At 42.3% G+C, this 70,891-nt stretch overlaps 3 protein-coding genes and 3 non-coding genes across 8 annotated transcripts in view; 2 read left to right on the forward strand and 4 right to left on the reverse strand.

Annotated features, from left to right (window-relative positions):
- Window positions 1–26,981: 26,981 nt before the first annotated feature.
- On the reverse strand, window positions 26,982–31,609 carry RPS12 (ribosomal protein S12). Its single transcript, XM_028723449.2, has 6 exons — window positions 31,512–31,609; window positions 31,315–31,360; window positions 29,551–29,667; window positions 28,359–28,461; window positions 27,803–27,904; window positions 26,982–27,071 (listed from the first exon to the last, which is right to left on the reverse strand). Exons 2-6 carry the CDS (start codon window positions 31,326–31,328, stop codon window positions 27,009–27,011), a joined length of 399 nt encoding a protein of 132 aa, XP_028579282.1. The 5' UTR covers window positions 31,329–31,360; window positions 31,512–31,609; the 3' UTR covers window positions 26,982–27,008.
- Window positions 27,183–27,315, reverse strand: LOC114595097 (small nucleolar RNA SNORA33). The gene has a single exon (XR_003706163.1). It is a non-coding gene; the product is annotated as a small nucleolar RNA SNORA33 (small nucleolar RNA).
- On the reverse strand, window positions 28,006–28,094 carry LOC114595099 (small nucleolar RNA SNORD100). The gene has a single exon (XR_003706165.1). It is a non-coding gene; the product is annotated as a small nucleolar RNA SNORD100 (small nucleolar RNA).
- On the reverse strand, window positions 29,005–29,082 carry LOC114595090 (small nucleolar RNA SNORD101). Its single transcript, XR_003706156.1, has one exon. It is a non-coding gene; the product is annotated as a small nucleolar RNA SNORD101 (small nucleolar RNA).
- Window positions 31,610–31,710: 101 nt separating the features above from the next.
- On the forward strand, window positions 31,711–56,013 carry SLC18B1 (solute carrier family 18 member B1). Of its 3 annotated transcripts, XM_028723448.2 has the most exons (14): window positions 34,465–36,003; window positions 37,474–37,613; window positions 38,931–39,026; window positions 40,061–40,134; window positions 40,802–40,949; window positions 42,370–42,526; window positions 43,950–44,086; window positions 45,103–45,204; window positions 45,737–45,828; window positions 46,910–47,005; window positions 47,605–47,679; window positions 49,583–49,676; window positions 49,771–49,820; window positions 55,439–56,013. In XM_028723448.2, exons 1-14 carry the CDS (start codon window positions 35,970–35,972, stop codon window positions 55,503–55,505), a joined length of 1,362 nt encoding a protein of 453 aa, XP_028579281.2. In that variant the 5' UTR covers window positions 34,465–35,969; the 3' UTR covers window positions 55,506–56,013. The 3 variants fall into 3 exon arrangements, with proteins under 3 accessions (XP_028579280.2, XP_028579281.2, XP_077782112.1); XM_028723447.2 differs by lacking the exon at window positions 49,771–49,820 and having other exon boundaries at window positions 31,711–36,003; XM_077925986.1 differs by lacking the exons at window positions 34,465–36,003; window positions 49,771–49,820 and having other exon boundaries at window positions 37,476–37,613; window positions 38,935–39,026.
- Window positions 56,014–58,548: 2,535 nt separating this feature from the next.
- LOC114594153 (pantetheinase-like) overlaps window positions 58,549–70,891 on the forward strand; it is a 13,352-nt gene continuing 1,009 nt past the window's right edge. Inside the window, exons 1-7 of the mRNA XM_028723446.2 lie at window positions 58,549–58,808; window positions 59,068–59,198; window positions 64,505–64,697; window positions 65,667–65,961; window positions 67,123–67,493; window positions 69,293–69,463; window positions 70,463–70,891. The exon at window positions 70,463–70,891 is cut by the window's right edge and continues 1,009 nt beyond it. Of these exons, the coding sequence (XP_028579279.2) occupies window positions 58,593–58,808; window positions 59,068–59,198; window positions 64,505–64,697; window positions 65,667–65,961; window positions 67,123–67,493; window positions 69,293–69,463; window positions 70,463–70,579 (1,494 nt within the window). The 5' untranslated portion in view covers window positions 58,549–58,592 and the 3' untranslated portion in view covers window positions 70,580–70,891. The remainder of the gene's footprint in view (window positions 58,809–59,067; window positions 59,199–64,504; window positions 64,698–65,666; window positions 65,962–67,122; window positions 67,494–69,292; window positions 69,464–70,462) is intronic.

Below are 70,891 nucleotides of genomic sequence, written 5' to 3' on the forward strand. Positions count from 1 at the left end.
TTTAAGCAAATCCAACTTTAATGAATTGATAAGCAGATCGTGTTTTCCTTACACATTTATTTTGCTTGCTGAAACTGAACGGTCTTAGAGGGTGAGGAAACTTGCTAGGGTAGTCCCTTTGGGGACATAATGGGCAGCTATATATCGTTTCCTTGGCTCCAGCTTCCTTTGCATAATAACCAAGATAGACACCCTCTTGCTGAACTTCAGGCACATGACTTAAGACTTTCTAGTTCCAGCAAACATTTTTAAGTTGCATTCAGTTTAATAATACATTTTAATTCTTTTTTTATTGCGCTTGAATTTTTTTTTATCCTTGTATTGCGCAGTTTTCTGTGGATTGTTTTTATGTATACCACTTAATGTATTAAATGGTATATAAATTTTTGAATGGTGAACTTGCTGGAAATTTCATGGAGGCAGCTAGCACACAGAGAGAAGCTGTCCTTGTACAATCAGCCTTCTTTCCGTTTTTGCCAACTCTTCCCTCCACTTCTCCACACACTTTTTTTTTTAGCTGAACCTGCAATCATGTGTTTAATGAATATGCAGTGCTATTTATCTAGAAAAAGAGTTGCCGGGACTCACCATGAACTGTCAACTTACAGATTTGAAAATAAGGGACCAGCAGCCTCGAAAATAAGGGATCAGCAGCCAAAATATGGAATTTTGCTATTGTAAAGAGTTACATACATTGGTAGGATTGACAGATGCTGTCAATACGGCATGAGGCGGTTGCGGCGCCGCCACAGCTGCCCTTCTGCATCCCTCCCCATCCCTCCTCCCTCAGCTGCCACCACTGCTGCTGCCTCCGGGCTCGTGGGCAGTGTGGCTGAGAGTCTCTCTCCCTCTCCCCTCTCTCGGGCAGGGAAGGGCCGATGGAACTCCTCGTGCCAGGACGACGGCGCCAGCGCGCGCGCTCTCTCGCGGCCAAGGACCCCGAGTCTCTGCCTCCCTCCCGAGCCGGGCGAGCATGAAACCTGGGAAATTTAAGGGACATCATCAATAAGGGACAGCAGCGGGACACGGCGCTGGGATAAGGGAGTTTCCTGCCAAATAAGTGACAGTTGACAGCTATGCCATGAACACCTCCATTGTTCTCTTAGAATAGCAATGGTGCCCACCTGAGAGGAGGGAAAGCCCTAAATAGATGGGTACTAGGTTTGGCCTTAAGTACCATTGAACATCTGAGTAATCAAGCCCAGGATCGAGCAGTTGGTCTCATAGTGAATGAACTCTTGATTCACACATCCATTGTGAACTAGGAATGCATCTCCATTTGGTAAGACAAGTATTTATAACATGTTCTAATATGTGACAGGTATAACAATCATCATATGGAAGCACATTCCAAAGAATGTTACCCTGGGACCAATCAGATGTTACTTCCTTAACCTGGTAGCATCTGACCTGGTGAAACACTGCATACAACTTGTAGCTCAGGTCACTCGGGTATGCTGGTTAGTTGTAGCAAGAGACTTCAGATTTGGACATCCATTTCCATTGCTCAGAGTCCTCGCTACAGCCCAAACACGCATCTGGAGAACCTCAAGCTGCACTGTCTCTATCTGGAGATTTAGTAGTTTGGCATCTCTGTTGTATGTGTGGATAAGGTCTATTAAACCATGCCTATCCATTAAATTGGCCCTGTCTCTCCTAACCTCAAAGGTGTGTCTATCCCTTCTGCCAACTGAAAAGATCTTCCCATGCCATTTGCAGCCTTCTTGCTCTCTCTGTATGTATCTGTCTGTGCTTGTTCCCAACACTGAAGCACATGGAAAACAGAACTAGAGAAGGGATCTGTAATAAAAGGTAGGCTTACGCAGATAGGCTGAGTCACTTCTCATGGGCCCTAGCTAAAGCAAATGAACCAATACCATGGATGCAATAGAGAGGGAGTGGAAACCTGCCCCTCATCTCCAAAATTGCCAAGGGATCTGTTCCCAACCTACTGTATAAGGATGTACAAATCTGTCAATTTCAGTTTCACTCAGTTTCTCATTTCCCCTCCAGTCTTAAATTCATTTCTCCACATTTCCATATCAGTATGTGATTCTCTCTTCTTCTTTTTAAGCCTTCAGAAATTAATCAACAATTTGGTGCAAATTTTCCCAATATATACAATTGGTGTATGCAATTTTCCTTAATATACATATTTTTGTAAGCAATTTCTCCTAACATAAACATTGCAAAATTCAGAGAAGTGCAATTTTCAAGGCATGATTGTCCTTTTCTTTGTGTGCTGCTGTGCTGTGTTGCTGTGTTGCTTTTTCAAAAATGCCAATGAGGCAGGCTTGCCTTTGAATGTAAACTGAATTCAAGTTATCCCCCATCCCTGCTATCAAGCTCCTGCATGAATCTAGTCCAGGTTACAGCCACTTCATGAAAGGAATGTGCAAAACGTTGGCCTAGTCGCAATGAGAATTTCACAGGTTGAATGTGGAGTTAAATTCATCACTATGTCTGCTGGTTACTTCTAGCCTCGCGACAGGGCAAAAAGGCATCAAGAATATCATACTTACTTTTTAATCCTTTTGGGTAAGGTATTGTTCATTAACAAGCTTTAGTCTTAAAACATGACCAACTTTGGGAGAGGCAAATGGATGCCTTTATTTAATTAGTCATTTTGCAACTTTTAAAGGACAAGTGCCAGTGATAAATATAACTTGCTGCAGTCGGGAGGTGTGTGCGATCTCAAGTGCGATACCCAAGAAGGTTAGATGTGTTCACTAATAAGTGCTGAGGGAATAAGCTTTTCTAAAAGGAACCTAATTTGTCAAAGTGAGAAACTAGACCAACTTCCTTTCCATGAAAAGGAGAAAAAGACTCGCCAGAGCCCTTTTCTCCCAATATGTAACTAGTCTGTCATCACTTGACTTAAATCTTAGAAGTCAGAATGGTCTGTTACGTGTCAGAGGAGTTTATACAATCAGATTTTAGTCCTTGGTGCACCTATCTGAAATGCTGAAACAAATCATAATGATTTTAAAAACTACCTTCCTGTATTTTGAGGCCTTCTTTCTAACTTAATTAGAAACATAGACCCTCCCCCCCCCCAGTTGTTGTTTTTTACATTTCCCTCCTGTGATTTAATAAAGTCTTCAAATCATTGTTTAAATGATGCTGGTATTTGGTACCTCAATACATTTTATCACACCCTTAGGGCAGACAACTCCTCTCTGACTGAAGAAGGCACTTAGCTTGGACCTTGGAGAAAGACATGTAGGAGGACTTCACCACATGCAATATCTTCTGGGTGGGGTGGAGCGACCTGCTTTACTTCTAGGAGAGAAATGGCTTATCTGGGAACCAACAATGGGTACATGTTTCTATCCTCATTTGCCAAACCAAAGTTATATTCCCTGGCTTCTGCTCAAACCCCACACCACTACCAGCTCCCCATTCCCCATACTTCAAGTCCTCTAGAGAAAGGGGAAACTGTAGCCATTCTTTCATAGTTAGTCAGGGCACTGTATACAGCAGAGGTGGGCAACCAGTGTGGCCAGTGCCAGATTTATGTATAAGCTAAACAAGCTACAGCTTAGGGCCCCACTCTCTTGGGGGCCCCCAAAAAATTTAAAGGGAAAAAACCCCACCTGGGTGTACATTTCCAAAATATAAGATAAAAAACAAATAAAATAAACCTACATACAGCAACAGTGTATTGTGTAGGCTCCTATGATGTAAGTCATGGGCCCCCAAACATTTTAAGTTAGAGCTTAATAATTATTTCACTATTGTATTTCAGTTCAACAAGTACTTTGATAAAAATACATATTTTGTAATGTGCAAATGGCTTTAGATACCTATTAGGTCCATAAATTACCATATAGCATATATTCAACAACAAAAAACAGCAACAATTTTTTTGTTGACAAAGGACATATAAAGGGCCCCATTACCTCCAGTAGCTGAAGGCCTCATCTAACCTAAATCTGGCCCTGAGTGCGGCCCTCTAGATGTCATTATACTCCAACTCCTATCAGCCCCATCTGCAATGGCCAGAGTCAGGATTGTTGAGAATTGTAGTCCAGCAACATCTGGAGTGGGACACGGGTGGCGCTGTGGGTTAAACCACAGAGCCTAGGACTTGCCGATCAGAAGGTCGGTGGTTCAAATCCCCATGACGAGGTGAGCTCCCTGTTGTTCCGTCCCAGCTCCTGCCCACCTAGCAGTTCGAAAACACGTCAAAGTGCAAGTAGATAAATAGGTACCACTCCGACGGGAAGGTAAACAGCGTTTCCGTGTGCTGCTTAGTCATGCTAGCCACATGACCTGGAAGCTGTATGCCGGCTCCCTCGGCCAATAAAGTGAGATGAGCGCTGCAACCCCAGAGTCGTCCATGACTGGACCTAATGGTCAGGGGTCCCTTTCCCTTTCCCTTTACCTATTGTCTTAGGACAATCATTAAATAATAGGAAAGAGGAGAATGAATGCAAAATTTATATAAACTAGTGCCGGGGCGGGGGGGATGTGTGAATGCACCAAGAATCCCTTTGCCATTTATTACATAAAAGACATCCCAGAATATGCAAGTGTTTTTCATTCCCTGTATTTGTATCAGGTGCTTGTCCTGCAGAAATTAAATGCAACAGTTAAATCATAGCCCATTTAGGAGACCTCTACAAAATACCACCTCATGAATCTCGGCTCTCCTTGGTTCACACTGCAAGGCTGCCAAGGTCACAGGAATAAAAGAGCTTTGACATGTCACAAAATCCCATGCCTAGTTGGCAGCTATTTGCCAGAGGAAGGCCCAGATATGAAATAATGAAAACAATGGATGGAAAAGATTTACGAGGTTATTTTGTTCCTCGCCATGCCAGCTTATGATTGTTTCCCACTGTGCTATATTCTGCATTATTAAGTGACTAGTTTTAAATGTTTCTACAGGGGCCATTCCACAGGCCAGGACAAAAGAAGCCTAAGAGCTTTCTGCAGAAAAACTTATATTCTCTCTGTGCAATCAGCATCACACAGTAGCATCATTTGCAGTAACATTTAAATTCATTCATATTGTAGCATTAAACAAGATCGTTCCCATCCTCACTACGCTTTTGTTTAACCTCAAGAAGGCTTTGATGGAAGAGAGGAAACTGCAGACCAAAAAGGAGATATCACTAGGCATCTAGCTAAATATCATGTACATATACACAGAAAAAATAATAATCCAAAATTATTATGCCCTAAGCAGATATCATTGTGTCATGCGGAAGATATAAAGGTTTCATAAACAGTAGTTTTAGATTATGCTCTTAGGGAGAAGGAAAGTTTTCTTTAGTTGTGACTGAATAGGTTTTAATTGCTAGGACAACAGATAAATATGCACTCTTGATTAGGAAATGCATGATTTACAACATGGTAAATTTGCTTAAATAATTACTTAAGTCAGTCTTCTTTTCTGGATGAGTTAAACCATCCCATTCTGGTGGCATCCTCAGATTTGGACATGTGGTGCTACCCTGTGTATCTTGGAGGCAGCTGGTGCTGTATGAATGGTGTGGGGGTTTTTTGTATAAACAGACAGCTGCCCAATGGGGAGGGCTATGCTTGTAAATGAAGTAGGCAGCTGATGGGGGGCTAAGGTAAGGACTGCCTATGAAAAATTAACACAAGCAAATATTATGCAAACCAGGGTTCTCTCTTGTCCTTTTGGGGGAGGAGGTGATGAATCTCCTTTTGGGGGTTGATGAGTGCAAGGCATCCCTAGGGTCCCCCATCCCCACCCCCACCATTATACACTGGCAAGGGTCATTTATTGACATTTTTTTAAAAGTCAGTGATGGGAGGGCTAAACACTCTCACATATAAACACAGCTCCTATGCTCAAAATTGTTTTCCCCCTCCAGAAGTTGCTGCATTGTAGTTTTTCTTTTCTTTTTTTTCAATGCAGAATCATAACAAAAATTACAAACATTTTTTTCCCCTTTTTCTTTTCTGTTTTTTTTTTTTTGTATGTTCCTTTTTTGTGTGTATAGTATTATTTTGGATTCAATGTTTGCATTGCAGTTTTTCTTAATGGCTTTCAGGAGTTTGTTATGCGCCTTGGAGATGTGAAGGTCTTCAGGTCTACTTTCGCCATTCTTGCATGGAAGTAGATTCCAGGGCCTCGGAGAAGCAAGAATCACAAATGTATACGTCAGTTCAATCCTCCATCACATTTCCTACTCCACATTTCCACTCTTAATCTATAATGTCACTACCTTTTCTCCAGAAAAAGGGCACTTTCAGATTGTTGCTATTTTAAGGTGAGATTAAACCACACAGTGGCAAATTCAGTGCTGTGCTATTATAGCAACAATCCCACTTCCCCCAAGGGACAGACTTTCTGTGATAATGAGAATATTGAGGAAAGTGTGGCATAACACCAGCTTTGGTGCAACATCATCTAACCTCCCTGCCAACAAATTGGTACAAATGTTCGATAAACAGGTTGCCTGGAAATGCCCAAAAATTCTACAGCTTTAATGGTTTCAAGACTGGCAAGCATTCAGCAGGCGCGATATTTCCTAGCACGGGGATGTGGTGATGGAACAAGCTACACCTGTTGAATTTATGCCTGTCACACAGCTGTTAAAGGCCTAGACTGGAGTCTTTGGAAGAAGTGTAAATTCATTAGTCCACAATGTTTTAAGCCCAGCAGCTAGTGGGCCAACCGGGCTGCTAAAAAAGAAAGGATGAGAAAGACCACACAATGCAGAACAAGGTGGGATGGATCAGGAAAGAAAGGGAAGTGAGGAAGTGAAGGGAAAAAACAGTGGCTGCCTGGTTCCCTTCCCAACATCTGCAGTGTGCCATGACAGACAGACAGTCAGTCAGTTCCTCCAGCTACACCCTGTGCAGAAAGCCAAGTACAGCAAGCATGCCTTGGAACGTGACAGGAATGTCCTTGATGAAATTCTGCTGAAGCTGAGAGAAATCTAAAATACCCTCAATAGATTGGCTCTATTCTGGGCTTCTGGGCGTGAGTTCATCAAGGTGCTGAGGGAGAGAGAACAATGTGCCCTAGAAGCTTCCATCTGACATGAATCCCCCTCAAAAATTCCCTGCAAACCGTTGAGTGCTATGCTTCTTTTATTAGTACAATGACCTGATTAGAGGACTTTTGCATCTACCAAGCCAACAGAGCAGGGCGGGGGAAGAGTGACAGCAAAAGTGCATTTAGGTTCCAATAATGGATAAATGAGCGCTGACGGTAACAGATCCTGGTGAAGATGACATTCAGGCTTTGGAAGCTAAAAGAGGGCAATACGCACATCTGATGTTGAGTTGCCCAAACAACATCAGCCATGAAAGGTTGCCCTCAAAGTCCCCATAGGTCACGTGAAGGGAGACTTCTTTATATTCTGCTCAGGTAAAAAGCTTTTTTTTCTTTTTCTTTTACTAATTTTGGTCACAAAGCATCTGTTTTACAATTCCTCCTTTTACATTTTGCTCAGTGAATTTGCCAGCAGGTCTCCCTTTTCCTCTGATATTGAGGCCGGGGTCTGTGCAGCAGCAGAGAATAGACTGACCTAGCTGAGCTCCGCCTGGATCAAGGTGCCCACTTGCACATCATCAAAAAAAATGGCAGGTGGGTGGAAGGGTATCGTGCATGCGCGCACATGCACAAACAAAAGAAGAGAAACACATTCCTTCAAAATGTGCATATATGAATTTATAGCTATAGATGTGACTTGAGAAATCATTCCTGTAATTTAAAGAGAAGTAAAATACCTCACACCACAGTGGGGAAGACTAACCTGTGTACATGCTCAGGCTGATGCCCAGAAGCTAAGTGAAGATGGGAAATTTGCCACTGTGGTGCATGCTCTTGCAACCTTGCAGCTAGATTGTTGTAATGCATGTTGCGTGGAGCTTCCCTTAAAAATGGTCCAGAAGTTATCGAACGCTGCTGCCAGAGTGCTGCCCGGTCCTTTAACATGCAGTCATATTACACCCATTGTGTGGGATCTCCACCAGCTGCCTGCCTATATGTTACCAGGCTGAATTTAAGACATTAGTGTTGATCTTTATGGCCATAAATGACCCAGGGCTCAGTTGCTTTTCAAAGTACTTCCTCCCATATCTTAAACCTATAGTCAGCGAAGAAGGTCATTCTCTTTTGTTGCACCCCTGACTGTGGAATTCTCCTCCCTCAGCCTTCTGCCCCGAGGCACGGATGGCAACATCTTTTCTGGCATTGCACTGCCAGACCTATTTCTTCCAGGATTTTGGAGGAAATTGGTTGTGACTGTCCAAGGTTTCAAGTTTATTTTATGCTGCTCTTTTGAGTGATGACTGGTACTAATGACGACCATTTCTTTATGCTATATGGTGTTTTATATATAATGCTTTTAAACTGCCCTGTGGCCATTTTGTCTAATGAAGAGTTGCCTAGGAATCTTCTCAAATGCTCTCCCTTCTTATGGTTCTGTATATTTAAACTGGGCAGTCCAAAAGAGGGCACCTTTATAAACAGAGAACTGCCTTACAAATAGACAACAGTTGTCTTGGTAAAATAGGAGACCCCTCTGTACCAATTCATAAACATTTGGGTATGTTGGTTAATGGGTTACTTGCTATTTAATAAACTTTGCTGAAGTTTCTTTAACGTCCCAGCATTGAAATTGAAAAATGGCTCGGCAAACCCTTTGGCTTATATGAACGGGGTCTGTGCTAGATTCCATTCCATGTTTACAGCTGGCAAAAAAACTGAGTTACCCACACATTATTATTTTAGTTTAAATGAACAGGAAGGCTTGACCAAAATTGATGACCCAAAGTAGGTGTCACCGCTGTAACTGTACGGTATACAGTACTGTATTCTAAACTCCAATTTATTAGCTTGTCAGAGACTTCAGTTATATTCATCAAGTGGAGCTTTACATAAAGCATTCCTCCCCTTAATTGGAACCATGCAGACACAGTTTGGTCCACATCCATATTCCTGCTCAAGTAAAAAGGGCACTTTGTTACCAATTCAGCATACTTTATGGTTAAATTATATTTTGCTAGCAATTACAATTAAGTATTAAGTTCACAGTTAACAGAAAAACTTGTAATTGGACGGAAATAGTTTCTACTTCTAAGAACATCCTGCAGTGAGAACTAACAATTTCATCTTAATAATGAAATAAACTGTCCAGAAGCTGAACACTCCCCAAATTTTTAGTTGCAGCAGCGGAAGGGCAAAGATCAGGAAGCTTGTTTAACCTTCTCACCTGCTACTTTGAGCACCGTTGAGAGCTGCACACTGAATTACAGTATCAGCAAAAAACAAGGCAGAAGAACTAGGGAGTTTAGTAAAGACCTAATTCAAAATGGGCTCATCACACAACTTCTTCGGCAGGGAGCGAAGGTCAATCTAAAACAAGGTAAAGGTAAAGGTAAAGGTAAAGGGACCCCTGACCATTAGGTCCAGTCGTGACCGACTCTGGGGTTGCGTGCTCATCTCGCTCTATAGGCCAAGGGAGCCGGCGTACAGCTTCTGGGTCATGTGGCCAGCATGACTAAGCCGCTTCTGGCGAACCAGAGCAGCACATGGAAACACCGTTTACCTTCCCGCCGGAGCGGTCCCTATTTATCTACTTGCACTTTGACTTGCTTTAGAACTGCTAGGTTGGCAGGAGCAGGGATCAAGCAATGGGAGCTCACCCCGTTGCGGGGATTCGAACCACCGACCTTCTGATCAGCAAGTCCTAGGCTCTGTAGTTTAACCCACAGCGCCACCCACGTCCCAATCTGAAACAAACGCTGAGCTAAAAAACTGCAACGCAAAACCACGGGGGGGTATCCAATGCTGTGTTCATAGAGTTCCACTCATGCACTCCTCTCCTCTCCCTGCATGCCCTATTCTGGGGGAGGGTCTTCTTATCCACTGGGACAGAGTCTGAGGTGTGTGGGGAGGAGCTGGATTGGAAATTTCCATTGTGCAGCCCAGTGAATTTTAAGCTTGAATTTGGAATTTCACATTACGAGGGTCATATTATTCAGTATTTTGCTTTGATTCAGCAAAGGCATTATGCGCGCAGGAAATTGTGGGTGCAAACCGTGCACAGAGTAAGGGTGTATGTAGTGTTCAAAACTTCACGCATCACCTAGAAGTGTGCACACATTTCTGAGCATACGCTTGGCATTATCAGCACGGAGAGTGGGAAGGTGTTTGAACACAGAGTCACATATCATAATTCTGCTTCCATCTTTTGCCTCTTGTCATAGTAAATGTGCATTAAAGCTAACAGTTTCAGGTTGTGTTGAAGTTAAATAGTCAGTATTTTTAAAATTTTGGATTTGGGGCTTTCTGCATATTTAAGCTTTTGCTAAAGTGGCATGTACACCAGCATACGAATTATGGTTCCAGAATACAGTGTTTGTTAGTAATATTTTAATGTCCAAACAAAAAACATGGCACTCTCTCTCTCAAAAAAAAATCCAAACACTTAAACGAAGCAATTCTGAATTTGGAAAATCCATATGTTCTTAAATGCTGCTGAGTATCTTTCAGCTGTATTGTGCTGAAGTTTTAAAGGAGCACATTATGGAAGTGTCAAAAGATTAGGTAATGCTGGTCAGTTATACTCTTGACAGATTTCATCCACCTTGTTGGTAAAAACTTGGTGGCTAAAGAGTAAAGATGTTTTTCTTCTCCTTGAAAGAGTGTTTACAGCAGTGGTGCTTATTTTACAATCTGTGGAGTTTAATCTTACCTGCCACAAGCAAAAAAGATTGGTGATGTTAATTTGCAGTGATTGAAACAACATTCCAGGTTAATTATATCAATGGAACTTCTATTCAATCTGTTTTTATTTTGCTTTTCTACTCCTCACAGCTGATTTCTCCCTTCTATTCTTCCATCTTTCTTAGGGCTAAATTAGAAAACACATTCAATGTGTACATTTACTTTAAAAATAACAGCTGTGGAGGTCCCCTCCCCCAAATCCAGATCATGACTATGACACACAGGAGTTATCCCATTCAACTCTCTGATGCAATCCTGGTGGAAGTGTCAGATGCTCTTAGCAGCTGGGGGCTTACTTTCATCAGGACTGTAGTGATGGAGAATGTGCCATGATCCCAACCTGCACCTTGACATTTGGCCTACAACACCATTTGCCACGAAGCATGTCCATCTGCCCTACACTGGCATCATGTGTGGGGCAGGTAGAAAAGTGACTCCCCAGAAGTGGCAAATCCTGCTTGTTGCCATTTTATGCAGAGGTTCCCAAGCTCCCAATGGCCAGCTGGGGTGGGGCGGAGCCAAAAAGATTTCCTCGTTAATGTTAATTATAATTGTTTAATTCGCTCTGAAATGGAGAATGCCTGAATGTTCTGTCAAACCTTTATTGGCATATATACAAGATTCCAGTAGGGTTCAGTACAATAAAATTGCTTATTAAAATCCTGCATCTAACACATAAGTTAACATTCACGAATCCTCATTATATGTTGCAGAAACCTGGCTACTATCTCCATCTAACCCTTATCTAGTGTAAACATAAAGAAGGCTACCTTACATTTGTCTGAATTCCACTCCCTACTAACAATTGTTTAATAAACTTAGAAAGAATGGTCTAGTATAATGGGCAGTGCAAAAGCACATGCACAAGGAGTGCCCACTTGAGTAAAATATGGGGGGGGGGAGGTAAACCTCACCCCACATAATTACAAGACATGGCACACACACACACACACCATTTGAATGGCAATGCTCACCAACTTGGGGAGGGGCAGCCTCCTCAAATATTTTATTGGGGGAAGTTGGCTCCTATGTGCACGACTGATTCTATTTTATTCCTTCTACATAAGCATTGGGGATGCAGGTGGCGCTGTGAGTTAAACCACAGAGCCTAGGACTTGCCAATCAGAAGGTCGGCGGTTTGAATCCCCACGATGGGGTGAGCGCCCGTTGCTCGGTCCCTGCTCCTGCCAACCTAGCAGTTAGAAAGCACGTCAAAGTGCAAGTAGATAAATAGGTACCACTCCGGCAGGAAGGTAAACGGCGTTTCCGTGCGCTGCTCTGGTTCTCCAGAAGCGGCTTAGTCATGCTGACCACATGACCCGGAAGCTGTACGCCGGCTCCCTCAGCCAATAAAGCAAAACCAGTCATGACTGGACCTAATGGTCAGGGGTCCCTTTACCTTTACCTTTACCTTTACCTTTACCGAGGCATAGTCATTCTATGTGTTATTTTCTGAACTCTCGCCTGTAGTATTTTGAAGGGAATTACTTTTGGTCTTTTTGTTTTCAGCTGCATGGGACAAGGATCTGTAAATGACTCACTCCAGGAGAACACATCCTCAGGCTGTAATGGAGGCTGGAACTGGGGAAAGACAGAGATTTGATCTCAATCTTGTTTAAAGTTATTTTTAATATGCTGAACCTGTGCTGGACATGCACATGAGCTTATGGAACTGTTTGGATGTACCATTTACTGTTTTTTGTTCTGTTTTGAAGAAAGTTCTGCAAACTAAGCTTTGACTAAAACTTATGGGTCTGCACAATGATTTATTGCAAAAGGAGTCAGTTTGGGGTCATTCAGCTGCTTCATGCTGCACAATATTAATATCTGCAATACTTAAGCCCCCAGTTGTTTTGTCTACTGAGAGTGAATTTGCAAAAGAAAAGGGAATTCATTATGAATATTTTTTAATTGGTTAAGAAAGAAAGCCAAAACATTGACAGGACTAAAAAAAATAAAAATGCAAAGGGGGGGGTACGTTCTGGGATTTGGTAGCATAGCCTCAGTGTGGACCATGACATAATTGAATCTTTTCTTTCAAAACTATTGAATGAATGGTAGAAGATTGTGGTACTGAGGGGTATTACAGTGGTACCTCGGGTTAAGAACTTAATTTGTTCTGGAGGTCTGTTCTTAACCTGAAACTGTTCTTAACCTGAAGCACCACTTTAGCTAATGGGGCCTTCTGCTGCCGCCGCACCACCAGAGAACAATTTCTGTTCTCATCCTGAAGCAGAGTTCTTAACCTGGGGTAATATTTCTGGGTTAGTGGAGTCTGTAACCTGAAGCGTATGTAACCCGAGGTACCACTGCATAAGTTTGTATCAAAATGGCTCCTAGGCTCTGTCAGTGTGTGATGAATGCCTTGTAAAATGTGTGGAAAGGCCCTTAGGATCAGTTCTCTTGACAAAATACTGCTTGTGTAAAAGCAACAACCTGCCTAAACAATCTGATCTGCCATCTTTTACTATTTTTAGAAATAATACAGTATGAAAGTACAATGGATCTTGAGTAAAACAAGGTCTTCATTCAATTAGACTCATTGTCATGATGAGCCAAAGGCATGGTAAGACTATAGTCATTCTGCTAAACCAAAAAATACTGTTTTCTTTACAACACCCGTATTCATTCAACCTTCATCTGTAAAACCAAATCTACATTTTACAATTCACTGTCAAATCCAATCTGCTCTTTAAACAATTCTGGTTAAGAAATGTTTTCTTCTGTATATTTTTAATAGAACATTATCTTTGTTGTGTATTATAGCAAATAAGGTATAACTAAACAGCACATTAAAAGCTGTAACTCCAGCAGAGGTTTGTTGACATTGATAACTCACTCAGGTTTCTCTTGCGGGGCCAGGATCATTAGAGTAGCTCAGTAGAATTCTGCTATTCAAGTCTGGTTTTTCATGTGGTTGTGGGCACTGAGGTGAGTTTTAAACATAATTTGGAAATCCTAGCCACAGTTCTGAACACTGAAAACACAGCTTATATTTTCTCATTATGCATACAATTTTGATATACTTTTTTAGCTTATGTATTTTCATAGGGCATGATCCAGCCAAAGTTAAACACTTTGAAGTGCTGCAGGTTATATCCAACTACTGTTCATAAACGGCCTGGAATTAGGGGTGAGCAGTGGGGTGGCCAAGTTTGCTGAAGATACTAAATTGTTCACGCTTGTTAAAACAAAAAAGATATCGTGAAGCGCTCCAAAAGGACCTCTCAATAAAAATAAGGTGCTCCTTCAAACTAAATTAGGCATCCAGACTCACTTTACTTTTTAAAAGAATCTAGAGGATAGCAAACCAATATATTGTCCAAAGCGAGAGGGTACCATACCATTAACTTTATCTGCAATGCACCAAATGTCTATATTCCATTTTTCGATGCAGCAAATATTTAAAAGCTAGCAGAACAACTGCTGAACCAATTGTTTAGACCAGGAATGTACAACACGTTGATCGCGATCTACTGGTCGATCCCTGCGAGGTTTTGGTAGATCACGGTCAATCGCTGGGCCCCTTCCGGCCCCGCCCCCTGCACCAGCCTCTACTGTTACAGAAGGGAAGCAGGAGTTTAGAAACAGAGGCTGTTATATGGCCAGCGATCGTAAGGTTAGTGGCTGCTGCTTCTCTTCCTCCCTCCCTCAGGAGAGCTGCAAAGACGTCCCTAATAGGGCATCTTCCCTCCCCCCCAAAAGCTCAACACCTTTGACCTGAACCCCTAAAAACGGGGGTAGATCACTGCCAGATTTTAATTTTGAAAGTAGATTGCAGTCTCTTGGGGTTAGCCACCCCTGGTTTAGACCACACATGTGGAAAGGTATAGAAAAAGGACCTTTCTATACACCATATTAACCCTGACTCATTCCCAGTTTTTTTACTTAGCTATCTTTAGTCTAACACTGGAATCTCATCACAGTTTTCAAATGTCGCCTATCTTCCAGCTGTTCTTGCCCATTTATTTACATCCATTCATGCAGACTAAGTGTCTACTTAAAAATATAAACTTTCCAATCAACTAGGCTATTGTTTTAAATTCTGGATTCTTGGCAGGGTATGATTAAACTATCCACCTGATGTAGCTATTTATTTTCTCTGAGTTGAATTATGGTTTGAAATATAATCGGGAAAAGGTGCTTAACTTTTCTTATTCAAGAGTTTCTGCAAGTAGCTGAGAGGGGCTAAATATAGTTAAGTTGTGCTTGGAGAGTTCCACATCCAATTATAAAGAGGGGGAATGTACATTTTGAAATGGTTGTCTTCCTCTAAGAAGTTTCATGGTGTGCAGAACCCCACTGAAAACAAGACTTATACATGGCTTTTCATGCCAGGAAAACAGAGGAAAGAATAATGTCAACAGTACTTGGAATATGCAGAGAGTACAGTATCAAAAGACGGGATGCGGGTGGCACTGTGGGTAAAACCTCAGCGCCTAGGACTTGCCGATCGCATGGTCAGCGGTTCGAATCCCCGCGGCGGGGGTGCGCTCCCGCTGCTCGGTCCCAGCGCCTGCCAACCTAGCAGTTCGAAAGCACCCCCGGGTGCAAGTAGATAAATAGGGACCGCTTACTAGCGGGAAGGTAAACGGCGTTTCCGTGTGCTGCTCTGGCTCGTCAGAGCAGCTTCGTCACGCTGGCCACGTGACCCGGAAGTGTCTGCGGACAGCGCTGGCTCCCGGCCTCTAGAGTGAGATAAGCGCACAACCCTAGAGTCTGTCAAGACTGGCCCGTACGGGCAGGGGTACCTTTACCTTTACCTTACAGTATCAAAAGTATTAAACTAGTTCCAGTGGACCTTAGAGCTGTTTTCCCTCTTCAAACCGTAGTCCCATCACTGTGCCACATGACACACTGCTTTTGAGACTATGCAGAATTTTAGGAACAGTTTGTGATTGGGCATGGGATTCAGTTGCCCAAAGGGTGATGGGAAATAAATCCCATTGGGCCATGGCAACGATCCCATGATCCTATGCAGCTCTTTGGATCTCACTCATCTTCATAACCACCCTGTGAGACAAGTCATTACTGCTCCTATTTTTTTTTCAGATGGAAAACTGTCTAAAAGACACACCCTTGCCATCCAAGAGGCCCAAAGCTGAGCTGAAATTTGCATCCATGTTTGCCAGATCCAAGTTCAAATACATGAAGTATTAGGACAAACTGGCTCCCAATGAGGTAGCATGCCTTTATAGTCTTGGCCATTCAAGCTTTTGAGGATCAGTTACACTAAATAAGCAACTTTTTTAAAAGCCCAAGATAACTATTAAGGGTAGATCTGTATGCAAAAGGCTTTTCCCACAGTAATTTTAAACTTTTTTTGCAATTATCATGCAATGGGAATCAACTTCCATGTTTCAATGCAAAATGGACACCAAAGCCAACACTTGCTAGATGTCCACTCATCTCCCAGTGAAGATTTTCTATACTGTCCATCAGTTATCTTAACATTCACACCCTTCCTTTCAGACAGTTAAAGGCTCAGTTTTTCCCCCAGACAACTCAGGTAAATTTGACTGTTAAAGTAGGACAACTGTAAAAATCAACACAGGGAAAACTTGCCCGAATCCACATAAACTCAGGACCACTTTTCACATGTTGCATTTCCTCCAGATAAGATTTCCACTTACAAGACATTTATCTGGCAAATACATGTATGTTTACTTTGCTGTACACATGACAAGATCTCTGAATTATGGAGGACTCCCATGACATATCTATGTACATATCTTGAAAAATACATGATGTTGCACATGCCTTTTTGTATACGAAAGCACTATCTGTGTAGAATCTGCAAAGATGGAGCTACAACAAAATAGTCAGCAAGCACCTTTGACAATTTTAATGTTCCACATAATGCTGCTTAGACTTCCAGTCACTTTACTGACTAGACTCGTTTTGTCTTACTTTTGGTAGCATTGGGTTTTATTCTGCTTCCCCATCATTAATAAATTGGTTAGCTAAGTGCTGTTGAAGGGATCTCATTTGCTTTTAGATGGAAACACACAGCTTTAGGTTGTTGTTTTTTCATAGCCCTGGTAGAATTTCATTGCTGGCAATTAGAAAGAGAAAAGCAGTATTTAAAAGGAGACAATTTGGTCAGGGATCAATGAAAATAATTTAGAATTTCACAGTGCTGTTTGAAAGCATCACACATGTTGGACTTTCGTGGAAGTTCTACCATAACTATGCAAAAACCCAGGACAAAGCTTTCGACGAGATTTGACTATTCTGCATTTTAAAATATGCACTACCATCCCACCACCCAACTTTAAGGTAGTACTAACTTAAGGGTAGTACTAATGAAAAAAGATATTTGGGTTAAAGGCAGTGGGATATGCAGTGTTCTTTTGGAGCAGCAAGTTGTACATATGGCAAATAACTCTCTTAGAATGTGTACTGCTGGCAGCAACAAGACAGAAACTTACTGGCACTCCTAAAGCCCCCCACAGAAATGCTATGTCAAAAGTGGAAAGCAACAGAAAGGCAAAAGAAACTTGCTTTTCCAAAAAGAATAAAATGTATTTATTTTCCTTTCCAGTGAAAGACTTCAGTTTTTATAGTAGAGTGAACCTGCCTGCTCATAAAATGGTGACCAGCTCTGAGCATATCACACTAGGAGGCACCACTCAAAGTGCTGCTAGCATTGACCAGTCAAGCCCTAAACTATTCAAGGCTTGGGCAACTGAAGAACTGCCAAACCAGTATGAATTTTCCATGCTATGAAGATCTTAATTGGAGGTCCAGATCAAGGTTCCAACACATGGAATATACAGGTTATTTTCAACAAAGTGATCCTGCTAGTGCAAAGACCTCTGCCTGCACAATGGGACTTCTTCTGCTCCAGAGGGGTGGAGGAGAGGAGGAGGAGGAGGGACAGGAAGTCTTTGTGTAGGTGGAAATCCTTGTACTAATGGGACAACTTCATTGGATAAAGCCCTATGTGCTCAAATTACAGCAACAAAAGACAGGTCCTTCTTGCATGTAGCGCCTTTCACAATAGCCTTTAAGTGCCAGTAACACTGCTATTTGTTCAAGATATTTATGGACTCTAGTGTGCTGTTTTTATTGCTGCTTTAGTTTTATTGGATCTATTTCACTTACGGATTGCTTACATGTTGTTGCAAGCTATCCTAGAAACAACTGTTGAGAGTACATATGTATTTATTTTAAAATATTTATATGCCACTCTTTATCCGAGTAATACCACAGTGGTTCATAAAATGCAAACAAAATGACAAAAAACACACACAAGAAGAGCCCTGCTAGTCCAAAACTCCATTCTCATAGTGGCTGGTGGTGGACTTTGGGCTCAAACTTCAGTGGTGCCCTGTGCAACACTAAAATTTGTCCCCTCTCCTCTTGTGTTCCATTCTACAGCATTGTTGCAGCACCCCCTGCAGCACAGCACCCAGTAACACTGCACCAGTCACACCATCCAAAAACAGCCTCTGGCAGCACTCTCCTCACTTATGATTCCCAGCGACTGGTATTCAGAAGAATACTGCCTCCCAAAGCGGATGCAGAAGCTAGCCATTATGGCTAGTAGCCATTGATAGCCTTATCTTCCATAAATAGGCTTAATTCTCTTTTAAAGCCATCCATGTTATAATACGAATGTCATTATATAAGCCTGTCTATGTCAGTCAGCAATGAATTATTATTATTAATTAATATTGGTTTTATTATTATTATTTATATACTTCCCTATACCCGGGAGTCTAAGGCTGGTTCACAGAATAAAACAAGATATAAAACCACAAAATACATAATAATAAAAACAACGACCTAATAGGTCCCCCCCCACAAAAAAAACAACAACATTTTAAAAGGGTGTAGGATGTAAATCAGATCAACCAAAGGCCTGGTTAAAAAGGAACCTTTTTTTTGCCTGCCACCTAAAGGTGTATAATGAAGGCGCCAGGCAAACTTCCCTGGGGAGAGCATTCCACAGATGAGGAGCCACTGCAGAGAAGGCCCACCCACCTGTGCAACCATGCAGGTTCTCTTAAGGCTTTTAAATATACATACATACATACAGCCCTACCTTTTAAAGGCACAGGAGTTCTGTTCCACAACAACTATAATACCTGTATTTAGTGAGCAATTCTGAAATGGATGCTTGGGTCTCTCAAGTGTGCCCAAGCTATGCCTAAATTTTGGGGCTACCATACACTTAAATTATAAATTTCATCTGTATCCAAACTGCATTTGTAATGGCATTTTCAAACCAACTGCAAAGAGTATGGCACTGACTAATAAAGCTTAGCTGCTGATATCTTCTTTTCAGAAAAATAAGCAATAGGTGCTTCAAAGGCTTTTTTTCTTATTGTTATTTTCTTCAACACTAAAAGGAACCTGTCCCAGCTGTGAACAGAATTATAGGCTCTCTCAGTAAGGAAAGGAAGGAGGATATTTAAATCTGCTGGGTCTTGCAGTCTCTTTGCATCCTTCCCCAATCCCCAACTCTCCACCCTTTCCCATGTGCCACTAGAAGCATGCAGAGAACTAATTATGAGCTCTTGTGCAAATTCTTCAACTGATAAATTTAATTTCACATTCCCCAGCTTAAGCAAAAAATAAAATATTGCATGCCCCTTACACATGTGGAGATAATATTACACACAGAAAAAAATATCCAGCAAGCTGTACATTATGAATGTAACCACAAGCTTTTAAGGGGGAATGTTCTAAATTCATTGCACTGTGTGTATTGCAATATTATTGAACTGCCATAATGTATCAAGGCAGTCGAGTGGAGAAAAGAACTTTTACATTGTTAACCTTACCTCAAAACACAGGCAGAGCTGTCTTTTCAAGAGGAGCTCTAAAAGCTTAAAATTTAGCTTTGACAGTCTTGCCCCCCACCCCCAATTTCCCTGGATATAAACTGCAATAAACATTTAATGTTTAAGCAAAGAGCTGTGCAGCCCAAACTGAAAAATGCTTCTCATTTTAGTTACATAGTCAATGCATATTCCATCGCACATGTCTGTCCACACACATACACACAAATACGCTTCTTGAATTCTGGAAGCTCGTTTCTGACCCTCTTGCAGCAGTCTGCACCTTCCATTTTCCGTAGTGTTTAACAATTAATTTTTGTATCTATAGGTTATGGAGCAACCAAGAAGCGACGAAAACTTCACTCCTGTATGCACTTTCCTGGAAGGAAACTCCACCAAACTCTCTGGTACTTATGTGTGAGTAGACATGTGTGCGGTTGCATGATAAATTGCATTATTGCCCAGAGTTATCACAACAATATTACTGGTGGAGTCTAGAACCCGTGAGACTCAAATACACTGAGATCACAAATATGTAAAGATCACATCATTTTTACTCCTAATTGCTCCATCCAGAATAAAGAAGCGTCTCCTGGCTGTGTACTCAAGGGAAATCTAAAACCACTATTCTACACAGCAACACAAGTCAAGAAAGTAGCTCCCATAGTGCTGGTCTGCAGGCTGAATTAGTGGCTTCTTAGTGCTGAAACTCGGCTCTCAATATGAAACTGAGCTGGGTCTACTTCTTTACAATTAATTCATCGTCATCTTCTTCTTCTTCTTCTTTTTGTAATACAGAGTTCAGCAAACCTCAGAATGGATTGCTGTGGTCCGCAAAACTAATGCAGTGGAAAACTATATAAAAAATGCAGCAATATTTTAATACAGATGCCAAGTGCTCTCAGAATACAATAGTCCCAATGTGCTCCAGAGAGCGAAAGGAGCGTATATTTTAACAACAGCTAGGACAAAAGCTGACAACTTACTGTTCCAGTTTCTCTAAAGACAGGTGTTTATTGGGGGATCAGGGGTCCTCACGTATACATTATTATTTTTTGCAGCAGCCACTCGGATTAGTTGATATCAAAAGACCAACCTGTATTTTCCCCCATTTGCTTCAATAGGGTTAAAGCAAAAACAAAAAAATCAAAACACCTTGGCAGTAACCTGTTTGCAAATTACGGATGGAAGCCCCCCTAGGCTTAGGGATGGATGGCTGTAAAGATCTTTCTTCCTCAGTCCTGATTCCACCACTACCATCACCAGCCCATCTGTGTTACAAAACATACAGTAGGTAGAAAGAAGAGAGATGGAAGCTGCTGCTTTAAAAGCACCTTTCTAAAGTTCTGCTTAAAAAACAAAATGCATTTGAATATTTTTGCCAGGGAATGGGCCCCAACGTTGGAAAATGCACAGTCAAACTGCACCGTGTTCAGTGGCACTAAACAAAATCATTTCACATTTGCTTCCTATGTACTCAACTTGAAGAAATCACAGCAACACCTGCTGCTAAAACTCCACCAGCAATCAGCACCGGCTCCCTGACTGCTCTTGGCATGCACTTACTGCTTCTGATCTGCAGCAACACTGCCACCTTCTGTTTCAGCCAATTGTAGGAACTCACTATCCTTTCTCATATACTGGAGCATTCCTGGTGGTAACACTGTCGTATTATTATTACAGAATATACTACAGGGCGTGCCTTCCCATAGAAAGTAATGCAAAATGGACTAATCTGTTCCAGACTTTTAAAAACAACCCCTAAAATAGCAATTTAACATGAATTTTACTATCTGACGAGACCAGTGATCCTTAAAAGAAAGCAATAATCAATGTACTGTACTATAAAATAAATAAGACAGTATTGTAGATGATAATATTTATTTTTTCTCACAATGATAGTCATTGTTTGAATGGTTTTTTTTTATCCATTTCTGCAGTCACATAGTCAATCAATCAGTATCTAAACTGGGTTCCACACAGTCACAAAAACAAATTAACCAGAAAAGCTTCAAAAACAAAAACACAAAATAATTAGCAAAAACAGAAGTGCCAAACTTAATCCATTCCAAAAGTCTGTTTGACTTCCAAAATGTTCGAAAACCAAAGAGCAGCTTCTGATTGGTGCAGGTGCCCTGGAAACAATAGTTGGCAACCGCATCGGACGTTTGGCTTCCGAAAAACGTTCAAAAACCAAAACAGTTACCATACTTTCGAGTTTTTGGCATTTGAGAACCAAGCTCCCACTGTACTGCAAAAGTTATGGAAAAGAAAGGATCAGATTGAAAATACTGGTCAGGCCTGAAAACTTCACGTTTCCCTCCCCTCTTAACAGAGCAAGCCAATTCCTTTTCACGATGCTGGGGGTTGCTTCCACGTGACCTCTTAAATGACCATTCATGTGGATTTGTTTGTATGGGGGTTAGATGACCTCCCCGATAATGCCAAGTTTGCAGGTTTCATCCCCGTATGAGACGGCTGCATTGCAGGGGCGTTGGACTAGATGATTCTCAGGGTCCCTTCCAACTCTATGATTCCATGACCTTGCTTGCTATCTCACTTTCCCGTGTCTTTTCCCACCGCTGTCCTTATCACAAAAAGTCCCCATCTTTGGGGGAAGTGGGCTTGTCGTGCAAAACCTCCCCAACTGAGTGTAATTGTGCAACCAATGGCTTCAAATTACAAGAAATGAGATTCCAATGAAACATCAGGAAGAACTTTCAGATGGTAAAGGTAAAAAGAAAGATGGCAAGAGCTGTTTGACAGTGAAACGGACTCCCTCAGAAGGAGATGGACTTTCTCCCACTGGAGGTTTTTAAGAGGAGGTTGAATGGCCATTTGTCTCTGAACCAGGCCGCCATCTTGAAGAAAATATTTGGTAGGGAGGTCAGACAAGGAGAGTGATATGGGAGAGAGGTTGGGGACAGGGAAGGAGGAAGAAGTACAGCTGAAAAGAAACTGGTAAAGCTCTGGACAATATCTCTCAGGGCATTCTGGGGGGGTGGCATTCTTGGATCAGCAGAATCTCAAGCCACTGTCCCTCCATGTATTGGGCCTGAAACTATGCCAGTACTGGAGTTCCATTGTTTATTTCCCTCCCATTGTGATCAACCACTTTGGGAAGGGGGGAAACAGGAAGAGGAAGAACTAAAAATCACCCTCACCTTCCATCCTGGTCACAGTGAGCAAACAGGATTTTGAATGTAGCACAGCAATTGCCACAGATTCAAGCCCCCTGCTCCCCGCTGAGAGGATTGTGGCATTAGAAATTTAGGCTTTACCCCAAAATGTTTTCTACACGCAAAAATGTCAACCTGAATGCATTTGTTTCCGTATGAATTCCCCACCCCCCACATTGAATAAATGTGCCCCTCACCCCTCAGCGGTCTTCCAGTATATTTATTAATCAACTGTGTAAATTTGCAGTCTAAAATTCCACAAGTCAGATCTGTTGCTACTGTAATGCCATTAACTTGAGCATAACTACAGAATGGATTAATTGTTCCAGAATACTTACCAGCAGATACTGTGCTTGCTGACCCGGTGAACTCATATATATACACACATATAATTTTTAGAGACAGCACACATCAAAATCAGAACAAGGTTGTAATTTTGCATTAACGTTGATGTTAACATTTACTTTCTCCATTATGGAATACAGTATTTATTATTTTTATATCTCCCCTTCACACATAATAATCTCATATGTCAGCAATATGAAATATCTTAAACCTTTTTAAAGAATGTTTGTATAATAAGCCAACCAGGTATAAGTAAGATTTTTATAACAGTTTATAAATTTTAAAGCATGCAGTGAGGTTAAGTAAAGGGGAAACTGGGATAGTTACAGAAGGGGGGGGGGAGCTGTGTTATACAATCCCACATTGTTTGTGTGTCTCATGGCAAAACTATTTAAATACTTGCACTTTAAGTGTGTAAAAATAATGTCCTGATTTAGGTAAGCTTTTGCTAGCCTCAAGGGTCCAAAATCAATTTTAAAATTATTTTTGTTACATCTTTTAAAATGTAGACTTGAAGTTTTATAGCATAGCTTTTCTGGGAGTGGAATAAATCAGGTATGGTTCTTAATGCCTGAAAAGGAATCTGAAAAAGCAACAAAGACCCTACCTTCCAGAACGGCATAAAATGTTTACTGAAAGTAGCAATAACCAACTTCCCACCACCCCAATGGTCTATTATCTCAGTGTGGTTCTGTTTCTACACTATCGAGCAAGGAAACTAGCCATCGCACAACACAGGAGGCAAGCAGGAATACCATTGTCTGGTCTTCAGTTCCACCAGCTTCAGTGTGTGTTGTTGCTACTACAAGAAATTGGCCATCTATGATCTGTAATAATAGAGCAGGATTTCAACCTGCTTTCCATTATCTGAGCTGTGTGACTGCTACCACCTCTATTATAGTAGCTCTCAGGGTACTCTGGTAATGTGTAAAAACTCCACTATATGCATCTGGCAAGCAATTTGGTTGTGTGCCCACACAACTTGGAGGTCTAATCAAGGGACCTACTAATTGTGTGCAAGTTTTGCCTAACAGAATGACAGCAACCTGTCATGGCTAGTCTCACCAGATATACTGTAAAAATCTAGTTCCCGCTAGACGAGTCCAAGATTTTTAATTGGAAACTTGCAGACAAGGTTGTTACTTGAAATGAATCAATGCTGGAAGAAACCAGAAATTCAACCACTGTTCCAGCTTCTCTATTTTTTATAAATATTTCAAATAACAAAACATACCCATACAAGGAATAGAGAGCTTACAAGAGGTCCAGAAAAGAAAGGAAAATTATCAACTGATGGTTGTAATTTTAAACGTTCCAAGAAAGGCAATCAAATTTCAGCTTTTTTTATGCTAAGGATGTTGGCATGTTTGAAACATATGGCAACAGACCGGCAGGAAGGAGACAAGTCGTGTTTGAGCCAAAAAAATGAAAATGAAGATTAAGCATAATTGGCTCTTCTCTGAAAACACCTAGACATCATGAAATTTGTACAAGTCCTGAATTATATTTCTCCTTACAAAGCTTTAGTGCAATCTTAAGGTTTTGCTTTGGGGTAACCTACATTTTGATTTTGAATGAATGTGCGCATGACTTTCAAAGTAAATGTGCGCATGACTGCAAGTAAAAAAAGCAAAATGCTTTTAAAAATTTTTGTAAGGTATGAGGGGTGCTAGAAAATGTAAAGTGTAATGTTTCCCCTTAACTTGCAAACAGAAGATCTTGAAGCAAGATTTTAAAATTATTTATAGTAAAAACATTAGTTCACATAAACTTCCATACCTGCTATTTGCATTTTGTTGCTTTCTATTAAAACATATGGGCCATTCTGTTGCTCATCCATCCTTTTGGAGCTTCCTGCAGTCTGCTTGCGTTTTCAACATCCTGAATAACTGGGTGCCATTCAGACTTGACCAATCCATTCGTCAATGAATTTAATCAAATACCAGCATATGCATTTGAAAAACACCCAACAGGTGGAGATGGCCAGAGATGCTCCACTCATAAGCCCTCCAGAGACCACTGACAACCATTTGGTAATTAGCAAGTAAAGGTAACCACAAGCTTGGCCGTTTGAATCCCTTTGCTCTGTTCGCAGCTCCTGCCAACCTAGCAGTTCAAAAGCATGCCAGTGCAAGTAGATAAAAAGGTACCGCTGCAACGGGAAGGTAAAGGGTGTTTTGTTGCGCCAGAAGTGGTTTCATCATGTTGGCCACATGAAAGTTGTCTGTAGACAAAACGCCGGCTCCCTCAGCCTGAAATGAGATGAGCACCGTACCCCCATCATCTTTGACTGTACTTAACCGCCCAGGGGTCCTTTACCTTTACTGTGCAAAGCATTTGAGTACATTTTTACTACCAGATTGTGTATTCCTTCATTGGCAAGGATATAGTGTAGCTTAAAAGGAACGACTGGAACCAGCAACCAAGTGCTTACCCAGTCTACTGATTTCTTGCCGACAGTGCCTGATCCTTTGCCACTGGAGCAACTGCAAAACTTATCAGTGTATTATATTGGGAAATCCTAATGTGAAATGAAAAGATCTGTCTGCATGATAGATTTTGAAGTTACTCATGCAGACATTCAGCTCTCATCAAACACTGGCAACTTCAACTCCTGTTTCAGTACAATTTGCATAAGGGACAAAACGCAAACATTAGTCACCCAGTTTCAAAATGCCAAGCAAGAAGCCACGTTGAGAGGTCTTGGCAAGAACTAAGCAGGAATATTAAAATCTTTCTGCCGACCTGTTGAATTACTGCAAAATGATACTGAGTGTTCACAATACCTTGGTAACACCCTAATGTTGCGTGCTATGGGAAAATGTGAGATACGGATACCCAGGTAGTTGCTGACACCACAGTAGAAAAAGCTGGGAGCAGCCAAAATGGTGCTGTCATTTGGAGCAATGAGCACAGATCCTAGGCATGCAGTGTCTGCGTTTTTTCTGAAACGACATCAGAGTAGACCATTTTGTGCTTCAGCTCAAACCCAAGTTTAATGTCTCTCTTTAGCACATGTAAAAAAAGCACCACTGTGCTGTATTTGACATACCTGCCGTTCTCTCTTGCATCACTTTATTTATCCTTTATTTTCTGTACTCATATTTCACTCATCTGATAAAATGGATTCTGGCCCATTAAACCTATAGCCTTAGTACACTTGTTCTTTCTTGCAGACTCTTATGAGAACCTTAACAGACTATGCTTGCAGTCCTATTCATACTTATCTGGGAAAACCACCATCAAACCCAAACACTGTTGAACTCAGTGGAGCTTGTTTCTGAGCAAAGTGCATGGAACTGCAGTGTTGTGTGGCCGCCCCCTTAAAACAGGCTCCCAGCCTGACTCTGATTGGCTGAGCAGGCACTGAATGCCCCTACCAGAGGGTCCAATGTGACAAGAGGTGGGCGGTGCCAACCATCCCCTAAAAGATGGCAGCACCTGCACTTTTTCCATCTTAAACTGGTATCCCAGCTAAGACCGAAGGCCAATAACCTGGCTTTAGTCCAGAAACTTCCACTACTGAGCAATATGGCAACAATTATGACCTTATTGCACTGGTTTGCTCCTTGACTGGGTTTTCATTAGCATATGTTCTACCTATACACCCCAGCATGGCATGGGACTTCCATAGCAAAAAGGAAGACAAGGCTCTCTAAAGTGCCTACTTAATGGAGGGTGGTTTCAAAGAGTGTTCAAACCAGCTGTCTCAAACATGTCTTCAAGTAGAGACAGCATTATGTATAATCTGATTCAAGTTGCTTCCTGTATGGTTTCTCAATAAACTTATTGAGATTGACTTATGATTACATACATACAAAACTGTCCTGGAAGGAAATGGGAGTAATCTATCTGTAGCCCCTCTACATAATTAAAGTCCAGAATGAACAACTAGTTCTATTTGAAAAAAATTGGTTATCTATCTCAAGACCAGCAAAACACAAACACTGTCAGGCGCAAATAAATTTTATTGGTTCATTTCTTGCACTTGAAGTACTCTTCGATGACATCTTTGGCCTGAGATTCCTTGCCATAGTCCTACAATAAGACAACACATTAATAAGACAATAAGCCAAATGTCAGAGCCCATTTTAGGGTACTAAAAACAGGGCATTCGGTAAAATAAAGTCAACCCATATTTAAAAACCAAAATGTAGCCATTTATTGGGACCTCAATGACTACCTAGTCTTCAAGGCTCGTACCCTGGCTTTATTATTGCCAGCAATAGTTTGCATTTCTGCAGAACACTTGAAAGTTAAGCAGATTTTATCCAGCTGGCAGTGTTGCCCATTAAACAAGAAAGGGAACAAATAATCAGTTTGTGTACCATTACAGAACAATCATTTAAAATGTTTTACTTATGAGAAATATGAGGTGCACATTTTACATCTGGCAAGTATTCAGAAGATTAAAAGAGCATCAAAACATCAGTTAACTGTATGGGTAGGGAAACTGCATCTCTTTCAATATTCCCACATGCAGAAAGTCCCCTCTAACCCCAATTTCTCATTCACCCACCACAGGCGCCAACCAAAAATTTCTTTCTCTTTAAACAGTAGCAAAGCAGCAAGTGGTGTGCTTCTTTGCTGTTAACTGTTATGCTGATAATAGTTAAGACATTCAGGTCTGGATTAATCAAGCTCAAGAGCTGCAATTTGAGACCAAAATGTAGGCAACAGTATATAAAGGCACAATAAAACACTTAGCGAATAAAACTGCTCTAAAATATGTACCCATTTTTTTTTAAAGAGCACTTTCATCAACTTACTTTGACAACGACACAACTGCAGCCCACAACTTTACGGGGTTTTCCTTCTCTGTCGATCTTGCAGAGACCTACCCATTCACCCAGCTTCTTGTTGTCATCAACCTGTCAAAGATTTTTATATTCCATTAGTACTGCCTTCAAAATAACATGGTAAGCACAGCAAGCAAGCAAGCAAGCAAGCAAGCAAGCAAGCAAGCAAGCAAGCTGTACACTCAGAAATAAAGGGTAACGTTAGTGGTTGTTCTCCTCACAAGTCTCAGTAGAGGGAGCCAAGTTATCATCACTGTACAGCGTGAACAGTACTTAAAAAGTCAAGCATCTAGATCAGGCATAGGCAAACTTGGCCCTCCAGATGTTTTGGGACTACAACTCCCATCATCCCTAGCTAACAGGATCAGTGGTCAGGGATAGTGGGAGTTGTAGTCCCAAAACATCTGGAGGGCTGAGTTTGCCTATGCCTGATCTACATGCTACATTCAGTAGAAAATATTTTACTGAACAAGCGAAACAGCTTTTGCATTCAATTATCAATCTAAAAGAAGTACACAATCATTACCTTTATCAGGTTGATTTGATGTTCAGCACAAAGTGCTTCAACCAGTTTGACATACATGGGCTCGTCACAATTGGATGCGAGAACACAAAGGTGGGCTTGGCGTCTAAAACAATAGACCATTATTAGTTACACAGTGGACTACAGCAAAGATCCAATTCCAAGTTGCTCTTCTGTTCACCCAGAGAGGCCAAATTCCACTGACTCCCCACCTGCAGTTTCCCCAAACCATTCCCATGAGTCCACAAATCAATAGGACATTATCTGGGGAAGTAGAACAGGGAATCTCTTTCTGTGTATTCTTTTCAAGACAGATGAGGAAAATTGGGATCAAAGTCATGGATCGTAAACAGTATTTTTGTTTTCTTTAGACTTTGAAGTTAGTAACAAAGAACTGCACAACCAGTATACTAGTGAATTTCATACCACTGCTGCAATTTAAATTTAGTTTAAAGTACCAGGTGCCCCATCAGTAACAATTTAGTCCAGGTTTTTAAATGTGTTTTATTTATCTAGTTACGAGTAATCTTAACACAACCATTCAGAATTTTTCAAACTACACTGGGTGCTTTTACCATATTACTCCCACCACTACGGCCTTACTAGACTATTTGTGGCTCCTACTCTTAAGACCAATCTGTATGTACAGGTTTGTCAGACTATTATTCTCACTCATAGTAAGAGTGAAGGGGTATCCGACTTTTTAAAGTGAGTCATCATTCAAAACCTGTAGCTCTCATCTCAAACTGTTGAACACTTTGTCCTGCAAGCCATAGAAGTTCTTTCTCTGCCCGTCTTTCACTAATTTCTGAAGACATTTTTATTCTAGCAGCCTGTTACCTGCTAAATACAGTGGTACCTCGGGTTACATACGCTTCAGGATGAGAACAGAAATCAGGATGAGAAGAGAAGCCCCATTACCTAAAGTGGTGCTTCAGGTTAAGAACAGTTTCATGTTAAGAACGGACCTCTGGAACGAATTAAGTACGCAACCAGAGGTACCACTGTATATGCTGTTTTAATTAAGTTTTATTTGTGGTCTCTGCCATGGTTGTATTTTAATTATTTTTACAGGATATAAGGTTTTTTTTAATATTGTAAGCTACCCTGAGCAACTTTATTTTCACACTTACAGAAAATGCATGACCAAACTCCAACATGGAGGCACACATACTAGTTAACATCCAGCACTTACTTGTCTAAGGCTTTGGCAGCTTCACGAATTCCACGGGCTAAGCCATCGTGGATAAGTGCGGTCTTCAGCACTTCTTGAAGGGCGGTGTTGACATCCATTACACCTCCAGCAGCAATGCTAGCAAATGAAAAATCAAAGAAGAACATGAACTTGCTTTATCTCACCAACGTTCACCTAGGCCCCTTTTGCTGTTAACAGTGGCCAGCCAGATATTTTTGAACTGGCATGGCACTTAAATCAACATCTGGAATTGGACATACATTGTATCCAAACACTGATTCATTCAACTGATACAGCAGAGTTTTTTTTGCACAGGTCTTAACAAAAGGTCATGGCTTAATTTGTCATGGCTTAATCCTAGAAGCTCCTAAAACTGAATTTCCTACATTACTGACAACTTTAAATGAATGTTTGGTAACAGAATATTAAGTTTGCACACCACCTTGTTTAGTAAGCAACACTACCAGACTAATAAAATCTGTTTAAATTGTGTATGCACAATTTAAAAATAATGTGCCATGGAGTTTTTGTTACTTGCAAGCTTGCTAACCTCACTGATCATTTTTTTCCAGATCAAGTAAGAAATAAAGCCAATCCAAATATGTTATCCTTTTTACTTCTCAAGTTGCAAAAACTGTATCCCTAATCCCTAATTTTGGACCCAGCTTTCATAGGTGTCTTTAATAAGAGTGGCTGGAAAAAGAGGGTTCTCTTTTAAACAGTCCCAAGTTCAAAACTGCAGCTTAGGAGGCACAATGCTGATTTTAAGCTGATCAAGGCCATAAAAAGAATGAATTAATGGAGATAACAAGTATTGTTTCGTAAATTACAATTCCAACTCTTCCACTCTGCATGCTGCAACCCATGAAGCTGCTGACTACAGCAAAATCAGCACCCTGATAATTTAATGTGGGGAAAAGGGCAATAAGCCAAACACTGGAGATACTAGTAACAGTGGTTTGGGATGGGGTTGTAAGGAGCATATCAACACAGCCAATTAAAACTCAGAACACTAATAAACATTCTGGGATAAACTTCTACAGACTTTAGTGCAGCTTTAGCCTTAAAACAAAGAGGCAATGAAAAAGACATGGAGTAACACCAAACTGTAACACTCCTAGGGTACCATAGGGTTATGTTGCAAGGATAAAATAGGAAGGAGGGCCACGTTGGAGGATCAATGCTGTCATAATGGCAATAGCAGTGAAGTCGACACGGGACAGGACGTTAAGTCTCTGCACAGCAGGCTAAAAACCTCTCTGAGATTTGCAAGGACCATTTGCTGCTCCGCTGGAATCCCACGATAAATCAAATTAATGTTTACAGACGTCCAGTTTCCCACCATCCTTCCCATCCCGCACTGGCGTCCAGGAACGCCCCCCCCCCCCCGCTCCCTTCACCGCATGGAGACTCCAGATTCGCGGGGGGAGGAATAGGGTGCGAGCGCGCACAGGTGTCCGCAAGGAAGAGGAAAGAACTGGAAACTTTCTTCCTGCAAACTTTCAGGCCCTCCCGCAACACGGACGGAGTGGCCTATTTTGCACTGAAGCGCCATGTTCCAGCTATCTGAAAGCGGCCGGAGGGGGCGGGAAGAGGAGAAAGGCTCTGCGGGGCCTTCGCTAAGCACGTGGTTCAAGCGGCCGCGAGGAGAGCAACTTGGGCCCAGCCACGTGTAGCCAGAAGGCGAAGTCCCCGCGCGGGGCCCGGAAATCGGGTAAGAGAAGTAGGGAAGCTTCCGCCCCGTCGCCGTCCGCTTGCACTTACCCTTCCTCGGCCATGGTTGGTGGTGACTCTCCCGCCCGGGGGGTGGCTGAAACAAAAGAAGGGAGCCTGTTAAACGGGGAGCGGCAGAAAACGAGAGGGAGCGAACAGTAAAGAGAGTCGTCTTTCTTCTCTCCCCCCCCCCTAAAAACAAGGAGAAACAAGGGGGGGGCGAGAGACCCGACACGAGCTGCACCCACCTCACAGCTTCCACGAACCGATGGTGAAAAGGAAGGGGCGGAGCAGCCCGCCCGCCTATTTAAGGCCGCGAGGACCCCGCTCTCCTTCGCTGCGCAGCCGCGCGCGCCTGCAGTTTTAGGCGTCCAACCATTTCGCCTGCTCGGAGGCGAAAAACAAATGGAGGTTAAAGCCGTTGCCGGTAGTTCCTTAGGAGACCTTGCGGTTTGCGCTGAGCGAACCATCAGTTTGCCTTTATATAGAGGAGCGCCCGGTGCTATAAATGCAGACGGGGGGGCGCCCGTTATATTGCCCGGCTGGCGGCAGCGGCTGGGCGTGCTACCATGAAGCACTGAGACCCGCCGTGCCTGCTCCGCCTTCAGCTTCCCTGTTGTCCTGCGCGAACACATAGCGCTCCTCACACTCGCAGTGTGCGAGTTACTGCGCGAGGAGGAGGAGGATGCCTAATTCTCCACGCCGGATAGACAAAAAAAACACAGACACAAAAACACCGAATCATTCAAAAGGCACCGGCGGGAAAGTCGGCGGGCGGACCAGGCTGGAGCAAAGCACAACCCGAAAGAGGGTTCCTAGGTTGCTGCTCTCGAGCAGTCCCTCCGAGGCCTCCCTGTTGCTGGAGCCGGAGCCTTTCCTTATCGCCCCTCCGAGAGCGCTCCGGCTGCCGAAAGGTGAAAGCGCCTTCCTCGCAGCTGGCGACCCTCCACTTGCCGCGTGGGAATGCGGGGCAGGGCTGCTAAACCTGCCCGCCTTCGAGGCTCCTTGTTGCTGCTCTTCTTTCTGCTCCGGAGGAGAGTCGGGTCTCTGTGGAGACGCCCCTCCAGGGTCGCCCTCCTCCTCGCCAAGAGTCGCTTTTATTGTGGATCTTTCGGGGTCTCTTGGGTAGATTAAGCCGGTGTAGGAACGGATGAGTCCCGAGATAATGGCAAGAAATACGACCCACTGTTCCCTGAAGCACCAGCTGGGGATTGGCCGGAATGGGCAGGAGGGGCTCGGATTGTAAAGATGGACCTTTGCCAAAGACCGTATTTTTATACCAGTGGTTGGCTGGGAGAAGTTTTTGAGGTTTTTTTTGTTTTTTTAAAAAAACGCAGACAAAACCTTAACTTGAATGGTGTGGTCATAAGTTGGCCACATCACTGCCACATGTGGTAGCTTTGGCACTTCCTAAAGGCTGCTTGGGGCATTTGTGGAATGCCCTTCTACGCAGAATCCAGAACGAATGCATTTGCTAGACTAAGATTTAGATTATCCAAGTAGCAATAGTACTCAAAAATGCTGCACTCAGCAGAGATGGCAGGATCCAGTGCAACACACAAGAAACAATGTGTGTGACATTGTGCTAGAAAGGCGGAAACATTTGAGTACACTCTGCACATGAAATGGGAAGGTTTTGGTTTTTTGTATTAAAACCCCCTGAGTGGCATGTTCATTTGTTATCAAGAAGTATATCCTGCCTTTCTAAAAGATAGTCAAGACAACTTACAACATACCAGCAGGGAAAGTGTAGTCAATGGTAATTATGCAATAGGCAGTTATAATTCACAAAACAGTTGTTGGTAACACAGGCATCCTGGTACAGTATTGGTAAACCATTGAACACATACGGTATACCATGCAAATCATTCTTTGTATTGCTTTGTATTAAGTCATCTTGAGTAAGGAGGACAGAGGAGCATTAATTTCAATGGAATTTGCTTTAAGTAAGTGTGTTCAGGATTTCAGGCAGCTCATATCTCCTGATCCATCATGTAATGATTTTGGGGCAGATGTGCAGCTAGCAGAATGAGTAGGACTCTCCCCAAATGGGGCTGGCTTACCACACTGGAACACACATGGCCACCTTGAGGGGTGACCCTCTGGAAGGCATGGTTGTCAAATAATAGACATACTTAACTAACTGACCAATCACGTCAATTCTGCCCCACCCCCACAAAAATCCTGGCTACGCCTATGCTGGAAGGTCAGTAAATGCAGAGTCTAAAATTACCAAATTGCTTCTGGTAACAAGTTATTAAAAAATAATTCTATCCTCCTCATTCCAAAGATGCTCAAGCTGGCTAACAAACAGTAATACACACAGAATAAAAGCAAACCTAATCCCTACAAACTCCCAATGCACACTGACCTTAGCAAGTTATCAATGACTAACAATTCTGCCTTTGATTATAAAGTCAGTGATACAGAATAAACAATTAACTATTTCTTATCTGACCTTGCAGTTTTGAATTTCTGCTTCTTACATTATGTTAATGAGGCACAGCATTACTTAGAATACTATTGACCATATTTTGCTTTAGAGAGAAAACTAAGAGAGTTAATACCCTTGATAACTTCTGAATCTCCACCAAGTGTCTTCATTACTTTATTTCTACTAACATTTTTGGCTTTTTTCCCCTTCTTGTCTGTCTGTGATGTTCTTTTCTTTTTTTTCTTGTCTGTTTTGCCTATCTGTGATGGAAAACAGACATACTTGGAATATTGCTGTTCTCCACTGAAAAGCTAAATCTTTTAATGTGTTTCATGTTCAGCAGTAACTTGAAAAAACATAGTATGCTGCAGCTTAAAAGCCTAGCATGCAAGTGGGTTGGATTTGAAGGAGGTGGGGTGGTGAAGTTATACCAGACACAATTACAACTGCTCAAAAAGAAATGAGATGCTTGAAAAGAAGTGGGAAAGTATCCCTCCCCATTTCAAGAACCTGGTGCATCAGATATTAGTTTAAAGGCCTGCCACTCACTTTGAAGTAAGGAATTTTGATGACAGGACTTTGGAATATAAAACAGCCCAATTACAGGGTTGGGAATTTTAAAACCAAGAAATTACTCCTACAAAGATACATTTTTTTAAAAAAACTTTATTCCACTGTGAGTAAATTGTACACATATATAACTGCAGAAGTAAGCCAACCATTCTAGGCCTAAAAATTTAAATACATTGTGTGTGTGTGTGTGTGTGTGTGTGTATGAAGTCGTAGGTGCCACTCCTAAGCAGCAGTGTGGTGAAGCAATACCACTTACATCACAGCAAAGGTCATTGATATCAACTCTTGGTGCAATAGTCTGTGTGCCAAATAAATGAGTTTTTGTTAAGAGAGACAGAAAAACACACACTAACGAGGCTGAAACACGCCTAGCTAAGTCTTAAGCTAACACATTTATTCTGGAAAATCCCAGAATTATTTTAGTGCGACCAACCAAAATATCACAAAATAGTGAGCAAACTCTGAAGTGAGCAAACTTTATAAGGCTGGATGTTTTGTAAATGGAGTGGGGAAGCTGCCTTGATTCCGAAGCCAAATTGGCCGCATTGATCAAAAGTTGATTTTTGCCATATAGTCTTAGAGGTGTGTTGCCATAATGAAATGAAAAACACAGCACTTGGCTACAGCACTTAGTACTGCTCCTACATTTATGGAAGAGGAAACAAAATTAACTGAGGAAGTGGGTTCAAGGCTGGACTCAACACCATTTGGTTAGAATTACAATGGCAATCAGAGAGCATGTGCATTGCACTTTTAAGAATACAAATGTTTGAACTGCTCCTGGGCTGAAACCACAGAGAGGTGAGTTGCCCACATTTCCATATGAGCTCTCCATCCTAGGCAGTTTTCCACAATGCAGTTCAGACATTTGCTGGAGATACTTCACATATAAAAGAAATGAGGTCTGTTTTAGCTTTCTGATTATTCTGTGGTCACCATGTCCACCCCATCACCCCCTGCCCAGAGGCATGCAAAAATAGCCATGGAAATACATTGGCTCCTTCCAGAGGAGGACATCACATTTCTGAATGACCATTGAAACCAGAGATGAGCTGCTTACATCACTGTCGCGAATGGGTCGGTTGCACCTTGGGAGTTGAAGACACCCACGTAAGATACATCGACTTCAATGGGTCTCACTTCGAAATCAGGCATGCTTGCAGTCGCAGCCAAGTTAGCCCCGCTGAAACAGCTCCATCAGATTTTCAGCAAGACTGCTTACGGATGTCTTAAGTCATAAAAAAACGGGGGGAAACCCTCTTTTCAGCTGCAGGGTCACTTCTAAAACTCCCAGCGGCCTCAGGATCAAAGACTAATAGTACCAGTGGCTGAACCAGAGGAGGAAGTTTTACGCCTTTAAAAAGCCCCCACCCCGAGGAAAGCTTGCGGGATGAGGCAACTTCCGAGCGCAGCTTTCAACTAACCGAAGTGAAGCCTGCCGGGATCCGGAGCGGGATCAGAGTTCGGCGCCGGTTTGCTTCCGAAGCTGTTTCCTCGCTGCCGCCCGGCAAAACCGTTCTGCCGAGTGGATGCCCCGGGCTTGAACCTACTGGGTCGCAGCAGCTGAAGTCGTTGCCCCTCCTTGCTGGGAAGATCCGGTTGTTACTTGTGGAAAGCCCGGGAGCCATCGCGCTTTTCTCGCGGGGGGAGGAAGTTGCCTGGAGCATCCAGCCTTTTCTTCCCTTTTCCTTATTTTGCAATGGACAGCCCCGAAGCGACGCGCGAGTTTCCAGGTGGGTGTAAAAATGCTCCGAAATGCTGCTGTTCGATTAGCCTCGCTTCGAGAGGTCTCTTTCCCTCTCCCCACGCTCTCTATCTCCAAATCCCCGGGCGGGATTGAATCCTAATAGCGAGTTGTCCGACTACACACTTACTCAGAAATGTATCCCACTGGTTTTAGAGTTTACTCACAAGTAAGGGTGGTAGGGTCGCAGCTCACATGCAATTAGCTATGCTTTACCAGTCTTTTGCTATACTACACTCCAAACAAGGTAATCAAAACAAAAATAACAAGGTAAATTGGCTATAATCCCAACAATTAATCCGTGGTTTTTTTAATTGTGGAGTTATATACAATGACGGGGCAGTTTTATTCTGGTAAATATACGTTGCTAAAGAGCTAATTACTTTTTGCCAGGCTTCCTTTCAACATCTCATTAATTTGACTTTCTGCCTTTTTACCTAACTGTATACAGTTACATGGGAGTAAGTCCCATTTGACTCATTGGGGTTTACTTCTGAGTAGACGTACATAGAACTAGGCTGTTACTTTCCCCCACCTGAGCCAACTCCTTCCCCAGGTTTTATTCCCCAAGAAGTGAATAAAAGGGGGTGGTCTTAAGTTTTGAGTGTGTAAAGATAGATGAATAGTAGAAATGACGTGAGTCTCCCTGAAAAAATGATTAAATCACAGTAGGACACACCCACTGACACTGCAATTGCATGTGGGCTTATCTTACATTAGAACATGAAGGTAACAAGGTACAGCTATTTTAGACCCCTGTACTGCTAGCCTGCACATGTTGCTTATTTCATTGTACTATTAGACTTAGGTGTGGTCCTTTCTCAATGGAGCTCAGGGTGGTTCTTTCATACATTATCCACACAACCAAACCGGAAAGGTAGGTTATGGAATAAAGCAGTGTGTGTGGCTATTCAAAGGTCAAACCTAGGTTTTGTCTCTTCATTTCTCCCCACTCTCAGATATTAATCTGCTTTCTGCAGTAGCATTGTAGAAATGGTCTTTTGAATAGAATAGTTTACTAATTTGGACAAAATGCATGTATAGAAATGCACTCTCCTTTCCTATGCCAAACTTAAAGCTAGTAGCTCAAGGATAATCTCCAGCTCACTATGTTTGTTAAGAAATATCTCTATGACTTGAGTTTCAAAAGCTCTTAGCAAACTAGCATGTGGATCTTTCTCAGGCTAGAACAAAAATACAACCTAATATGTACTTTACAACTTAATAAGTTTCTTATTTCTACCCCTTTAGCGCAAGTTTATTTAGAATGTTGGCCCAGATTACTGGACTCTGAGGGTGCAAGTGGATCAAAGTGAATTGCATTGGACTCTTGAAAAATCTGGACTTTTTTATATTTCTAATTTAACCTGTGAAAACTGTACATGTATTGTTTCTACTTTTAAAGTCATATGCTATCTTGCTTTTTACGTTCTAAGAAATATATTGTTTTCCTTCTAAGATAATGACATACCACAGGTGGCAACTGAAGAATCCCGAAGGCTCTCTAAAGAACAGATATTTATACTGGTAGCTACAGCATCTATCAACTTCAGTTCAATGATTTGCTACTCAATCCTCGGACCTTTTTTCCCAAGAGAGGTAAATGGATATACAACTTGGCAATCCAGTGCTTACATCATTACAACTTTTTAAATGAAGACTTTGATAGACTTGCTTGATGACACTTTGTCCAGCAACATGTCTAACAAAAGTCTCGTTTCCCATTGTCTTTTAAAAATCGGGTTTTTCCTTGCAATTTTCCATTGAACTGCAAATAAGGAAAAATGAGGGAGGAAACACTATATAAATAGAATCATAAAAAGCAAGGCTGGAATACAAGGATGGTTGGGAGGAAGAGTAGGTTAGAGAGGGAAGTGTGCTGTGGTGTTTGATGTAAAGAACTCCCAACATATAAACTGCAAAATGTTGCTGGTGAATCAATTTCTCTACCCATAATTTTTAAAAATCATCTATTTGGGAAATGTCTGAAGACACTTTTTGCCATTTGTTCTCATGGATAATACTTGAAGGGTTGTGAACTCTCTAGGCCAGGGTTGGGGATCTTGTGGCCCTCCCAATGTTGTCATCTGAGTTCCTGACCACTGGCCGTGCTCTCTGGGGCTGATGTGAGTTGGGAGTCCAACAGCTTCCAGAGGCCTGCAGATTTCCCATCCTTGCTCTGCTAGACCTCTTCCCAGAGACCTGTCCCACCAACAACTTTCTACGGTGGTAGGAAATATTTCGATTTCTACTTTTCGTGTAGGTGCATTCATACACCCCTGTGTATAAAATGCAGTGTGGGAAGCAGCTTTGAACCCATGCCATATAAGCAGATATGGGGCATGTGGTGTGGTGGTTTATTTTCTTTCCATGACTAGGTGCAGGGCACATTCTCTTCTTCAGAAAATAAAACACCTTGGCTAAGTGCCTGGTAGATTGCAGGTCTGTTACAAAGTTCTGTTCATGTGAATTTTGCTTTCTGCCCCCCCCCCCCATTTATTTGGTGCAGAGATTCATAGATCCACAACCACAGGGTTGTTCAGCAGCAAGCCAGCTGTTCTGCTACAGTGTTTCCTTGGACTTCCTTGTCAATACTAAGGGAGACTTGAGAGACTTCTGAATTGGAATTCGAATGTCCACCAGCAACGTTTTGTAACAATTAAGCCATTTTAACTGCCGGTATTTCTGGCTTGATGTAGATTTTTTTTTGTTCCAAGTCATTGTGTTTAAAGGAAACCTTTTCTCTGGTGGAATCCACACACACACACAAAAACGCTGTAAAAATGCTTTAAAAAAAGTTTTAAAAATACATTGAATTTTGCATAGCTCACTATTTGTATATTACACTTTACAACACATTTAAAGCGGGGGTTTTTGCATCTGTGTAAGCTGAGTCCTCTTTTTTTCTTGTTTAAGGCAGAAAAGAAAGGTGCTAGTAACACTGTAGTTGGACTCATTTTTGGATGCTTTGCATTATTCAACTTCTTGACTTCTTTGATCATGGGAAAGTATGTAAGTATGTTTGACAATTTCCATAATGTAAGCTTCAAATATCGTCAGAAGAGCAATGTAATTTTCATTTGGCTATCTTAAACTCCTGCCTGTGTACATCCTTACTAAGGTGTTCTAACACATCTAGAAAATCTCAAGCTTCCTAAATGAATTGCCATAAATTAAAGGGAAGGGTTTTCCATGCTTATGGAGTCATTACTTTGAATACCTTTCAGTCTGTCCTGTACCCTTTGCAAACAGGTAGACTCATTTGAAAGGTCCTCTCAGCAGATCCCAAAATGTGATGAGACAGGAGGTCTCTAAAATTCATACCACCCAATGAATCCAGGTCACTATAGCCTAATACCCATTATCCTGAATTGTACAAACAATGAAGAGACATGTGGCTTGCAGCAATGTGCTCCCATTGAGCTTCATCCACCACCTGCTATACCAGTGCTTGGAGGTGGTGATGGACTTAATGCAGGACAATAAATGGAAAGTGGATCCTAAGACGACACAGGTGTTATGTGTGGTGAGATCTTGACTCCAGGAGGTATAACGGCAACCTGTTCTGGGCAGGCTTGTAGTCACCTGGACAGAATAGATCTATACCTTGGGAGGATCCAACATGGTCACTGGAGGCTCAGGTAGCCCTGGTGGCTAGGCGTGTCTTCTTCCAGCTGTGGCAAGTTCACCCCTTGTAACCCCCTCTTGGACGGATGACTTAACCTTTGTATTTGGACTACTGCAGTGGATTTATTAGCTAATGGGAGTTCTGTGTTGCAGCAAGGAAAGTAGCAGCAGCAAAGAGTGTTGTAACAGTTAATTGCACCTGTTGCTGTTGTGAAAGTAGGTTAATTCACTTATCCATTTAGAATATTTTTAGGTGTGATAATGAGCTGGATGTAAATCTGTAGAGTGGGAAGACGTTAAGCTCACAGATTTTTAATTTTGTTTTCATAAAAAACTGAAGGAAGAACAGTAAATTTGAGTACTAAAACTTCTATAAAACTTGCAGAAGCGCTATAACTTTATTATTCTGTAATTTACAGCTTGTACAGATTGGTGCAAAGTTTATGTTTGTTGCTGGAATGTTCATCTCAGGAGTTGCCACAATTCTCTTTGGGTGAGTGTGTGTTGGGATTATGATGCATCTTAAAAAAATAAAAATAAAAATTATTAAAAGTACTTTATATGGGAGTTCAACTCAGTAAGCTAGGGCCTAAGCCATTGCTGTTCTCCTGGACCTCATATATTTGGCAGGATATAGCATCTGTTAATATTTTTTATATTTTTGGCCATTATCGGAACTGCATTTTTAAATCTTCCATGCTTTAAGAAATATAAATCTATACATCGTTTGTATGATCCAAAAGATTACTTAAATGCTTTGCCCAAAGCAGCTCCTGACCCTTACATGCAAAAGGACACAGGCTCAAGATGTGGATATGGATTCTGCTTCACTCCAAAGTACATTTCCCTTTGAAATCCCAAAAAAGTGGAAATGTAAATTGGTTAGGGGTCTGTTCGTTGATGCTTGATGCCTTGTCCAAAGCAGCTCCCAACTTATGAACCTTTGTTTAATTGCAGTGCTTTTCTCAGATATCTTTTATGCATTCACTGCAGACGACAACTTTGCCAGGCAGATTTGACCCAATATTTGCCATAAGGTGCAGCCTGTGCTACTTACACAAGAGGGCCTTGCCAACATGTCTATTATACGAGAGCACTGTACTAGATGTGTTTATGCATAAGAGGCCGAGGAGCTGCATTAACTTTTCTTTTGATTTTAGGATGTTGGACAAAGCACCCGATGGGCCGATATTCATAGCGTTGTGTTTTGTAGTTCGAGCCATGGACGCGATTGGCTTTGCCGCAGCCATAACAGCCTCGTTTTCTATTCTAGCAAAGGCTTTCCCCAACAACATTGCTACAGTTATGGTATGTATGAAGCCAGGAGCTGATTTTGAGTAATCACAGTTAATGTGTAATGTGGCATGATACTGCTTTAAGAGCCAGTGTGGTGTAGTGGTTAAGAGCAGTAGTCTCGTAATCTGGGGAACCGGGTTCGCGTCTCCGCTCCTCCACATGCAGCTGCTGGGTGACCTTGGGCCAGTCACACTTCTTTGAAGTCTCTCAACCCCACTCACCTCACAGAGTGTTTGTTGTGGGGGAGGAAGGGAAAGGAGAATGTTAGCTGTTTAGAGGGTCCTTTGGGTAGTGATAAAGCGGGATATCAAATCCAAACTCCTCCTCTTCTTAAATGTGTGGCAGCATTCTCTGCAGGGTTCTGGGCTGGAGTCTTTTCCATCCCTGTCTGAAGAGACAAAAGGGGGGAGGGGTTGAACCTGTGACCTTTTGGCTGTGAAGCAGAAGTTCTAACTCTTTAGATGCTCTTGGGAGACCTGCATCACACAAATAACATCTTGGGTGTCGTCTCAATACACTGAAATTAACTTGGGAAAGTTTCATTTGGTGAGGGATGTTAAGATCCTGACGTTTTTATTTTGCATGACAATCACAAGTAACTAAACTACAAAGGCAGGTCTGTGTTGTTGCTTTAAGAGCTGACCTTTTAGCTGAATGCTGATAGCACCAAACCAGAAAAAAAATCATGACTAGATGATAGTATATAATAGCTTTCACTACACCATGTGAGCTTAGCTTTAGTATCCTTGGACGAATATTGTTGTTCTCTCCACCCCCTTTTAACTTTAAGAAAACAAGCTTGTGCTTTACCATTGTGGCATTGGGGTAGACAAGATTTATTTATTTTTTTAAAAAGAGATTAAAGGTTTATATATACACAAACACTCCATAAGCCAAGAAAAAAAACGTTAATACATTCATAGAAGCAAAACTTAGCACTTCATTGATGCTAATGAAATGTGTAAAAGGTAAAGGTAAAGGGACCCCTGACCATTAGGTCCAGTTGTGGCCGACTCTGGGGTTGCGGCGCTCATCTCGCTTTATTGGCTGAGGGAGCCGGCGTACAGCTTCTGGGTCATGTGGCCAGCATGACTAAGCCACTTCTGGCGAACCAGAGCAGCGCACGGAAACGCCGTTTACCTTCCCACCGGAGCGGTACCTATTTATCTACTTGCACTTTGATGTGCTTTTGAACTGCTAGGTTGGCAGGAGCAGGGACCGAGCAACGGGAGCTCACCCCGTCGTGGGGATTTGAACCGCCGACCTTCTGATCGGCAAGTCCTAGGCTCTGTGGTTTAACCCACAGTGCCACCCGTGTCCCAATGAAATGTGTACTTATCACTAATTCTGTCCTGCTGCACCAATTAGGCCACTAATTCTGTCCTGCTGCAGCAATCTGATGTCATTGTTGCCCTTTCCTTCTTTTTTTAAGGGCAGCCTTGAAATTTTTACTGGACTGGGACTAGTGCTGGGCCCTCCTCTCGGCGGCTTTTTGTACCAGTCTTTTGGCTATGAAGTCCCTTTCATTGTACTTGGGTGCCTAGTGCTGATCCTGGTGCCGCTGAACATGTTCCTCTTACCAAAATATGGTAAGTGGTGTCTTTATTGCCTTTTGGTTTGAATTGGGTTGGAACGTCCCTATTCTCCACTGTGAAGATTGTCTCTTGGAGCCTGTTTTTCCACACATTAATGTAGGGAACTTTCCTCTCACCTGTGGTAATACTGGTGATGGTAATAGCTGTGCCCAATTTAGAGCCCTTGTATTATAAAATAATAACAAAAACAATAAGAATATACTATTCTTCATCGAAACATCACAGTATAAAACACAAAATACATAACATAATAGCAAATAAAAAACCCCCCAAAACATGCATACTCAGGAGGGTTTTCCAGTCTATCCTGAATGCTAGCTTTGCTTTATTTCCCCTACCAAAGGACAGGACTGGAAAGCGTAGTAAAAAGTCCCTTTGGGTGTTGCAGGTAGTGGCTTTCTGTGCGTTTCTGTGATACTTTTGAAATGCCTTAAAGCTGGAGATGAAATTGATGCAGGTTTTTGTAACATTTTGAAAGCCTGAGAAACCTGTTTGGCCCAAGTCAAGATATTGGCAGTTTCGTTTTCAATTCTTTTCCTAATGATCCCAATTGTGGAATTTGCCCTTTTCGCTGCAGCCGTACATTAGCTCTGTTTTCATTGAACTAGCCATCACAACCCCAAGATTCCTTTCTAGTAATGACTTCCATCTCAGAGATCCTTGATATATATGTATGAAATTAGGATATTTTTTGCCCAAATGTGCCCTAGTATGCTCTTGTTTGCATTGAGCCAGCATTCTAATGTTCATTCCCCTAGGGTGAAGAGATCCTTTCGGAGCTCTTTGCTATTCCAATAAGTTGGTGTCGTCAATGAACTTGGCTGTCACAGTATTCACTTCCTTCCTCTAGTCTAGATCATTTATGAGCAATATAAAAAATAGTGGTGCCTACTAGTATTGATCAGGTGGGGGTGGAGGAGTGGGACACACTGTTCACTCTTCACTGCAAGAACTCTCCACTCCATTTATTCCTTCTTTCTGGTTCCTGGTCTCTAATCAGTTAGGGATCCATAAGAGAATCTCTGTGCTTTTCCCATGACTGCTAACTTTGCTCAGGAGTCTTGTTTTTTTTTTGTCTTCCTCTGTTTTCCCAGTGTCAACTTTAAAAAATATATATTATTTTATCGATACAAACAACAACTGTAAAAGACAGATACAAGAAAAACCATAATAACAATAACACAATTTGACAATTCAGATTTGAATACACTGATATACCTATGACTACACCTTTTTAAACAATATTTTCCCACCTCTCTCTCCTCCCTCTACTTCCCACCACTATTCCCAGTCTCAACTTTAAAGATTGTATGCTGCTTTGGGGCAGGGCCCTATCCCATTCTGTAACATGTCATTCACACCGAGTGTGATTAAAATAAATAACCTGCCCAAAATGTCACTCTTTGTCTTGTTACAGATTCCACTCCTAGCAAAGATTCATTCTGGAAGCTTGTTGTTCTGCCAAAAGTTATTTTCCTCTGTTTAACTATGTTCACACTGAGTGGATGCTTGAGCTTCCTGGATCCTACCATGTCACTATTTGTCTTGAAAAAGGTAGGTGCAATTGGGGGGAAAGCCTTTCATACAAATGCTTCATCTAAAATTATCAAAATCAACTAAAATTGTATAAGATTGTCAATTTTGCGAGGGTCCTGGTGGGAATTTCATAAGGGTCAGTCGCAAGAGGTGTCCTAATGGCAGTTGCTGTCTTGTAGCTTTAAGGCCAGGTGAAGTGGGAAATGCAGTGCTGCAGGTAGAGCTCAGCCAGGTGAGCAGATGACAAGCTCTTCCTCTCTATAACTGCAAAGTGGAGCCAAGTTAATTGAGTCAGTGGACATTCCTAGCATTCATACTGCTAAAGCCTAAGTGAAATAAACACGAATGCAATTTTCTGCTGCATCCTAGGCAGATAACAACCCTTAATAATTTTTGTTTGGTTTTATTTTTGTTTTTAAAGTACTAGGTTTTTAAAAAAATAAACCTGTTACTCATAACAAAGTTGTGCTTTGTGTTCCAGTATAATTTGATTGATTTCAGACACAAGGAATATCTGGACGGTGTACAGAAATAAAATGTGAAACATCATGCCAATGATAAAAGAGTCTTAAAACTAAAGAACAAGATTCTTTAAATGCAGAGATTAAATAGGCTAATCTTGGAGAAAACTAAAAGTATTCATCAAACACTGAAAATATTAAACTGTTGGGGCTTGTTTCAGTTCTAAATAAGAGCCCATTTCTCTACCAGTGCATTTTTTCATTTTGTCCAATTTTGTTGAGGTTAGAGATGGGAAGGCCTGGGGAAAACTAGGGGAGGGGGGAGATGCAGATTTTTGCCCCCCCCTTCCCCCCCAAAGTAGTTTTATTTTTATTTTTAAAAAGTTGCAAGTTTTTCTTTTAAAAAATGCAGAAACGTTGCCTTTTCATTTTTATGTTTGTTTGTGTGTGTGTATAAATTGCATAAGAATATATTGCTTGTAAATCTAACTTTGCCCTGCTGCAACAATGAACTTTACTGAGGGTCAGATTCTATTTTTATGAAATATCAAAAAATCTGCTTTCTTTTTCTAGTTCAAATTGCCTGCTGGTTATGTGGGATTGGTCTTCTTGGGGCTAGCACTCTCCTATTCCTTATCTTCACCATTGCTTGGTTTTCTCAGTGATAAATTCCCGGTGAGTTCAACATCCTGCTGTGATTCTACATGATAGAGTGATTAAAGTTCAGTAGGCTTCATAACTAGAAATTCCTGTTCTGAAGTCAAAACACAACCAATCCCACAGGCCTCACTGTGGGTAGAAACTGTGGTGCCTGGCGCCCATTTCAGCCAAGCCATATCCCAGTGCCCATTATGTAAGATTTGGGTGGTTGTTCTAGGCCCTGGAATCTCTGCAAAATGAAGGTGCCCCCTTTAGACAAATGAACAGGGAAAACTTTAAATTAATGTGTAAAAGCTGCAGTGACAATAGAAAGCTGGAAAACCAACCGGTTTTGAAATGACTCCATCAATCCCAAAGACCATCTCAAAGTATGAGGCTGGATGCTGGTTTTGTTTGTGCATCACAGCCTGTCCTGAATGTCACTGTTCTGCCTTAGAAAATATGAAGTGACACTTATAAAGTACATAATTTTTTCTCCTGTCAGTTGAATTAATTCAAATGTAGTTATTTTGACAAAATTCAAGTCTTTCACTTCTGTTTCTTGCAGTACTTAAGGAAGTGGCTAATGATTTTTGGAGGCATACTGACAGCATTATGCTACTTTATGTTAGGACCAGCTCCCATCTTGCACATCGAAAGGTAATGCACACTTGATGAATGTGTCTCTGGCACTGGCAGTCTGCCCGTGTTCTGAAGCTTTCACACTTATTCAGAAATCAGTAAGCAGGGCAGTGTATGTTATGCTCTCAAATATTCATATTTTGTACCCAAAAGCTGTTGAATTCTAACATCACATATGTGGTCCCCTTATGACCTTATTCAGCCTGTACACAGCCTGCTGTTTATTCCACCAAGAAAAGAGTGTGTACTATTGAGCTTTTGGTATTCCTTCCCCCTTACTTTTAACTTGAAATGTTTAGAAGCATGCACCCCCTTTTTTGAAAGAAAAATGAAGACATTTACTTCCATCTCATTTGTGTCTAAGGAGCTTAGGAGATAGTGTAAATGGGGGTTATCCCAGCCATTAATGCCACAGATGCAAGCTTGGCCTTCCCAATTCATGCCCAGAGTGCCCTGACAAACAATATTTTCTCATTCTGTAGGAGGTAAATTTGAGGTCCTTTCCTTGAACTAGTTATGGAGGTGACATAACAGCATCTTGTATGCTCTTAGGCAAGTTGTCATGCCGCACATTGCCTCTCAACTCAACTCCTCATGGCAAACATAATCTCTGAACTACATTTGGGAATCTGCCTGCTTCCCAAATGAAGTTCAGACATTATGAAGGGTTTGTATGTTCAGCATAGTCCAAAAATCATGACGATTAGCCTAGAACTTCAGGTGCCTCCCTGTGACTAACAAAATCGCAATTTCATCATAGGAGTTTTGTATTCTACATTATTGGTTAAAATTTTGGCTTTTAATTGATTTTATCTGGTTTTTTATTTTATATAAAGCAACTTAGCAAAAGTCACTAACACACATTGTTGTTAGAATATATTATTACTAATACTACTATCGGTGGGGGGGGGGAGGGACTCCTATAAAAGAAATGTTGTTACCAGTGCTAAAAAATGTTAATATATGAATTAAAGGTATAATGAAGTGTGTGTTTGCTTATTATTTTATTTATTAAATCTATATCCAATGCCTTCCTCCAAATGAGGAATGTTGCATCATTTCCTCAACTTATTTTAGGATTTTGATTTCCCTCCCCCAGCAAACTCTGGCTCTTTGTTCTAATGTTGGTCCTGATGGGTTTTTCCCTTGGAATGAGCGGTATCCCGATATTCCCTGAAATGCTCAATCATGCATAGTAAGTTATCGTCTCTCCATACACTTTGGGAAAAAAATGTTATTCTTTGGCAGCTCATTGCAAGCGAATTGGAATAGGGTTCCCTTGTTCTGTAGTGAATTCCTTTGATGATTATAGGTCTGTGCCAGGATACTTTATATTGAGAGGCAGAGAGTCTGTTCCTCCCAGATGTTGTTGGACTCCCAGCCAATATGACCCAAAGTTCAGAGATGATGGGAGTTGTAGTCCAGTAACATCCAAATGACCACAGGTTCCTCCACCCTATTTCATATGCAAAGCTAAGACAACATATGAATTAAGATGATGGCAGTGCTTTTATTTTTTTAGAAGAACGGCCTCTCTCCCTGAGCTAATGAACCCTTTCCCCAGTGCAAGTACCACTGGAGTACCAGTGTGGTGCCTTACGCTTGCCACAACCACGTCTTCCCTGCAGGAAAGATTGCAGCTGCCTTTGAAAGACAAGGCAGGTCTGTTTTGGGTGCTGCTACTTTGTGATTCTATGACTTGTCTTCCAAGCTGCAGAGCTCCAAAACTTGCATTTCCAAATGAAAAGTTGGTACCTTTGGAAATGATCTATTTGTTTGCCTTTTGTCCTGCAGTGAGAACGGCTTTGAGGAAGGATTAAGCTTGTTAGGCCTGGTATCTGGACTCTTCAGTGCAGTATGGTCACTTGGGTATGTAGAAGGTCATGGATGGCCTATCATTTGCACTCCCATGTCCTCCTCGCTTCTCCATGTGTTTATTACTTACAGAGCCAAAGCAACCCTGCTCACTCACAGGAGGAGAGGTCTCAGTAGGTTTGGGGGTGGGGGGTGAGTACAAAACATGAGTTTACACGGGTTACATAAATAAGAGTTCCATTGGAGAAAACCCCAAAAATATTCATTGTGTAAGAATGTGAGTGCTGTGTGCAGGGCTTGATTTAGGTTTGATGAGGCCCCAAGCTACCGAAGGTAATGGGGCCCTTTATATGTCCACCTGTCCTTTGTCAACAACAAATTGTCGCTGTTTTTTATGTTGAATATATGCTATATATGCCCATTACTTACACAAAACACTGTTGCTGTGTTATTTGTTTTTTATTTTCTGTTTTGGAAATGTACATCCAGTTCACCCTCCCCCCTTTAAACGTTTTGGGGCCCCCAAGAGAGTGGAGCCTTCAGCTATAGCTTGTTTAGCTTCTACGTAAATCCAGCACTGGCTGTGTTATAGTGACAATGGGGAAGAAACTAGAGGGGAAATCATACAAGTTAAAAAAAAAGGGCCCTTTCAGATTCTTAGCACACATTTCTAAGCCTCTGTTCGAATAATTCAAAAGACCTTTTTGTTTCTAGAAATAGATACTGGACTTGATCCAATTGACCACGAGCACAGCTCAGAACTCAGAACTGTTTTGACCAAGGGGAGGGGCAGAAGGGGGGCATGCCCAGGTCACCCTTTCTTATAGTTGTTTGATTAGGGGCGCGCCCTGTTATGCCCTTTGGGCGCTGGGTTGAGCCCATGCATTTCTAGACTCTGTGGCGGCATTAGGTATTCTAGGACACACCCACAACCTAAATTTAAAGCGCAAAGCTTTCCTACCCCAAAGAATCCTGGGAAACGGTAGTTTGTTAAGGGTGTTGGGAATTATAGCTCTATAAGGGGGGAAACAGCAGCTCTGAGGATTATTTGGGAGAAGCCATAGCTATTCAATTGCTATGTAAAATGTGCTTTAAATATACCAAAATTGTGGAAACCTTTTGGGGAAAAAGTATTTCTGAGGTTTGATGGCTCGTAACACTACTTTTTTGGGGAGTAATTCCATGAAATTATTCAATGGAAAGATAATTTAATGAAGAATGTCATGCAACAAAGTTTGTTCAATTTTCTATATTCTATCAAAAGAAAAAGGAGGCACAACTTTCTTAGGTTGATATGCAGTAGATTTCCCTCATTTGAATGTAGCCAATGAGCATGAGTGTTTAGAGAGCCAATCGGGTGTTATGAGCCATCGAACCTCAGAAATATACTTTTTCCAAAAGGTTTCCACAATTTTGGCCACTAGTGTGTTGTGTGGATGTGAACCTAGGTAAAATAATTTATCTGGATCCAGAGGTGATTGGAGCAAAGGATAAGGGCAGGAAGGGTACCAGTTCAGAAGACTGGAAAAATTTATTGGAAATCTAGGTTTCAATCCATGATAAGTTAATTGCACTTTGTGAAAAGTTACTCTTGACTAAGTGAAGTCCCATTGAGAACTAAGTGTGATTAATGTAATAATAGTTTATAAACTCAACATGTTTTGAGCTGTCAACATGTTTTTTTAGGGGCACTAACTATGCAAACCAGTCTTTTATAATGTCTTGGGCTAGCCACACCTTTCTGGTCTCTTGTCTTGCAGAGCATAGTAAGCAGCTGCTGCTCTGGCAGGGGGCAGAATTACCTGCGATCCTTCCAGTGGCCCATACTGGGGGGGAGGGAGGGATGTTTTCGTTTAGCTTTTCTTAAGAAGTGGTGCAAATTCTCCAAAGCACCTTGAATCATAACCCGGGATGCAAAGTCTGTGCAAGCTTTGTGTGTTTCGCTTCCTTCTCCTAGGTCTTTTGTAGGTCCAACATTAGGTGGATTTCTAAACGACAAGCTGGGTTTTGAATGGGCTGCAGCCATACAGGGTGGATTTGCGCTGATAAGTGTATGTAAACCAGTGTTTTCTTGATATGAGCTTTTATTACGTTTGTATTTGAAAGTGTGGCACATTGCAAATATACTATTTGTTTTCTCTTCAGGGGTTAGCTCTTGCAATATATTATATCTACGAGACCTTGCACAAAAGAAGGTACTGTGACTACTTTTAAAAAAATGAATTAAAGGGGGGGGGATTACAATTTTCATTTAAACTTACAAAGAACCATTTGAGCAAATTGTTAAGTTTTTCCTGCTTTACTTCTGGATTATTCAGCTCGCTGTAAACTAAAAATTATTTACTCAAGGTAGCAAACAAAGCCCCTTCCCATTTTCTCCTCACAACAACTCTGTGAGGTAGGTTGGGCTGAGAGAAAGCACGACTGCCTCAGAGTTGCCCAGGGAACTTCATGGCTGAGTGGGGACAATATTTTTAACAGGAAAAAGAGACCCAGCAGTAGAAATACACAATAAGTCGGAAGCCAGACTACAAATGATTTCAAAGGCCTGGGTGAATTAAAAAAAGGCACCCTCCCTATGAAGAAGGAACCGAGCGAGCCTCTGTGAGAAGACTATTCCACAACTGGGATACCCCCCTCACTGCTATGTTTTCTATCAAAATACAGCTGCTGGGGGTGGGGGAAGCTGATCAGGATAGGGGCCATGGCATAATCCTGATGAAATCTGTTATGTACTGAAGTTCTCACCCTGGGCCAGCAGGGGGATACTGTAGATAGTTATGCAAATGAAGGATCGAAAGTGACGTTCAGTGATTGGATAGTTTTAGAAAGTTGTTACAATAACGTGGTACTGGAGCTCTATATAAGCAGGCTGACTGAGCCCTTCAGTTCAGTTCTGTCCTGGCCTGTGAATAAACAAGAGCTGTTTGAAGAATCGCTGTGTCGTCTGATATGTTCAACCACAACTTAACAAAATCTTTCATCTAAAGCTGCTATTTCCCACAGGAGGGAAGTTCCCAACAGCAACTTCAAGGCAGCTTCAGGGAGAGAGATTTTTCCTGGGACTGAGGCATTGGCTAGTTTAGCTCTGGCACTTAGCCATATTAGCCATGGCAGCTTGTTTTGATTCCCCCGCACATTCAAGTCCAAATATTGCTGTGTCGTGGTGGTGAGTGAAACCGTGTGTGTCGTCACAGCCACTAAGACTAAATCACGATTCGCAGAAGAAAGAGGAAGGGAAAATGTGAAACCGCACTGAAGCAAAACTCATTAGAGTTTTAGGGCAGCAGCTGAAGAAGGAACAAAAAGGGTTTTCTTGTGTGAGTTTCTTGTGGCTGATTAGCTGCTCTCTCTGGGCAAAGGTCAGAGGGGGCAGGGCTTCTGTTGAGGTAGGTGATTAGCTGTGGGAGGAGCTTATTAGAGTTTTAGGGCAGCGGCGCGCGCCTAGCGGCGCGCGCAGTTTGATCCATATTTTAGATTTAGGGGAGCTAGTCTCAAACATTTGTTGGGGGAGACCTAGGTTTTTTTGGGGGGGATTTATTTGTCCTGTCTCCACACTTTTTATGATAGAGGACCACTGTAGTCACCCCCAACGACACGTTCTCAAGATGGAGGGTGAGGGAACAGCTGCAGTCGCCTGTGGTTCCTGCGCAATGTTTGCCATCTTGCCAAAGGTTGCAGGCAGCTTTACCTGCAGCAATTGCATGTTGATTGCCCTCTTAAAAGACAAGGTCCAGCAACTGGAGGAACGTGTAGCTACGCTCCAAGGAATTAGAGACCTGGAACTCTTCTTGGAAGCAACAGAGCACACCGTTTCCACCAAGGAAGAGACAGGGGACTCCCCTGAGAAGGTGGCTAGTTCACCAACACAGGAGCCAGATATATGGAGAAACGTGACTCAAAGAAGTAGGAGGCCCAGGGTTCGCTCTGATTGTTTAGAAATACGCAATCGCTTTGAGGTCCTTTCCCCTACCATGGAAGACGAAGAGCAGACTCCATTTGAGGATCTCTCCCTCATTACAGTCGATCAGGTATATGAAGATGAGCAGCAAAGGCAGTCCTCAGGGAATGTCCAGGCGACCTTGGAACGGACAGCTCACAGAAGAACCCCGACCAGACCTAAGAGGAGGCGTGTGGTGGTGATAGGGGATTCCCTACTGAGGGGAACAGAAGCAGTGATCTGTGGGCCTGACAAGATGTCTCGGGAAGTGTGCTGTCTCCCCGGGGCTAAGATCCAAGATGTAACTGAACGACTGCAAAGAATCATAAAACCCACTGACAAATACCCCTTCCTCTTGGTTCATGTGGGAACCAATGACACTGCAAGCAATAGCCTCCAGAAGATCAAAAGAGATTACGAGGCTCTGGGCAGGAAATTGAAGCAATTAAATGCACAGATTGTCATCTCATCTGTCCTCCCAGTTGAACGACGTGGCCCAGGGAGAGAGGGAAAAATAGTGGAAGTGAACAACTGGCTTCGCAAATGGTGCAAACAGGAACGGTTTGGATTCTTAGATCACGGACTGCAGTTTCTTGAAGATGGACTTCTGGCAAGCGATGGGCTGCACCTCACAACGGTTGGGAGGAATGTTTTTGCAAAAAATCTCAGAAACCTCATCAGGAGGGCTTTAAACTGACTAATGTGGGGGAGGGAGACAGTGCTCCTGAAGGTAGGAGTCTATCAATTGATGAAGATGATCATCCAAATGTCATAGACCGAATGGAGCAAAGAGCATGCAGACCTAGTGGTGGGAGGAGAAAATCCTTAAATAAGAGACACGGGGGAATGATTAATGGACTTCAATGTCTGTACACTAATGCGCAAAGCATGGGAAATAAACAAGATGAGCTTGAGCTCCTGGTACAGCAAACTAAATATGACATAATAGGAATCACTGAAACCTGGTGGGATAAATCCCACGATTGGAATGTAATAATGGAGGGATACAATCTATTTCAAAGAAACAGACCAGACAAGAAAGGAGGAGGAGTGGCGTTATATGTCAGGGATGTGTATACCTGTGAAGAGATCCAAGATTTAGAACCTCAAAGCCAAAGTGAGAGCATTTGGGTGAAAATTAAGGGAGAGAAGAATAACAGTGACCTCATTGTGGGAGTTTACTATAGATCCCCAAGCCAAACGGAGGACATAGATGATGCCTTCCTGGAACAGATGGCCAAGCATGCAAAAGGAAGGGAGATAGTAGTAATGGGGGACTTCAATTACCCGGATATTTGTTGGATGTCAAACTCAGCCAAGAGCATAAGGTCAAACAGATTCCTCACTGCCCTTGCAGACAACTTCATTGTCCAGAAAGTGGGAGAAGCAACAAGAGGAACAGCCATTTTAGATCTGGTCCTAACCAATGTTGATGACCTGGTTAGTGGGGTAGAAGTGGAAGGATCATTAGGCGCGAGTGATCATGCTCTTCTGAAGTTTACTATACAGCGGAAAGGAGCAGCCAAGCATACTAGGACTCAATTTCTCGACTTTAAGAAAGCCGACTTCATAAAGCTTAGGGAAGTGCTGGGTGAGATCCCATGGACAGTAATACTAAAAGGAAAGGGAGTTCAAGATGGCTGGGAGTTTGTTAAGAGGGAGATAGTAAAAGCACAACTTCAGGCAATACCAATGAGACGGAAACATGGAAGGTGCCTAAAGAAGCCAGGGTGGCTATCTAAAGAACTTTTAACTGAGTTAAGATTAAAAAAGGATGTGTACAAAAAATGGAAAAGGGGGGAAACCACCAAAGAGGAATTCAAACAAATAGCCAGCACGTGTAGACACAAAGTCAGAAAAGCTAAAGCACAAAATGAACTCAGGCTTGCTAGAGAGGTTAAAAGCAACAAAAAAGGCTTTTATGGGTATGTTCGTAGCAAAAGGAAGAACAAAGAAACCGTGGGGTCACTCAGAGGAGAAGATGGTGAAATGCAAACAGGGGACACAGAAAGGGCTGAACTCCTCAATGCTTTCTTTGCCTCAGTCTTCTCCGATAAAGAAAACAATGCCCGACCTGAAGAATTTGGAGCAAATGATTCAGCAGAGGAAACACAACCCAGAATAACTAAGGAGATAGTACAAGAATACTTGGCTAGTCTAGATGTATTCAAGTCTCCAGGGCCAGATGAACTGCATCCAAGAGTATTAAAAGAACTGGCAGATGTGATTTCAGAACCACTGGCAGTCATCTTTGAGAATTCCTGGAGAACAGGCGAAGTCCCCGCAGACTGGAGGAGGGCAAATGTTGTCCCTATTTTCAAAAAGGGGAAAAGAGAGGACCCAAATAATTACCGCCCAGTCAGTCTGACATCAATACCAGGGAAGATTCTGGAGCAGATCATTAAGCAAACAGTCTGTGAGCACCTAGAAAGGAATGCTGTGATCACCAATAGTCAGCATGGATTTCTGAAAAATAAGTCATGTCAGACTAACCTGATCTCGTTTTTTGACAGAATTACAAGCCTGGTAGATGAAGGGAACACAGTGGATGTAGTCTACCTTGATTTCAGCAAGGCATTTGACAAGGTGCCCCATGATATTCTTGTAAAGAAGCTGGTAAAATGCGGTCTTGACTATGCTACCACTCAGTGGATTTGTAACTGGCTGACTGACCGAACCCAAAGGGTGCTCATCAATGGTTCCTCTTCATCCTGGAGAAGAGTGACTAGTGGGGTGCCACAGGGTTCTGTCTTGGGCCCGGTCTTATTCAACATCTTTATCAACGACTTGGATGATGGACTCAAGGGCATCCTGATCAAATTTGCAGATGACACCAAACTGGGAGGGGTGACTAACACCCCAGAGGACAGGATCACACTTCAAAACGACCTTGACAGATTAGAGAACTGGGCCAAAACAAACAAGATGAATTTTAACAGGGAGAAATGTAAAGTATTGCACTTGGGCAAAAAAAATGAGAGGCACAAATACAAGATGGGGGACACCTGGCTTGAGAGCAGTACATGTGAAAAGGATCTAGGAGTCTTGGTTGACCACAAACTTGACATGAGCCAACAATGTGACGCGGCAGCTAAAAAAGCCAATGCAATTCTGGGCCTCATCAATAGGAGTATAGCATCTAGATCAAGGGAAGTAATAGTGCCACTGTATTCTGCTCTGGTCAGACCTCACCTGGAGTACTGTGTCCAGTTCTGGGCACCACAGTTCAAGAAGGACACTGACAAACTCGAACGTGTCCAGAGGAGGGCAACCAAAATGGTCAAAGGCCTGGAAACGATGCCTTATGAGGAACGGCTAAGGGAGCTGGGCATGTTTAGCCTGGAGAAGAGGAGGTTACGGGGTGATATGATAGCCATGTACAAATATATAAAAGGATGTCACATAGAGGAGGGAGAAAGGCTGTTTTCTGCTGCTCCAGAGAAGCGGACACGGAGCAATGGATCCAAACTACAAGAAAGAAGATTCCACCTAAACATTAGGAAGAACTTCCTGACAGTAAGAGCTGTTCGACAGTGGAATTTGCTGCCAAGGAGTGTGGTGGAGTCTCCTTCTTTGGAGGTCTTTAAGCAGAGGCTTGACAACCATATGTCAGGAGTGCTCTGATGGTGTTTCCTGCTTGGCAGGGGGTTGGACTCGATGGCCCCTGTGGTCTCTTCCAACTCTATGATTCTATGATTCTATGATTCTATGATTCTATGATTCAACACAAATCCATTTGCAGCTCTACAGCCTTCTCCCCTTTTAATAGGCAATTTTTTGTGGGCATTTTTAAAATTTATTTTGCCTTTCTGTTTTAATATTGCTGTGGATGCTGAGAACATTTCGAACCTTGTCTTTCTTCTTTTTGCGCAGATCCCGTCCCCAGAACCTTCCAGGCACAGAGGAAGAAAGGGCTCGTCTTCTGCCAAGTGCAACGTAGCTGGAAGCCTTCCCTGCTGCCAGTTTAAAGCTATTTTTGTACGGATAATTTAGGAGCTTGATACACAGGCCAGAGGCAAGCAAACAACTGAAGGTGGCCACCTTTGCCTCATGCCACATGGTGGGCTGTAGGTTCTTGACCGCTGTACTGTGGCATTCTGATTCTAGAGGGAATGCCTGTGTTTTTGGACAGTCGTGTGATAGACCTCTTTGGGCTGGTTCTACGTGAGAGCAGCAAGGTTGTCTGGTGGACAAAAGTACTTTGCACAATGTGAAAATAATATATTCCACTATGTGAAATATGTTCCGTAATGCTCTACTTTTGTACTCTAATATCACCGATGGTCAGCACTCAATAAACTTAGTTTCTTCAAAAGTGTGTGAGATGTTCTAGGGCATTTTGCTAATATTTTTTTAAAAGATTAATATTCTTAGAAACTTTTTAAGGTATATTGTGACCTAAAACTTTTGTTTGCCTGCTAATTTAAAATAAAGAACACTAAAAGCTGTTTTATGTGTACTTTTTTCTGAATGTAGAAAATTACTGATTGTCTGAGAAATTGATTTGTGTCCAGCAAAATTGTCCTGTTGATGCAAAACCTTTTGCTTGTGCAACTGAACTTCCATTCCCTTTTCTCTTTCTCCACACGCCCCAGTTCAGTTCTGTTCTGGTGGCTCACTGTAGCCCCCCTGAGCGGATTGGTGGGGGGATTTAGAGAGAAGGGAAAGGAAGGGGAAGTCATTCTACAAGTGGAAACCCTTGTGCAAACAGGCCAGTGTCCTTAGATGCCCTCATCATGCCCCAGCTGCTTGTACTGCATGCACAGTCTAACCCCAGAGAATTGTTTTGCATTCCAGTGTGTGTGCTCATCTCCAGTAAATGTGGACTTTTCCATTACCTTCAATAAAAGAGACAAGCACATTCTTTTGCAAGGTGTAGAGCTGCCCTCTTCATTTGAAAAACATTGCTTCCTGCTTTGTTAATTATAATAATTTAATAATAATTTATTATTTATACCCCGTCCGTCTGGCTGGGTTTCCCTAGCCACTCTGGGCGGCTTCCAATAAAAAGATTTAGAATACATTAAAACATTATTTTATTCATTGCACTTATATCCCACCTTTTCCTCCAAGGAGCTTAAGGTATACGTGGTTCTCCACCTCCTTATTTAATCCCTTCAACAACCCTGTGAGGTAGGTTAGGTTGAGAGAACATGACTGGCCCAAGACCACCCAGTGAGCTTCATGGCTCACTGGGGATTTGAACCTGGTCTCCAAGATTCTAGTCTGACATTGCTTCCAGCAGACATTATATAAGAAAGAGGTCTTGGAGGAAATATGCATGTGGGTACCTTGCAAATAAAAATCTAATTCAATGTAGCCATAAATTCGTCTGGCTTCTGTTGAAGGTAGATCTATGACTCCTGTTAGCAGGCAGAATTGCCATTCTACAAGTGGATGGTGGGGCTCTGCCAAGATGGCATTAAGTTTTGAGTTTCCCTAAATATATTAGTTCTCTATTTAATAAGATGTTGTTGAAACTTGTCGGAACATAGGATGCTTTCTGCTGAGACACACACCACTGGTCCCTTAAGGGATTGTGTACACACGGGATTTTCAGTAGCTTGGCAAGATGTTTCCAGTTCCCAACTGTTAGCACTAGCAGCAACCAAACAGATGTTCCTACCTAAACGTAGCCTGCTGAAATGAAAGCGAAGCAAGGGAGGATTTCTGTGCAAAAGGACAGACTGCAGCTCTGCTCTTGTCTTGAAAAGTTCCTTGGCTCCGAACGTATTCAGAGGCACACTGGGTGTTTGTTTAAAAGCACTTTTGAACTGTTTAAGAATGCGTACAAAGCTATACAAAAAATGCCCCATAAAAACAAAGGGTGGGATTCAACTAAATGAGTCTCGTCAGCAGAAGCCCTTCACAAGAAATTGCACAATGGGGCTTCTAACCTTTCCTCCCTCCTGCATGCCACCTTAAATTGCCTTGGCGGAAGGGAAACAGCATTGGGGTGTGTGTGGAAGGGGAGACTGTTCCATCTGGCAAGCCAAAATGCAGTGGAAAGATTGCCTTAGAAGGAGATTGAATAAAAAAATGATTTATCAGTAGAAATTCAAACTGTGTGTGTTGGGCTGCTAGCTCTGGAAGGTAGATCTTCCTGGGCTTCTAGTTCAAATAACAAAACACACAAAGTAGATTTGGCAAGCCTGCCCAGTCTCAGTCTACACTGGCTGGCAATGGCTCTGTTGCGTTTCAGACATGACTCTCAAATCTGCCTGAATATGCCAGGGATTAATCTGGAGCCCCCAAAGCAAGTTCTCAATCACTAAGCTACGGTCCCATCTCCTAGGCACAGAGGAAGATCACTGGTCACCTGCAGGTCGCATAGGGAGCCACCAGCATGTGATTTCAAAAGATGGCAACAGAGCTTTCCCCCCATGAAGCATCATCATCACCTAGCAAATCATCCATCATGGTGATGGACTGGGTGGGAGGGAAGGACCAGATGTTGCAGTTGTCCTTAAGGAGGACTGGCCACCAACTTTTGGGAGCTGTGAGCAAGTTCGAGGTACAGTACTTCAATAACTGAAGGTAGACACAGGACAAAGGAAGCAATGTTGCCACAGAAACTCTGCCCCATGTTCTTGTTGATCTCTGCATCTGGGATTCAAGACATTACCTGGATCCCATGAAAGTCTTACTGTTGAGTCATTCTGCAGAAAAAACCTGCTGTGACTGCTCTGACTTTCAAAGTAGTCTATTTGCTTTTTTAGGATGAATCTTTGAACCACGAATTTCAAGTTCTTTGCCTGTTCTGATGCACCTTCTTCAGCCCTCTGCATGAACTCACCAGCTTTAGATTGGCAGCGCTTGCTTTTAGGTCAACAAACACTGTTGTTAGAAGAGCCTGCTTCTCTGCCTTGTGCAAGACTAATCCAAGGTTAATTCAGTTTGTTGAGTTAGGCAATCTGCGTTTCACAATTTTACCTCCCCATGACTGGAGCTTCAGGAACTTCTTTAAAAATCAGGTAACTTCCTAGTCCTTCTCATTTTGAGCAGCAGACGGGCAGATTCCACCAGCATGGCGATCTTCCAGCTTCACATTTGTGCTGCGTTTCTGATGGGAATGATTCTCCCTTCTTCTGCCTTAGAGGATACCTTCATTGCTGCTGTCTATGAGCATGCTGTGATACTGACAGGAGACACTCCGAGAAACGTCTCTCGAGCAGAAGCCTTGGAGCTGATGAACAGAAATCTAGACATCTTAGAAGGAGCCATCAAAACAGCTGCCCAGCAGGTACTACTGCATACCAGTCAGAGCAGATCAGCAGCAGCAACATCAGGGACTAGTAAACCAGATGGTCCTCCAGATGTTTCTGTACTGCAACTCCCATCATCCCTGGCCACTGCCCATGATGCTGTCTGGGGCCAATGGGAGTTGGAGCCGAACAGTATTTGATGAGCCACAGATTCCCCCACTCTTGAGTTGGATAGCAACCTTTTGATGGCAGTATTTGTCCTGGGGTTAATATGTCTGAATTGATGTCTTTTTGCAGGGCGCCCACATCATTGTGACACCTGAGGATGCCCTTTATGGCTGGGTCTTCACCCGAGAAACTCTATATCCTTATCTGGAGAATATACCAGATCCGCAAGTAGACTGGATTCCATGCAATGAGCCAAAAAGGTATTTTCTTGCCTGTTTCATGTTATTCATTAAGATAAAAACAGAAGCAGCTCCGGGGTGTAGCCTCAAAATCAGAAAATATGACTCAGATTCTTCTTTACAAACACACCTTCATTTGTTGTGGTGAAGTAATCGTGGAGTTCCCTGGTGCTTTTCAGGATATGTGCAGAATGGCAATTCCAGTACAATGTGGCATTTGTTCCTTTTTTTGGTTGGTTAAGAAATCCTGCCTAACACTATTGACCTGTTTAACCTAGAGAAGAGGAACTTAAGGGAGACATGGGAACAGTCAGTCCTCAAATATCTGAAGGGCTGTCAGGGAGGAGACAGAGCACACTTGCTCTCTGTTACTCCAGAGTAGGACTAGAACCAATGGTTGGAAATGGCAAGGGAATAGATTTCAGTTAAAGAAAACTTCCGAACAGTAAGCTGTTTGGCAGGAGCACAAAGGGCTTCAGCAGGTGATGAGGAAGTTAAGCAGAGGCTTAAGCAGAGGAACACTGTCATCAGGCATGTCACAGCAAAGGAAGAATGGATACAAAAACTTATGGAATATACCGGTAAATGGTAAAACTTACTGGAAGAATAAGAAATCAGGATAAACTTTTAATAAAAGAATGGAAATGGTTTATTGAATATCTACAGATAAATTGTAAACAGATTAAAAAAAACCTGGCAGGATTATTGTAATAACCTGCAGCTACATAAGAGTATATATATAAAGAATATAAATAAATGAGTAAGTTAAGTTAATTTGGACATGCAGAAGATATTAAAAATAGATTTAAGGAACTGCAGAAAGAGGGGGAAGGAAATCAAGTTTTAAAATGTCAAAATGACTGTAAAATCAGTGAAATGTATATATCTGAAAAATATTTAAATTTTTTTAAAAAAGGAATGCTGTCCTCAGGCAAGGGGGGTTGGCTGGGTGGCTTCTTGGATCCCTTCCTACTCTGTGATTCTATGTTTTCACACTTTTATTTATTTAACAAAACTTATTTATACTGCTGGATTGTAAAAAGCCTCCAAACAGTTTACAAAGAGATAAGATGAAACATTGCAGATTATAGATTTTAAACAGTTTTTAACAGGTTTTTTCAAAATATATGAACAATGATTAGAATCAACAGTAGCTAAACACACACGTGACATTTACATTAAACAAAAGTATATTAAACAGGTGCCAAAAAGAGTACAGGGAAAGTGTCTGCCTGAAGTCAATTGGTATGGGATTCCAAATGAGAAGATAAAAACCAGTTTGAAAATTCATATCAGCATTCTGTTTGCCTGGATAGGCTTTCTGAATTAAAATATATATTAAGCAGGCAGCAAAAAGTACAGTGATGACACCTGCCTAAAAGATTTATTGCTTATACATGAAAAAATGAGTATGATGTACATGCAACAGTGCAAGTTCCGCAAGTCAAAGCAATTGTCTGGGCAGATACAAGGTGGGGCAATCCTGCAAATAAACCGACTCCAAGGTGTTACGGATTTTATATGCCAATAGTGACACTTTGAATTTGGCCTGGTGACAAATGGGTAACCGGGGCAGAGATGCACCATTTTGCGCCAGCTGCAGTTTCCAGATCAAGCACAAGGGAAGCCCGACACAGAGTGGATTCCTGTAATCCAGTCTTGAAGTCAGCAGTGTCCCAGCTTCCGTGACCACGCTCTCCAGTTCAGAAACAATTGCAGATGCTGCACCAATCACAGCTGATAAAAGCTCTTTCTAGCCACTGAGGTTACCTGGCCCTGCAGTGACAGAGCTGGACCCAGAAACACCCTCACGCTGCTCTTCTTGTTGTTGTTGTTTAGTCGTTTAGTCATGTCCGACTCTTCGTGACCGCATGGACCAGAGCACGCCAGGCACTCCTGTCTTCCACAGCCTCCCGCAGCTTGGTCAGACTCATGTTTGTGGCTTCGAGAACACTGTCCAACCATCTCGTCCTCTGTTGCCCCCTTCTCCTTGTGCCCTCCATCTTTCCCAACATCAGGGTCCTTTCCAGGGAGTCTTCTCTTCTCATGAGGTGGCTGAAGTATTGGAGCCTCAGCTTCAGGATCTGTCCTTCCAGTGAGCACTCAGGGCTGATTTCCTTAAGAATGGATGTGTTTGATCTTCTTGCAGTCCATGGGACTCTCAAGAGTCTCCTCCAGCACCATAATTCAAAAGCATCAATTCTTCGGCGATCAGCCTTCTTTATGGTCCAGCTCTCACTTCCATACATCACTACCGGGAAAACCATGGCCTTAACTATACGGACCTTCCTTAACTATTCGGACCTTTGCTCTTGTTAAGAGTACTAAAATCAAGGAACTCTTTTGGGATTGCTCTCTTGCATTTTATTTGAGCAGTGTTTCCATTCACAAGTTTTGATAGTGACCTCATTGGGCAGCCGCCACTTAAAAGGATTTCTCAGTGAAAGCTGGAGATGCATCCATCTACCTACGAGAATCCATGTCATTTGATTTTAAAAAATACTTACCAGATCCCATTAAAAGTGGGATCTGGTTCCTAGGAATAGTGATCAAAAAGCACACAGGAATAGGGATCAAAAAGCACACTATACTTAACCATGAACCTAGTAAATTTGCTTAAAGTAAACACATTTAGGAGCAGATATCAGATTACCTACAACGGGCAAACAAAACAAAACCCAAAATTCTAGACTTCTGTAAGTATTGTACCTGATTCAATTTAGAAGCAATGCATCTGTTTGCTCAATTGTCTGCCACGAGGTGGCAGCAAAGGGGCGCCTTTTCCGCATGTCCTGTGAGATTTTCCTTAGTCATTCACCGGACTTCCCTGCTTATTGGATCTTGGTTCTCTATAAAAGAGAAATTCAGTTCATGTGCTGATTTACTCCTAGTGAATTATTTAGCAATAATACTAAACAGAAAAACAAAACTGTCATTGTATAAATGGCCTGATTCATGTCTGCCAAATAAACTTTGCAGGAAGTATTTCTTTTAACAAATTTACTTGGTTAAAAATAGCATGTTGAAAAAGTTTTCCTTTTTAAAAAGAACAGTTTAGAATGCAGTCCTGTGCACCCTTACTTGGGAGTAAACGCTGCAAACTCAGTGAGACTTACTTCTGTGTAGGCATGCGTAGGACTGCATTACCTGAAACTTATAATTCATTTTTTTAAAAAATAATATTTATTAAAGTTTCAAAGAAATACAAAAAACAAAAAGAAAAAAAAAGAAAAAAAATAATTCACTCATTTCATTCCAGATTTTCAATAACTTCTTTCCAGAACTTCCCCTCACCTCCCCTTCTTGTATTCCATGTCCAAAATAATTATCCAACAAGTTCTCAACCCTAAATTTTTAACCTTAATTTGTTATTATATTTAATTCAATTTATATATCAACTTTTAACTTATAAACATCAATCATTTATACTTAAAAATTTTCCTAAGGTCGACCCAATTTCCCTTCCACGAATTCCCCATCTTTATACTAATAACAACAAAAAATTAAGAAGAAAAATGTAAAAAAAGATTCAGACACCCTTTGGATTTCCAAACCCCACCCTCCCTTCCCCGGTTTCGATCCCCAAACCAATATCCATTAATCCATCTACTATCAGCCTGGCAACCTCACGTCCGAGGCTCTCAAGTCTCTCTCAGTCCCTCTCTGCCAGTTTCTTTGGAAGTCCTTTGTATTTAACACCTGAAACTTATAATTCAAATTAAGTTGCATTAGTGCAAAATTACATGTAAGTGTTTAATCATTTGCTGATAAATGCCGCAAAGGTAGTTGGCAGGTGGCTTAAATTATATCGAAGTCAACTGGGTTTTAGCAGCCTGTTGGCAAGATTGTAGACAATGGTCTAGTAACAGGTAATAATGTTAGGAAGATGCAAAGGTTGCTCCTGGTTTCAAAAAACTGTTCTTTGCTCAGGGTGCTACATTAGAAGACCCATAGAAAAATAAATTAAGGACAGATTATGCATGATCACAGAATTATCTTGAGGACAGGTGTCAAAAGGACACTATGGATCGTCTGAGCCAAACCTGAAGCATTTTAAGAGCATTATTAAAAAATACCACTCAACTGCCTTAAAACGATAATATGCATTGTAAAAATTATTAGTGGAGAGACAAAGCTCCTCATTGTAAAATAAATTGTGATATTTCCCATGTCTTCTCTGCTTACATCATTCATTCTCATAGTATAGTCCTCCTATAAATTAAGATAATGAATTAATTAGGATGATGAGCATGCAGGAAGCTGATAAGCCCAGACTTAAGACTTCTGCTGGTGCCCAGTTACATCCATATGCTTAGCACCAGAGCTGTCAGTTCAATCACAGTCGGCACTGTACTCCGTGACTCATTTTACTCTCTCTGCACTTATATTACCAACATGTCCTGCCTACACTGTCCACATGCTGCAGAAGGCGGATGGATCATATGGGAAGGGTATACTTGCATATAAATACAGTCGTACCTTGGATCTTGAATGCCTATACTCCCGAACAAATCGGCTCCCAAATGATTGAAACCCGGAAGTGAGTGTTCCGGTTTCCGAACGATTTTTGGAAGCCGAACATCCAATGGAGCTTCCGCGGCTTCCGATTGGCTGCAGGAGCTTCCGGCAACCAATCGGAAGCCATGCTTTGGTTTTTGAACTTTTTGGAAGTTGAGTGGACTTCTGGAACGGATTCTATTCAACTTCCAAGGGACGACTGTATGGGCATAGGCATCACTTTACACCAAGAAGACTACATGCAGTGGAAGAACATGCACAGGCCTCAATCTTGGGCCTGTGCTGCATTCAAAATAGAGCCAGTGTGAACCAACTCAGAGACAACTTGCTTGGTTTTTAAAAAAATCTTATACCTGTCTTTGCCACTGTAATATAAACAGAAATGTGACACCGTTTTATTGCTGCTTTAAGATATCCTTGATCTTTTCTCTAGTCACTTCAAGATCTTTTCCCACTCACTCCATCTCCATCCCTGGACAAGATCTTTCCAAAGCAACATTTCCCAATCTGGTGCCCTCCAGATGTTTTGGACTACAACTCCCATCAGCCACTGCTAGTATGGCTGGTCATTTTGAGGGCACCAGGTTGGAGAAGGCTGATCTAAAGCCATGAATATTTATTGGACCAACTTCTTTTTTTCTGTCCCCAGCCTGGTAAGAAGGGTCTTTATTAGACCTGAAACCGTGCGTTCTTATTTTAATCTGCCACATTCTGAACTGATAGGGTTCACAAATGATCAGAATTGAATTGGCCTCTCCCCATTTTAATAGACTTTGTATCGATGATTGACTTTTTCCTTTCAACATTAGGTTTGGGTCGAATCCAATACAGGGAAGACTCAGCTGCATAGCAAAGGAGAACTCCATCTATGTGGTTGCCAACATGGGGGACAAGAAGCCATGCAACCGCAGTGACCCCCAGTGCCCGAGTGACGGTCGCTATCAGTACAATACAGACGTTGTTTACGATACGGAAGGGAAATTTGTGGCACGTTACCACAAGGTAAGCGCTCTTCTCCATTTTGGTTCAGATGTTGCTGGACTCTGTCAGGCCTAGTCAGTTTGGCCAACGGTCAGAGACGATGGGAGTTTGTGCTCCGGGGGGGCTGCAGGTTCTCCATTTGCTATAGAAAGCACAGTAATGCAGCCTAGGGTCAACACCAGGTATAGGAAAACTCAGCCCTCCAGTTATTTTGGGACTACAACTCCCATCATCCCTGACTACTGGTCCTGTTAGCTAGCGATGATGGGAACTGTAGTCCCAAAACATCTGGAGGGCCGAGTTTGCCTATGCCTGGTCTACACAAACACAGATAGTAATGCAAATTAATATACGTAGCTCAATTTGAATTAGAAGAAAAGGGAACTCCCATTTCTCCCACCCAAATAAGAGATAGGTATGCACTCATGTGGAGCAGGCAGAGAAGCTGCACCAGTATTCATGGATGTGTCTTGTTGAAAGAGAAATCACAATATTTGAGATGTTTGCTGTAAGGACTTTACTTGTAGATTGTTTTCACAAGATAATCCAGGTCTTGTAAGTGTGCTGAAAAACAGAGGCAACACCACTAACTTCTAGGAGAATAACTGTAGGTCAGTAGTAGACTATCCTCTTTGCACGCAGAAGGTCCCAGTTTCAGTCCTGGCATCTTCAGGTAGAGCTGGGAATGTCTCCTACCTGAAATCCTGGAAAGCCACTGCCAGTCAGTGAAGACAAGAGTAGGCAACACAGTGCCCTCCAGAAAGGAGCAGACAGCATCTTCTATCATCCTTGATCCTGGCTGGCTGGGGCTGGTGGCCTTTGGAGGGCACCATCTTGGTTTCCCTGGTCTAGACAATATTGAGCTGAATGGACCAATGGTCTGACTCGGTGTAAAACAGCTTCTTATGTTCCTAATACTATTTTTCCTGTCTCCACGAGGTGCTTTTCTTCCAATAATATCTGTATATATATTTTCTGTCTTATAAACAGTACAACCTTTTCGCTTCTGAAGTATACTTTAATTACGCCAAGGACCCACAGTTTGTCACCCTCAACACCTCCTTTGGGAAGCTTGGCCTTATGACATGTGCCGACGTTCTTAATTATCGTGAGCCTGCCATCTCGCTGGTGGAGAAGTACAAGGTGGACACCATCCTCTTCCCAACTGCTTGGCAGAATGGCCTGCCGCTCCTGTCTGCTGTTGAGTTCTACTCAGCCTGGGCAATGGGGATGCGTGTCAACTTCCTTGCTGCTAATATAAACAAGCCCAGCTTGGACATTACTGGTAAAGTGCTACCTTGAATAATCTCAGTGTAGATATAGATCTGGCAATTTGAGTGTGGGAAAGAGCACAGAGGGGGGAAAGGATTAACCTATTAATTGCTATTTTAAAAATGTGATTTCCTTCAGAGATCAGCCTTATAAAATAATGATGGCAAACTGTGGCCCTCCAGATGTTGCTGGACTATAGCTCCCATTGGCCATGGTGCCTGGGGCTGATGGGAGGTGGAGTCCACCAGCATCTGCTACCAGTTCTAAAGTCACAGTTATGAACTCTCTACCTGCCTCTTTCAAGGCGGGCGATGAGCGCACAATGACATTCTGCAGGCAACACATTATTTGCATTAATACATTATTTGTCTTCACATGCCCTGTGCTGACCCAATACATTTTGCAGCTTGAGGCAAATGACAAAATGGTATGGACCAATTCCACGTACAGAAGCAGTTGGATTTTACTTCAGCACTGGCAAAGGGACAGCATCCTCCATTGTTTGTGTGTGTGTTTGCTTAATGCATTTATATCCCACCTTTCCCCGTATTTAGCTCAAGGTGGTGTGCATGATTCTCTCTCTCCTCATTTAATCCCCTCAACAACCCCATGAAGTAGGTTATTCTGAGAGGGAGTGACTGGCCCAAGGTCACCCAGTGAGCTTTATGGCTGAGTGGGGATTTGAAACCTGGTACCCCAGGTCCTAGCCCGACACTCTCACCACGACACCCTACGGGCTTTGAGGGTAACATGCTAACTTAGGGGGTTGCACACAGCTCTATCCTAAGTAGAAGAGAACATCTGGGGACTAAGGCCAGTTCCCAGGATCGGTTACCTACCGGTACCTTGCTTTGCCTAATGAGATGCATTCCCTGCTGAAGCTATTTGTGTGGGGGACCTTTGGCTTTCCAGATGTTGCTGAACTACACATCCCATCATCCCTGGCCATTGGCCGTGCTTGCTGGGACTGATGGGAACTGTAATTCAGCAATTACCTACACCTGCTCTGGTCACTTCCCACCATTTGCCCTATGCATTAGCGTCTAGCCCCAAATCAGTGAATTGAGATGCTGCTCTGCTTCCCTTTACCTTTGCTGTTAGTACTCCATTCATTGGGGAAACAAATGGAATAGTAAAACTTATGCCTCACCCGAGTGTCTTTTGCCATCCACAGGGAGTGGTATCTTTACACCTGAAGGAGCCAAGGTGTATCGCTTTGATATGAAAACGCAGACTGGAAAACTCCTGGTTGCGGAAATCAATGCTCGCCCCCGTCTTTCCCCCACATACCCTCCTGCTGTCAACTGGAGCTTATATGCTTCAAATATCAAGCATTTCCCCGCAAGCCCAGTGTTTACTGCAAGCTTCTATTTTGATAATTTCACCTTCACTGAACTCTCTCAAGAAGCTGGAAACCACACCGTCTGCCAAAAGGGCCTCTGCTGCCACTTGAGCTACAAGATGGCAGAGAAGCGAGAGGATGAGGTTTATGCATTCGGTGCCTTTGATGGGCTTCATGTGATCGAAGGGGAATATTATCTGCAGGTAAAGGGTTTTGTGAGGTAGGGTGAACAGGCCATGTGGAAGGGAAATGCCCTACCAGTGGGAGTGGGGGAGAATGTGGCTCCGTACTCATTTAAAGGCAAACCTACCCAGCTCGGAACAATATGTGAACCAAAACACAGCCATCATTTTAAATGGCACATTCCTGAATTTTGCACTGCACTTCTCCGGTCAAGTAATATGTCCAGCCAAGAGGAATATATTCCGGTAATATGTGCATAAAATGCAAATATGAGTGAAAACAACATACAGAAACACATTATATTAGAGGGGGGAAATCTATATATTGGGCCAAATAGCACATTAAAAATTAGTGTATTAAAATGCTGGTGAATTTTCTTGTGAACTTCTTTAAAAGAGAAAATTCACAAACTGATGTGGGAATATGGAGAGTTGAATTTAAGACTGGAAAAACAAGAAACCGAGAGAAAAAGAAACTGATAGTGTTTCCCATCCCTACCTCCCAACAATGTCTAGGATACATGTGTTTCATGCTTTCATTGTGGCAGAGCCTTTGAGGAAACCGGAAGCTGTACTCTCCAGAAGCTTTTCCAAAAGCCCGTAAGAATCATTAGAGGGATTACTACTGAAGAAAAGAATAATCCCTATAAGACACCTCCCTGCTTTAGAGCACAGCCATTGCTTAGAGCAGAGCTGGCTGTAGTTGTTGGACTCATGTTCCCATCATCTCTGATCATTGGCCTCGCTGTCCGGGGCTGATAGGAACTGAAATCCAGCAAATCTGGAGGGCCACAGATTCCACACCCCTGATATAGGGGGTGGGGATTATATATCACATTCATAACATGATTTGAAAAATTTAGTAGGATTCTGGGGAAAATAAGTCTGCTGAAGTCATTGGAGATGGTAGTCCCTTTACTTAACACAGTGCCACCATGTGGCTTCCTGCTTAACATCATATTCTGTCTTTGGTTTGTTTGCTTTTTGCATGACATGCAAGTGTCATGTAAATGCTAAGTACAGTACTCCCGGTATTACATAGAGTTTTTCGAAGGATGCACACAAAAGCACAATGCATTTTATTTTATTTTTACAGAAAAGGCCTCAGAATTCTCTGTTGATTCAAAAGCAATCCTTGTTTGCTGGTCCTCACAAGGGAAACAGAAAGATCCCCCCCTCCAAAAAAATCCCCTAACCTCAATAAGGTAAAGCAACCCCTGACCATTAGGTCCAGTCGTGACCGACTCTGGGGTTGTGGCGCTCATCTCGCTTTATTGGCTGAGGGAGCCGGCATACAGCTTCCAGGATATGTGGCCAGCATGACTAAGCCACTTCTGGCGAACCAGAGCAGCACACGGAAACACCGTTTACCTTCCCGCCGGAGTGGTACCTATTTATCTACTTGCACTTTGACGTGCTTTCAAACTGCTAGGTTGGCAGGAGCAGGGACCGAGCAACGGGAGCTCACCCTGTCGCGGGGATTCGAACCGCTGACCTTCTGATCAGCAAGTCCTAGGCTCTGTGGTTTAACCCACAGTGCCACCCACATCCCTGTAACCTCAATACTGTATTGCAAAAAGAATACTTGTTTATTTCTTCCAAATATTCTAGAGTTGTCTCAAAATAATCAGCAAAAGCAATCTACTTCAGACTTGGTATTGTGCAGTGTTAGCATTGGTTTGTGTACTGTTTTGAATCACAGAAGCATCCTGTATAGCCCACTTACATGGGAAGTATCTTCCTCCATTCCATAAACACAAGGCTCTTTGAATGGCTTAGTTCCACAAAATAACCTTTCCCACAACCCTCTCTTTCCATAGATATGCACACTACTGAAATGTAAGAGCACAGACTTGAAATCATGCGGGGAGCCAGTTGAGACAGCTCATACAAGATTTGACTCCTTCACCCTCAGCGGCACCTTTAACACAAGCTATGTGTTTCCGGAAGTCTTGCTCACTGAGACTCAGCTGACCACTGGAGAATTTCAGGTAAGGACCAAAGTGGCTTCAAACTTCTGCAAAAGCAGTGACCCAAGCCATTTCTTAGATTAAAACAGCTCCTCCTCGCCATCTCTCAAAACAGTTGTGCTCCTAATCATTCAATAGTCACAGCTTTCTTTGTACCTAGCACTGAACTTTTTTAACAGCTCTCCCTGCTATGTGTGTGTGAATTTGGTCTCTCTCATCTTGCCTGTAGCAGAGTAGGGTAGTGAGCATGTGGCCCTCCAGATGGGAATGAAAGCCCAGCAGCATCTGAAGCGCAGGGGTGGAGCTTTTGCAAGGCCATTTGATGCCCTCCCTCCAGCTTACGGCGGGCATTGAGAAAGAAGTGTGGGGTTCTGGAAGGGTCTTAGAGCCTCCCCACCTCTTTCCCAAAGCCTGGCAAGCACTTGCTCAGCTTTGGGAAGGAGGACATTAGGACCCTGGCAGAGCCCTCACACCTGCTTCCCAAAGCTGAGCCTCTGCGAAGGGCCACAGGTTCTCCAGCCCTGGCCTACAGTATTCAGCAAAGAAAGGCAGGCTGAGGCCTAGTCTACCCACTTTCCTTGCTTGCTCATTGACAAACAGTCCATGGAAGCTGCTGTTATGCACGTCACTCAGTAATTCTAAATGTATTTTGGGTGCAGGCACATGACTCTCACGGAAAACTGCTACAACTTAAAAAGAAATGCATTACTTTTCACCATAGTGGGGAAGACTGCGGCCAGGTGACCGGCTGGCTCAGTCTGCTGTCTAGGTGACAGGTGTTGGCGGACAGCTATAAGGGCCCTGCTCTCCCTTCTTTATTTTTAAACTGGACTTGGACTGGGTAAGGATGCCTTCAAACCGGAGGATGTCCTATGTAAAGAAGGATGCAAGGCCACCCTGTTTGATTGCAAGCACCTGTAACTCTCCAGTAATAAATGTTTGCCTGCATTTTCCTATGTATTCTAAGCCAAACATGTTTCCCAATGTATAACTTTTTGCCTGCCCTTTCCATCCTCCCAGGTATTGACTGACGGACGTTTGACAAGCAATGGCCTATCAAAGCCAGTCCTATCTGTGGCTCTTTTTGGAAGGTGGTATGAAAGGGACCCGCCACATCCAGAGGGTGCTCCTTCATAAGACTCATCCAATCATAATCATGTCTCTTTTCCTGAATTTTGTGGGTGCTTGTACAACAAAGGCGGAATGAACAGGATCAGTGTGTTCTGCTGCAGGACAAACCAAATAGCTTGTTTTAGGAGCAGTTATCAGCCACAAAGAGGAGATGAACACACCATCTAGCTACATGGCAGTTCCCCATTGCTTTAAACAGGAGCATGGGGCATACAATGAAGAAGGACTTTGGCTTTAGACTTTATTAATATTTGTGTTCCTCCTCTTGGTTGAACCCAAAAGAAATCTGTTGCTAGGGCAAATATAAACTATAATTCA

Source organism: Podarcis muralis, chromosome 3 (assembly GCF_964188315.1).
Source record: "Podarcis muralis chromosome 3, rPodMur119.hap1.1, whole genome shotgun sequence".
NCBI classification, from domain to species: Eukaryota; Metazoa; Chordata; class Lepidosauria; order Squamata; family Lacertidae; genus Podarcis; species Podarcis muralis.

Excerpts from the sequence above, each read along its gene's own strand:
- RPS12 (XM_028723449.2), bottom strand. Across the intron at positions 28,462-29,550 it reads GCTGCCAAAGCCTTAGACAA|ACGCCAAGCCCACCTTTGTG; the intron begins GTAAGTGCTGGA and ends CTATTGTTTTAG. Across the intron at positions 27,905-28,358 it reads ATCAAATCAACCTGATAAAG|GTTGATGACAACAAGAAGCT; the intron begins GTAATGATTGTG and ends AATCTTTGACAG.
- SLC18B1 (XM_028723447.2), top strand. The coding sequence starts at position 35,970 with ATGGACAGCCCCGAAGCGACGCGCGAGTTTCCAG. Across the intron at positions 45,205-45,736 it reads TTCTCAGTGATAAATTCCCG|TACTTAAGGAAGTGGCTAAT; the intron begins GTGAGTTCAACA and ends TGTTTCTTGCAG. Across the intron at positions 47,680-49,582 it reads AGTGCAGTATGGTCACTTGG|GTCTTTTGTAGGTCCAACAT; the intron begins GTATGTAGAAGG and ends TCCTTCTCCTAG.